The 55371-nt window shown below is 36.8% G+C and overlaps 2 protein-coding genes across 3 annotated transcripts; both read left to right on the plus strand.

Moving 5' to 3' along the window:
* Positions 1-8707: 8707 nt before the first annotated feature.
* LOC117329160 (histamine H3 receptor-like) lies at positions 8708-13039 on the plus strand. The gene has a single exon (XM_033886914.1). The coding sequence runs from the start codon at positions 9050-9052 to the stop codon at positions 10196-10198; it is 1149 nt and encodes a 382-aa protein (XP_033742805.1). The 5' UTR covers positions 8708-9049; the 3' UTR covers positions 10199-13039.
* Positions 13040-34180: 21141 nt separating this feature from the next.
* Positions 34181-47224, plus strand: LOC117329161. Of its 2 annotated transcripts, none has more exons than XM_033886916.1 (3): positions 34181-34292; positions 45364-45552; positions 46127-47224. In XM_033886916.1, the coding sequence occupies exons 2-3, from the start codon at positions 45390-45392 to the stop codon at positions 46300-46302; spliced, it is 339 nt and encodes a 112-aa protein (XP_033742807.1). In that variant the 5' UTR covers positions 34181-34292; positions 45364-45389; the 3' UTR covers positions 46303-47224. The 2 variants fall into 2 exon arrangements, with proteins under 2 accessions (XP_033742807.1, XP_033742806.1); XM_033886915.1 differs by lacking the exon at positions 34181-34292 and adding an exon at positions 44314-44543.
* The last annotated feature ends 8147 nt before the right edge of the window (positions 47225-55371 follow it).

Raw genomic sequence — 55371 nt, forward strand, 5'->3', positions numbered from 1 at the left:
TATTAAGTAACATCATTACTTTTCTTGTCTGCCTATCTATCTGAAGAAAGTATTTAAAATTTTAATGAGTGTAATGCAAAGCGTATATGATGTTATCTGAGGCAAGGTCACAAACGTTGATATAACGTACATTTTTTATTCGATTATAGCGAAACATGTCGCCATATAATTGTTTGGATCATGTTATAATTAATTGTTTGTTATCCTGCATGTAATCCTCTTCTTTGTTGATGTAGGAGGCTGGAACCCAATAATTCACACTGTAAATATTTTATTGCAAAATGTATTGCTATCGAACATAACTCGATATATAGAGGATATTCGATGGCTTGCGTTTGATATCAAATATATTTCACGAGTATTGCAGATTTATCAAACCCTTTAATTTAAATTTTTTATTACATTTTGATTGAGGCCTTAAAATGTTTTAATCAAATTTGTCCTTTACCTGTCTACCGGAAAGTAGCTATGCCAATCCGTCGAAATCTCATCCGATCGAGTCAGCTGATCGAGATGAGAGCGCTTTTCAAACTATTAATACGTTAAAAAATATTGTTCACATGTGAAAATATTTAGAAATAATAAACGACATTTATATACTCCAGTTCGTGTTTCCTAATTCCTAAAACACAATATTTTAGCCAATATTCATGTAAACAGTTTAGTTGGATATTGGTATTTAATGATGATAAAACGTAGTCCGTCTAGTATTACTGCGCCCATGCCGACATCAGTTTGATAATTTTCTATATTTCGCAGGCAGAAATGACATAAATATATTCCATAAATATATCACAGATTAGTTAATCGTTAATACATCAAACGGGATGCATCACTTATAATAATATCTACTTTTAATTGTTTCATTGAGAATGTTTGATATCTATTAGGTCTATGATATCATTTCCATAGTAAGAATCGCTGAAATTTGTATTAAAATAAGGTCTTCGACATTATCATTACCCAATTCAAAGAATCACCTGTTGAAGCCTGTCCGGCCGATGTAGCTTACCAGTTCACTATTTGTGTGTGTGTGTGAGAGAGAGAGAGAGAGAGAGAGAGAGAGAGAGAGAGAGAGAGAGAGAGAGGTGATAACTGTAAACATGGGATATTAACACCAGTATTACAACACGTGTTAGGAAAGTAAATAAGTGTGCTCTCCCATCCTGCCCGTGCTTTATTTCAAGGCACACAATGGTTACGTTCAATTGCAGTACGCGGTTGTTATGTTGAATAACCAGTTGGCGTGTTTGGCCATATTCGTGGTACAAAGCAGGGAAAAATGGAAGGAAGCTTCACTCAATTTGAAACAGAAGTAAACTATATGTTATAACAATCGACTTAGTTGGCAGGGAACCCAGAATAGCGTGATAAAACAGTATGTATTTTAATAACTGCCGGAGTTACACAGATCAATGGTAATTTATCAGTGTTACTTATCTGTTTACACAAAGTCGGAGTTGCCATTCCTTTGTAGGTCTGATCTAACGGAATCTCTACAGGAAATCACTAAACACTCCAATATTGTACATATCAGTAAAACCAACTGTTCATGTTTACACTCGAATACATATTAGTTACCACATAGACATTTTACGGATATTGGATCACAAACGACACAAACGTTGTATGATGTGGATTTGAGTCATACTCAAAAACTATTTATATGTTCAGGAGATAACCCCACTAAAGTTAAAGGCTAATACAGTAATGTTTTTGTGGTCATAAATTTTACGCTGTTAGATAATAGACGCAATACACCACTCGGCTAGGGAAAATTTATCGTTAGCTTGATCCGTTGAGAGTAAAACTAGCAAGCAAGAGGTCCCGGGTTTGTTCCCTAGCGGAGGCAGTGATTTTAATTCAATTGATCATGCTCTCTGTTACATATTCACTGTACCATGTACCTGGAAAGAACATATTTTGCTGTTATATGTACAGAGAGCTATTATAGGTATTATATGCCGATATATAGCAAAGTCTAGACATCCTCACGTGCCGTTACGCGGAATGTAAATCAGCAAATAAGTTCGCATAGGTAAACTGCGAAATACGAAACTCGCGAAATGAAACAAATATTAGAAACAGCCGCGCCTTAAAAAATCAATGATTGATAATTAACTAACGACTAAATCGTTTACAAGTGTGTAAACAACAAATTCCTTCGATATCACGCCAAGCCGGACCGCTGCACACATCTGCAATTGGTGGGAATGCACAATGACTACTTTCTTTCTGCTTTTGACTTTTAATTTCGAATAAATCATTAATGAAATATGGTTGAATTACCCAAAACCATAACGATGAAAAAATTAAGATTTTTAAAATATCTTAATAGAATCGAATAAAACCGATGTTGCTGTGGAACTATATTTCATCTATTCGTAGTTGACAACCTCTGGAATCAGTTGTTTAGCTCTAGATTATCCATCATACAGAGTGAGCAGCTAAAGAGGAGACCAGTGCATGGCCAGCTTGCCTCTAGAGTATCTATCGACTTGAGTACATGTTGACAGGAGGATACGTTAATGGAATATTAGAGAGCGTTAATGGGATATTAGAGAATAGGTGGCAATGTATATTCTTATTAATTGCAGTATGTAACTATCGATGTGGAGTAATTGTTATGTCTATTTGATGTAATTCACTGTACTATTACCATCTGATAATGACTCATAAATGACGAACTCTTATCATTAGCCTACTACCATGGGCAAATAACGACTACCTGTCCTTATATTCTCTCATATGATAGCTATTGTAATCAACAAGAATCGCTTGATAAACTGAACATAAATAAAATACGCTGAAGGTAATCCATTACCTCTTCAAACAACAATCGTATCTGAAGTAATGATGACATAGGTGAGCAGAGGACAAATAGGTCATCGCAGTTGTTGTTAAATCAGAACCTCCTCTAAATGGACTTACTTTAGCGGTTATCCTATTTCAGCGGGTTTTCAGCTGGAAGAATTGAGCAAAATCAATATTTGATATTGTCTTTCTCACACTTCCTATATAATTCACGCATATCAATTACAAATAATGTAGGTACGGCCAATTCATTCAATAATCCATTCATTAAAATAATTTGCTGATGCGTTAAAATTCGAATATGCCAAAAACTAGTACGTTGCAGTAGTTTGAATACAGTTTTATTGGTGAACTGACTGTCGTTTCATTGTCTTTCATATCCTCGTTACTGACTTATGTGAACAAGTTTGAATCGAACTATAGTTTCGCAATACATGGAGAGCTATGCATTATGAATGTAGAATAAAATATATGCAATAGTTTACTTATCCCTTTTAAAACATTTGAATATATAACAGCAAAAATAGAAATATGATCCAGCAGCAGCGAACTAAACCTTGCAGTAGCGTCCACATAGTGTTTTTTAGTGTTTTGTATATGTTGGATGAGTGCTGATTCCAAAACTGCTTCCAAAATGGCCATGGTCCAGGATGACTTGTGGGAATAATTGTTAACCAATCTGCTCTTAAACGATGTGCATTGAGCCTTCGTGTCTGCAGTCGCCTCATCAAAGACATAGCAGACATGCGCGAGGAAGACACAAAACCATAAGTTATTTCACACAGTGAGGATACGCCAGCTCGTATACGTACCTTGGGTTTGACGGACCTTACGATTATCGCATCAAGAGTGGCACTTTGAATTTGTGTGCAGGGGAAAGGGCAACAAGATGTCACATGATTGCGCTCACTACTCCCTTACCTTTTCAACAGTCACAGAAAACAAAGCGCAGGTCACAGACCTTATTTGTAACCGGGTGCGTAATCTTCAGCCTACAGACACTGCGTTCAGTCACAGACTAGTGGTAACTGGACGTGACCCTGCGCAACATGAGGTCCATATGATTGTCTTGCTAGAAAGAACTGACATGAGACCAACTCACGAGGAGGCAGTCGTGACTATTCCACAGCAAATGACGTGTCTTGCAACACGATGGCGCAAATGCATCAAAGTGCAGTGTGACGATACTTGTGTATTCATCTTACTGGTTTACCTGTACCATGTTCTGAATCTGACATGATCTGTCATAATGGAAGCAACCAGTCCACAAAGGTCATCAGTAGGTGAACGAACAACGGCAAAGAAACATGCTAACATGCTTTGTTAGGACCTGACACTATTGCTTACATATTTTGGAAAAGGGAGAGTACTGAAGGTTCTTAAAAAAGAAAACACACTCAGATAGCTTGGTGAGCAGGCAGCAGATAAAAATGAAGTAATTTCAGAGCTCACATAAGAGATAACATCTTCAAACCTCACTATCAAAATTAATACTGGTATCTTAACTGGCGAAGAAACAACTTACTGCAACGCCGAAATTAGAGTCACTGCCACCAACATTAAGTCATTTGCTAAAAACGTCAAACGTGCTTATTTACAGGTGTGCATTTAGACGGCAGTTCTAGAGAAAGGCCCATCTGATCTTGATGCGAGAGGCTTTGGCTGGATCCGGGATGAAGCGTCAAAAGCTCTTTCAACCGTTACACTGCCTTCCAATGTACCCCAATTCACCCTGGAATTCTGTAGATGATCAGATGTGGTTGCACTAGTGATCATCCGTGTGCAACAGCTAGGTGTGGCTGTCAGAAGGCTCAGTTGACATGCACAATTTTCTGTGACTACGCCATGGAACACATCTGTGAGAATCAGTGGACAACATATACAGATCAGCCGAGTGTTACTGGAAATGGAGCTGAGGATGGATGAGAAAAGAGCTGAGAGAATATTATATAATGCACCTAAGGTGAATGTTGTTATTCGCACAGTGTGTGCATTCGAACAAAAGTCGTGTAAAAGGAGGAAGTAACACAAATATTTTCTTACGCCTAAACCACCATACAAGTTTATGTATATTGGTTGTTGCTGGTGTCAAGGTACGCCTATACCCCATACAAGTTTATGTTGCCATTTTTAGATTTTTCAGCCATCTTGGCGGCCAACTTGAATATTTCAAAATGCTCAAGGGTGCCAAAGTGCCAAGTCTGGGATCTTATCTTTTCTCTTTCTGAACAACTTTCGTCTCCCTTGACACTGCTTCACTTTTGGCCTTTAGCTGATCTTTTGCATCGTATATACATATTGTGGAACCACATCCGGTCAAGCAAATGCTTATATGGTACTCTACAGACATTGTTTGGCACAACATCATGTATAATTGTGAACATGATCTAACTGGGTTTCCCTGAAGCATGTATTTAGCGCACGTTTTTGTAAAAAAAAAATTAATATGTTGCATGTGAATAGCAAGGCAAATAGTTAGCTTTGATGTATAGTATTAATAATAATAATGATATATTAAACCTATTGAATTGCGCCACAGTAGTGATTTATAATTTATAATATTGTAAACTGCCACTAGATACAAATGCGGGTATCATTCACGATTAATTCTGTTTATTCTATAAACAGTATCTGTAATATGAACTTTGACTTTAAGACGACTCTCAGTGCTTCACATATGCCCTGAAATATCTTGTGACTTAATTTCAAGGAACAGAATATTTCTATCCTTGCGATCACGTATTGGAATAGGGCTGTATTCTGATCCCAATAGTCGACCACTAGGTTACGGGGTTTCATACAAGACAATGTCGCCTACCATAGTTTCCCACGGTAAAGGACAGGTAACTTTCAGTTATATAAGAATCCTGTGTATGACTTCCATTTAAAAGACGTATTTGTATTTCTGTGTCGATATAAACCGATGCAATAAATCTCTGATAACACTGTCGATGTCCCGATTTCGCCCTTATTGTGAGCATTGTGTTACAGGTCATCGACAGGAAGCTTTGGATGGACCACATCTCTGTACAATTAAACTCGATAATTGTTTGCGCTAATGTAAGCATTTTGCCTTTCGATTAAACATAATTGAATTGTCCTTATTTTATCCAACTGTTTACCATCCAAGTAGGAGATACATTTCACATATCCGCTTTTTTGTGTGTGTTCCGGTTGCGTTGGACTATCGATTCTGAACAACAATGCGAGGCTATCACCTTGAACGATATGTATTATTTAGTCTGTATGACTAAGGATACTGAGTAGGTTGTATAGTTTCATCGAAAGTCAGTACTAACAGTAAATACATCTACACTTTCACAAAAGAAATGTCCGTATTTTACATAAAACTAGTATTAAGTTGTTTTGATATCTATTCTAATTTGTGATAATAAACGGATCATTATGTTATAAAATGCATCTAGTATTGATTCCTATAGGGGTATAAAACATTAGGCAATTTCCACGAAATACTTAAAAAATTATCTGAGCTAAAAATCATTTCAAGCTTACTTTAGAATCTTATTGATATTTGCATATTTTCAATCCCTGTATGTAATTTTGAAAAATAGTCACGAATTTTTATCATTTAATCGTAAACGTCAATGATGGTTCAAAAACGAATGATTTTCTAAAGCATATGGTAAACCTACAACTCTGCTTGGATTTCTTATCGCATTACTCAATTTTGAACTAGATTCTTTTCCTTCTTTTAAAGTTATTTCTTTTTAAGTAAACATATGTCTGAATATTTTCACATACATTTTTCGTGTAATGACATCTGCGTTTAAATCAAATTGTGATGCCATCAATATCGTCAATTATATGGGGTGAAAGTTTGTGAGATCTTAGATTTTCCACATTTTCAAACATATCTAACGTTGATAAAGTCGAAATAAGCAATCTCTATTTATACACATATGACTATCAAGCTTGTTGGTTCCAATATACATGAAGATAACAATTGTGTCTGAATCTTGAAATGAAATATTCGTATATGAAATCCAACTCAAAATACATTTCATGGTATTAGTACCGAAAGGGTTACAGCATCGTAATATAAAGAATATCATACATATCCCCACCAATGTTTTCTCAGACTTTACTTGATAATGACCTTTTCATTATTTCTAGCATGTAAAGCGTATGTAAATAGCATACACATATGTTAAGGAGACATATATACAAGTAATGTCCATCTTGTGCTACCTTGACAAATGGAATATGTCTTTTTACTTTGACGCAATTGTTAACTGGTTTCTATTTACTCAATGATGATGGTAAATCTACACTTTATGCCCCTCCACATATATCAAGAATAACTCCGACAAGTATATGAAATTGAAATGGCCACCCACCAGGGTGACATTTAAATTTATTACTGAGAAAGCCACCTAATGGCTTCTAACATGAAATAATTGTTTATGATTGCAAAGTAGTTGCACCCATACAATAATAGCAAATACAATCAATTTCAAAATGTAGATAAAAACATACAAGAACCTATGCTAGCCTTAGTGGGGTTGACATAAAAACCGCCACAAAGACCTTCATGGTATACCATATCATGAAATAACCTTGACTAAATGTATGACTACTTTCATTGCAGATATGCAATATTCTACGTCTACAGAAAACATACCACTGTACAGCACCATGCAAATCTAACGAACTAACATACACTTATGTTATAAGTTATAATGGTTACTCCTTAATTTTATCACGGTCAATAATAAACTTACTATGCAGGTTCCTCTGAATAAAAATAGATATACAGATAAAAGAGGTGGTCTCATTGGGTATTGATAATGATACAATCAAAGTAAAGATCACCATAGTTACTCAAGAAACAAAATAGAAAACTTTGAGGCTTGAAGGATGTAATTTCAGAATAACCAAACGATAATAATAATAATAACGATTAAGATATTACATTGTCACCTACGTATAGCTTTTATAACAAAGCGAACAGCCTTTGTTTGGTTAACAGTTGTTAACATGAGCTCAAGGCCCAGTTGTTAAAAAGGTGATTAGACTAGTGACAGTTTAACAACAACGACAACAACAACAACAACAATTGAAATCCAGATATGATCATTTCTGGTAAAAGTAAATTGGCCAAACTTTCTGAAACTATAACATTTTTCAGTCTCTTCCTACCTCCATATTTTAAAGAGTACACACTTCGGATTTGAAGTAAAGGAGATGTGCAATTCTCACTGATCAAGTCATTTAACGTATCACCTTCTGAACATCTGAACCTTGGTTTTAAAGATGAAATCCCCTTCTAGCTTTGTGATTGGTTAACACATGACCAATTGTTATTGTGTATGGATCAGCACAGTGGACCAAACATATATAGAACGACACAACGCTGCTGGAATCATTGATAATGTATCTGTTGTGTGGCTACTGCGTGTAGCTGTCCACTAGACTCGTGTAATCATCTGTGATCTGATGACTGTAGCTCGAACTTCTCTTCTCCTTGGGGACCGATATCAGCCTTTAAGGTAAGATGTTTCTCCATGTTAAAAGTTTATGATGGTTTTCATTAATTATAAATACAAAAGGAAAATATATTAGTTCTAGTATAAAAGACAGGCTCATTTAAGGGTAATATCAAAACTGTCTGATCTAGGCATGGTACTTATTAAATGTTTCCTTTTAAGCTTCAGCTAGTTAACATAACATTTCCACTTCAAAACTGTTTTAAATGAGTTCTTAACATATATGATTACTTCAGTTTTTGAAGTGCTACATTGACATGAAAATCTAAATTACCAAGGGGTTCTTTAAAAGAAATGAACACACATTAATTTCCTTCTTACAAAACATCATACTTTTAAACCACTCTGGTAAGAATGCTACAGCACATAGCTGCATGTGACAGCAGTCTAGATTTATTGCGATGCGTTTTTGCTTTTTAAATATTATTTACATTGACCGGTATTTACCTTATCTTGTTGACTGTTTTCAGCAAAGCCTGTGGATGCTAATGGACAGTGGGTAGACCTTCTATTCTGATGGTGAAGTGAATACAGTGACTGCTCAGCGTATGTTGACGAAACATATTATAGCTACATCGTTAAAGACACACTACAGTGTAATGGTACTGGCATGATTGCTCTCGAAAAACTGTGAAGTCCTTAATAATGCTTTGATGGTTATATATGAAAAACAGTAATCAATTTTGTAGAACAGAACATTGAAAGTAGTTTGATAAATGCTGTGAAATATGGCGAAGAACGTAACAAGTAATATAGTCAGTGAGGAAGAGGATGGGCAATTTGGACTGAGAACTGTAGTCCCATTAGGAATCACCATTGCTATTGTCATTATTGTAGCAATTGTGGGCAATGTGTTTACCATTGCAGCTTTCATCAAAGACAGCAAGCTTCGCACAGCTTACAACATTTATATCGTGAACTTAGCCGTGACAGATCTACTACTGGGCTGCGTTAGTATGCCTTTCTATGCCGTATATACTCTAAAGACCCACACTTGGCCCTTCGGCTACCACTTCTGTAAAGCGTACATGGTGATCGACTTCACGCTATGCCTTGAAGCTGTCATCATCATGATCATCCTCAGCTTCGACCGACTCCTACTGCTTAATCTAGGTCCACAATATATCTACAAGGAAAACAATACTGTCGCGTATATCAAAATCACAATATCGTGGGTCATATCGTTCCTGTTGTACAGTCCCGCGATCATTGGTTGGGACATTTGGACAGGAGAAAACACAAATGAACCTGGAGATTGTGATGTGCAATTTGCACATAATTTCGATTTCACAATGGCGACTGCTGTCATTGAGTTTGGTATTCCTTTCATATGTATAAGTGCATTGAACTTGATTATATATTTGAAGATACGTAAACGTATACGAATAAAGGCGGATTCAACCGCTTTACCTAAATACCAGCCTTCCAGTATTCCGGTAACCAGTACTAGTGTTAATTATCCAGTGAATGAAGCCACACCAACGACAAAAAGCAATCAGCAATGTAAACTTGTTGACGGACCAGGAAAGCAGAAGGCTGAAGATTCAGGTGGCCCAAAAAACAAGGATGTCCAAAAGATACGTTCTGTCCGGAACCATACCAAGGCAGCAAAAAGTCTGGGACTATTGGTGATCGTATTTGCCGTCACATGGGCTCCTTACACTATAACTACTATCATTATATCAGCATGTGAGGCATGCGTTAATGAAAACTTGTACGAGTTCCTCAACTGGTTGCTTTGGACCAAAGCAGCATTTAACCCATTCCTGTACGCATACAACAATCAAAGGTTCAAGGAACATTTTATGTCCTTTCTCCTGTGTTCAAAGAAACGAAATCGTATTCACATTGAACAGACTATATCTACTAGAACCTGAACGACAATGCTGATACTAGTGTTGAAGCCAACTACTAGAATGGATATTATAGAACTGGTGTTCATTTCACAAAACATCATCAGTAAACAATAAAACAATGTATCAGCAAACGAATGGTGAGGAAACTGTAACTTTTCACAAAGATGTATTTTCTTTTAAGGCATTGTTCGTGCTTGTGTGTTGTTTTTGGAATACTAATTACCATGTACCTTGTATATATACACAATAATATGTTTTATCATCGCGTTTTATCACTCTTGGCGGCCTGTTAAAAGCTGTTTTCCCTGTGTAATATTTGCGTGCTCTTTACCTTGTATCAATATGGAAAGTTAGTTACAGACGCTTTCAACCGAATATGAACATGGCAGGTATCATCCATGAAATTAAAGATATTGCTTGACTTTCTTTCGTTTCATTAATTTATACAATGTACTGTGTTTTCATGTTATCGATTTTAAGCTAGAAATATTGCTTCGTTTACATTTAGGTAGGCCTAACGTGTTGTTTTCTGTGATCTTTCATGGTGCTGATGTGTTATTTTTGATGTATTGTTTCAAGTTTACATTTGTAGGTTTCTCCAATGCTCCAAGGGACAACAGGATTATAAAACATACATAGCATAGAGTTTTTCAGAAAACAACGAAATTGAAATGTAAAAGATAGGACATTTTTTTCAGCAATACAGTTGTCGATTATACGTTTGTCAGAAATATACTTGTCGGTTATACGTTTGTCGGTATATGCTTGTCGGTTATACGTTTGTCGGTTTATGCTTGTCGGTTATACGTTTGTCGGTACATGTAATACGTTTGTCGCTTACATGTCTATCGGTTATTTGTATATTGGTTGTATTTCATCGGTTGTTTTTATATCGGTTTTAATGTATATCGGTTATACGAATATCGGTGACATTTAATCGGTTATTTGTTCATTTGTTTTGTGTGCCAGTAATATGCTTATTGCATACATGATTGTCGGTGATATTTGTGCCGGTTGACATTATGCATACCGGTAATATGCTTGTCGGTTATACTGCATATTTGTCGGTAATTTGATTGTTGATTACATGATTAACGGTTAAAGCTTGGCGGTTATATGTTAATTGATAAATGATACATGTCGGTTATATGCTTGTCTGTTTTAAATCCATTGCCAATTACATATTTGTCGGTTACATGTTTGTCGTTAATATGTCTGTCGTTAATAGGTTTGTTGTTAATATGCTTGCCAGTTATATGTATATCGGTTATATGTTTGCAAAAAATATGTTTGTCGTTGATATGCCTATCGCTAATATGTACAATGTTTTGTATTTCGGTTATATGTATTTCGGTTATATGTATTTCGGTTATATGTATTTAGGTTATATATTTAACGCTGATATGCTTGTCGATTAAATGCATGTTATAGTCTTGCAGGTTATTTTTTTTTCCGGTTGTATTTATATCTGTATGCAGGTTAAAAGTTTGTCGATAATATGCTTGTACATGTAGGCTTAAAGCTTCTTGGTAATATGCTTGTTAGTTATATTTTTGCTGGTAAAATGCAATATGTCATATGTTTTTCAAGTATACGTTTGTCGGTTATATATGTTTGTCGGTTATACGTTTGTCGGTTATATGTTTGTCGGTTATACGTTTGTCGGTTATACGTTTTTCGGTTATATGTTTCTCGAGTATATGTTTATCGGTTATATGTTTGTCGGTTATACGTTTGTTGCTTATACGTGTGTCGGTTATACGTATGTCAGTAATACATTTGTCGGTTATATGTGTGACGTTTATATGTTTGTCGCTTATATGTTTATCGGTTATACGTTTGTCAATTATACGATTGTCGGTTATATTTTTAACGGTTATACGTTTGTCGGTTATACGCTTGTCTGTAATATTGTTTGTTGGTTATGCCTGTGTCGGTTATACGTTTGGCGGTTGTATTATCATGAGTTGTACAGTTCATACTGATGTGTTAAGCGTCGTCAATAATGCTCTGTCGGTTACAAGTTTGTAACACATTTGTTAGTAACATGTTCGTACTTGGAAGATTAACGTTTGATGATGACATGGTTGTATGTTACATAATTTGTAAGTAACGTGTTTGTCTGGTCGGTACAGAAGTTTCGGTTACACATTTGTTTGTTACATGCTTGCAAATGTGAGTTTAATGTTTGTAGGTAACATATTTGTAAGTGACTTGTTTGCACATGTACATGTTTAATAATAAACATTGAAGTTTGTTGTATCGATTTTGAGTCTGTAGTAAACATTATAAGTATCAATGATAAAACTCGGGAACATTTTGTAGTGTTAATCAAAACTGCACCGATGGAATACACCGACTTCGTGTTATTTTCTTTTACTTTTGTTTGGTTTTGTTTTTGTTTTTGTTTGGGCTTTTTTCAATCAGTTTTATTTCTCCATCATTAAAACCAAATGTACCATTGTATATAAATTGACCTCAGGCAGGAGGTTTCCCATTCAACATGTATATAAATACATCGCTCCATACGTATATAGTTATTAATTACATACATTATTTTATGTTGTGCTGCCCTAAATTCATTATAAAAGGTGTAATAATCCAGCAAAGGATGACATACAAAGGCTATCTTACTACTGAAACAAAACATATAGGGATTGAATGGAATTGTTTTTATTTCATTGTGGCTGTGAATAACAGTAACTAATTACATATCTTCAAAGAGGTGCTCAAAATCAATTAAATTTATGTTTACATTAGAATGATTTGGAATATATAGATAAAGAACAGAGTCATCTTTAATTTCTTAACTTTTGATAGCTATACACCAAAGGATGCCTAATAAAGTTGTTGTTTTTTCTATTTTTTTTTTTTTTTTTTTTACATTCAAAACAAAAAGACATCAAATCACATCACATCAAATACAATACATTCCCTGATATCTGACATCCTAGGCCTGCTGATTTGGTCCCCGATGACAGAAAAAACGTTCCTGCCATGTTATGTTTCATAAATACATCATATTCGGGACACGTAACTCTTAAGATGTGCTGATATAATGTTCAGTAACAATCAACAATTAAAAAGGAGTAAGTACACAAAAGTTAGCTCTATAACTGTCAAAAATCGTGCATTTTTTTTTCATTTTTTTTAATATCAATAGCTGGTCAGATTTCGGGGAGGATGTAAAGGCCTTATTTTGCTCGAGTGCTGTGCCATCCCTCGACAGCACATCGGACAATAGCCATTAAGAGAAGACAAAATTGCTTTTAGTTCATCACATTTAATTTACTTTTTCTTCATATTTCAATATTCAGCTGGAATTCACCAACATTCCTGTTACTGTCGGGCCATTTTTGTCATCTACCTGCGCCCAACCAAACTGTAATGTCAGAATATATTCACATTCAATCTCGGAAGAATGTGCATTATCGCTTCCTAGTACGCATGTGTGTAGCAAATTGGCTGTCAGTATTTGGCCCTGTATTGTATTTATAGATTTCAACATAGTGGTTATCCTCCCTATGTTTGCGTTTGTAGATTGAAAAGATTATATGGTATTTGTGAGATTTAATGATGACAAAATGACAGTTTGGAAAATCCGTTTATTAATGTACCATTTCCAAAGCCTTTGTACACAGAAATTATGTAAATATTTATCTTTTATTTTGTCATTCTTGTGCAGAAGTATTAAATGTAAACAATTGAGATTGCTAACGATAATTTCCTTGCAGCTCTTTTAAAAAAAAAAAATCGAAGATTTGTTTTTCAAATCCTATTGTTTGATAGAGAACAAATACAGGGCCAGCCTATGGAACGATCGTTAAGTATATGTCGTTTTAATATCCACTTTAGCATTCATGTAAAGGTCACCTTATGATATGAGAACACACAGACAATACGTGTCATATAAGGGTATCTTTCTTAAGTGTTGTTCTTTCTATTATTTCTGTTGACACGTCACAGCTTATATACACATTGCAATCGAATTCTAGCAAAGAGCATTTAATCTTGGATATGGGCTAGAACAATAGGGCGTTGAATGAATGATACTATTTTTATGATTTTGTAGTTACTAATATGTATTAGCGGCCATTAGAACTGATATTGTAATCCTTAAAAGAAGAACAACTCGACACGTTAAATTTCAACATTTTTATCAAAATATTCATAAAAGTTTATTGACTGAAACAAATGATATGAGTAATATATGAGATACATATGCTCCCATTTTTTACGGGTGGCTGATTTGTGCCATTTCGTCCTTTCGTTTTTTCGTCCCGAAAAGACGAAATTAACAAAATTTACATTTCGTCTTTTCGACTTTTTGCCCCGAAAAGACGAAAATTAACGTTTGTCAATTTTCGTCTTTTCGGGGGAAAAGTCGAAAAGTCGAAATTATGAACCCGAAAAGACAAGAATTAAAGTTGCTTATTTGCGTGCATTTATTGCGTCTTTGCGTGTATGATGTTTCGTCTTTTCGGGGCGAAAAGACGAAAGGACGAGAATAAAGATATTTGATTTTCCTCTTTTCGGGGCGAAAAGACGAAACGACGAAATGGCACAAATCAGTCATCGTAATATATCCCTGCAATTAATTACTGATGTTCACATTCGAAACCGTAATCAAGAAATGAGTTTGATACCAATATTAAACGACTCGTTGTTATCAGGTTGCCGAATGTACAATGTTATTAAAAAGTGTTGTTCTGTTGCTTTTGGCATTTCATGCATTTTACATTAATTCACTCGAAAGAAATCAATCAAATATGAGCTTAAATTTATTCAACTGAGTGTACATCCCGATTACATCATATAGATTTTTCTATTAATTATAATTTTTATATTGTTCAAACGTATAATGTTGACTTTTTATAGCAGTTCGCTGACAATGGATACAAAATTGTTCTGTAAAATTGTGTTATAAATTATAATTCATTAAGAATAAACTGCAATGTTCGTTATCTGAATGTGTGTTTCCAGTGATCACATCCTTTAGAGCGTCAGCGAGTCATCAGTCGGAAGCAGTTTCAGTGAGAGATATTTTGAAAATCGTGTTTTACGGATGAAAAAATACTCCGGACAACTAAAAATTAGGTGGAGTCATGCATTTTTATGTTCATACAAAATGAAATATATATCAGTCTCGCGATGCCTATACAAAGATACCAACATGTTTCAGCTAAATAAACTAAAGTATAACAGCTAAACAGACCAACGTGTCACAGCTAAACATACCAACGTGTAACAGCTAAACAAACCAACGTGTACCAACTAAACATACCAACGTGTACCAACTAAACATACCAACGTGTAACAACTAAACATACCAACACGTACCCACTAAACATACCAACGTGTCACAGCTAAACATACCAACATGTAACAACTAAACATACCAACGTGTAACAACTAAACATACCGACATGTAACAACTAAACATACCAACGTGTACCAACTAAACATACCAACGTGTCACAGCTAAACATACTAACGTGTAACAACTAAACATACCAATATGCAACAACTAAACATACCAACGTTTACCAACTAAACATACCAACGTGTACCAACTAAACATACCAACGTTTACCAACTAAACATACCAACGTGTAACAACTAAACATACCAACGTGTACCAACTAAACATACCAACGTTTACCAACTAAACATACCAACGTGTCACAGCTAAACATACCAACATGTAACAACTAAACATGCCAACATGTAACAACTAAACATACCAATATGTAACAACTAAACATACCAACGTGTACCAACTAAACATACCAACGTGTACCAACTAAACATACCAACGTGTAACAACTAAACATACCAACATGTACCAACTAAACATACCAACATGTAACAACTAAACATACCAACGTGTACCAACTAAACATACCAACGTTTACCAACTAAACATACCAACGTGTACCAACTAAACATACCAACGTGTACCAACTAAACATACCAACGTGTAACAGCTTTACATACCAACGTGTACCAACTAAACATACCAACATGTAACAACTAAACATACCAACGTGTACCAACTAAACATACCAACGTGTACCAACTAAACATACCAACGTGTAACAGCTTTACATACCAACGTGTAACAACTAAACATACCAACATGTAACAACTAAACATACCAACGGGTACCAACTAAACATACCAACGTGTAACAACTAAACATACCAACATGTACCAATTAACATACCAACATGTAACAACTAAACATACCAACGTGTACCAACTAAACATACCAACGTTTACCAACTAAACAAACCAACGTGTACCAACTAAACATACCAACGTGTACCAACTAAACATACCAACGTGTAACAGCTTTACATACCAACGTGTACCAACTAAACATACCAACATGTAACGACTAAACATACCAACGTGTACCAACTAAACATACCAACGTGTACCAACTAAACATACCAACGTTTACCAACTAAACAAACCAACGTGTACCAACTAAACATACCAACGTGTACCAACTAAACATACCAACGTGTAACAGCTTTACATACCAACGTGTACCAACTAAACATACCAACATGTAACGACTAAACATACCAACGTGTACCAACTAAACATACCAACGTGTAACAACTAAACATACCAACATGTACCAACTAAACATACCAACATGTAACAACTAAACATACCAACGTGTACCAACTAAACATACCAACGTTTACCAACTAAACATACCAACGTGTACCAACTAAACATACCAACGTGTACCAACTAAACATACCAACGTGTAACAACTAAACATACCAACATGTACCAACTAAACATACCAACGTGTACCAACTAAATATACCAACATGTACCAACTAAACATACCAACGTGTACCAACTAAACATACCAACGTGTACCAACTAAACATACCAACATGAACAACTAAACATACCAACATGTACCAACTAAACATACCAACTTGTACCAACTAAACATACCAACATGAACAACTAAACATACCAACGTGTAACAACTAAACATACCAACGTGTACCAACTAAACATACCAACGTGTAACAACTAAACATACCAACGTGTACCAACTAAACATACCAACGTGTAACAACTAAACATACCAACGTGTACCAACTTAACATACCAACATGTAACAACTAAACATACCAACATGTACCAACTAAACATACCAACGTGTAACAACTAAACATACCAACGTGTACCAACTAAACATACCAACGTGTACCAACTAAACATACCAACGTGTACCAACTAAACATACCAACGTGTACCAACTAAACATACCAACGTGTAACAACTAAACATACCAACGTGTACCAACTAAACATACCAACGTGTAACAACTAAACATACCAACATGTACCAACTAAACATACCAACGTGTAACAACTAAACATACCAACGTGTACCAGCTAAACATACCAACATGTACCAACTAAACATACCAACGTGTAACAGCTAAACATACCAACGTGTATCAACTAAACATACCAACGTGTATCAACTAAACATACCAACGTGTCACAGCTAAACATACCAACGTGTCACAGCTAAACATACCAACGTGTCACAGCTAAACATACCAACGTGTAACAGCTAAACATACCAACGTGTGTCAACTAGACACACCAACGTGTCACAGCTAAACATACCAACGTGTACCAACTAAACATACCAACGTGTACCAACTAAACATACCAACGAGTAACAGCTAAACATACTAACGTGTAATAACTAAACATACCAATATGCAACAACTAAACATATCAACATGTACAAACTAAACATACCAACGTGTAACAGCTAAACATACCAACGTGTAACAGCTAAACAAACCAACGTGTAACAACTAAACATACCAACGTGTAACAACTAAACATACCGACATGTACCAACTAAACATACCAACGTGTACCAACCAACTAAACATACCAACCAACTAAACATACCAACGTGTAACAACTAAACATACCAACGTGTACCAACCAACTAAACATACCAACGTGTACCAACCAACTAAACATACCAACGTGTAACAACTAAACATACCAACATGTACCAACTAAACATACCAACGTACACCAACTAAACATACCAGCGTGTACCAACTAAACATACCAATGTGTAACAGCTAAACATACCAATGTGTAACAGCTTAACATACCAACGTGTAACAACTAAACATACCAATATGCAACAACTAAACATACCAACGTGTACCAACTAAACATACCAATGTGTAACAGCTAAACATACCAACGTGTACCAACCAACTAAACATACCAACGTGTACCAACCAACTTAACATACCAACGTGTACCAACTAAACATACCAACGTGTACCAACTAAACATACCAACGTGTACCAACTAAACATACCAACGTGTACCAACTAAACATACCAACGTGTACCAACTAAACATACCAACGTGTACCAACTAAACATACCAACGTGTAACAACTAAGCATACCAACGTGTAACAACTAAACATACCAACGTGTACCAACTAAACATACCAACATGTACCAACTAAACACACCAACGTGTACCAACTAAACATACCAACGTGTAACAACTAAACATACCAACGTGTACCAACTAAACATACCAACGTGTAACAACTAAACATACCAACGTGTACCAACTAAACATACCAACATGTACCAACTAAACATACCAAAGTGTCATAGCTAAACATACCAACGTGTAACAACTAAACATAGCAATATGTGCCAACTAAACATACCAACGTGTACCAACTAAACATACCAACGTGTAGCAGCTAAACATACCAACATGTACCAACTAAACATACCAACGTGTAACAACTAAACATACCAACATGTACCAACTAAACATACCAACGTGTAACAACTAAACATACCAACGTGTAACAACTAAACATACCAACATGTACCAACTAAACATACCAACGTGTACCAACTAAACATACCAACGTGTAACAACTAAACATACCAACGTGTATCAGCTAAACATACCAACGTGTATCAGCTAAACATACCAACGTGTATCAGCTAAACATACCAACGTGTATCAGCTAAACATACCAACGTGTATCAGCTAAACATAACAACATGTACCAACTAAACATACCAACGTGTAACAACTAAACATACCAACGTGTACCAACTAAACATACCAACGTGTAACAACTAAACATACCAACGTGTATCAGCTAAACATACCAAAGTGTAACAACTAAACATACCAACATGTACCAACTAAACATACCAACGTGTACCAACTAAACATACCAACATGTAACAACTAAACATACCAACGTGTAACAGCTAAACATGCCAACGTGTAACAACTAAACATACCAACGTGTACCAACTAAACATACCAACGTGTAACAACTAAACATACCAACGTGTATCAGCTAAACATACCAACGTGTAACAAATAAATATACCAAGGTGTAACAACTAAACATACCAACGTGTACCAACTAAACATACCAATATGCAACAACTAAACATACCAACGTGTAACAGCTAAACATGCCAACGTGTAACAACTAAACATACCAACGTGTAACAACTAAACATACCAACGTGTAACAGCTAAACATACCAACGTGTAACAGCTAAACATACCAACGTGTAACAGCTAAATATACCAACATGTGCCAACTAAACATACCAACGTGTAACAACTAAACATACCAACGTGTACCAACTAAACATACCAACGTGTACCAGCTAAACATACCAACGTGTACCAACTAAACATACCAACATGTATCTGCTAAACATACCAACGTGTAACAACTAAACATACCAACGTGTAACAGCTAAACATACCAACGTGTACCAACTAAACATACCAACATGTATCGGCTAAACATACCAACGTGTAACATCTAAACATGCCGACATGTAACAACTAAACATACCAATGTGTACCAACTAAACATGCCAACGTGTACCAACTAAACATACCAACGTGTAACAGCTAAACATACCAACGTGTAACAGCTAAACATACCAACGTGTAACAACTAAACATACCAACGTGTAACAACTAAACATACCAACGTGTACCAACTAAACATACCAACGTGTAACAGCTAAACATACCAACGTGTAACAGCTAAACATACCAACGTGTACCAACTAAACATACCAACGTGTACCAACTAAACATACCAACGTGTACCAACTAAACATACCAACGTGTACCAACTAAACATACCAACGTGTAACAACTAAACATACCAACGTGTACCAACTAAACATACCAACATGTATCAGCTAAACATACCAACGTGTAACAGCTAAACATACCAACGTGTAACAACTAAACATACCAACGTGTAACAACTAAACATACCAACGTGTAACAGCTAAACATACCAACGTGTAACAGCTAAACATACCAACGTGTAACAGCTAAACATACCAACGTGTAACAGCTAAACATACCAACGTGTAACAGCTAAACATACCAACGTGTAACAACTAAACATACCAACGTGTAACAGCTAAACATACCAAAGTGTATCAACTTAACATACCAACGTGTACCAACTAAACATACCAACATGTACCAACTAAAAGTATGCATAAAAAGGGAAAAAAATACTATTTGTGACTAGATTATAGATAGAAGACAAATTTCGTTGCGTATTGACATGTTTAAATGTTCTTACTGACAATGATTATGTTTTGTTTGACCACATGCAATAAAACGTGCATGACACTTCTACATAGAATTTTGAGTATCTATACAGACGCTATGATAAAATGAAGGATATAATTTTTCCTCTCTTGTTTTTATTGATAAGTTAAGTTTTCGTAACAGACTAGGTAATATGAACATTTTGATAACACACCCTTCATCTGCCCTTTTCCGGATAAAAAACCTTTCGGATTGCGGTCCTCAGTTTGATATCATGGCCATAAAGGGTTTGGTATTAAAATTGTCGTATAATAACTTTTTCAAATAATGTAAATTTTAACTGTATTGGAATACAACACCTAATGCATCTCTTCACTGTCTTAATATTCCTCAAATACTTAAAGTTCTGAGGCATGTTATCACGATCCAACAACAGGCATTACTAATCTGATGAGACAGATAAAGCTTGGTAATTCAGCAATAGCAATGCTCGTTATTAAGCCATAACGACTTTTGCTAAAACATTCTTTAGTTTTATTTTAACATATGGTTTGCGTAATCTTGCGATGGATGCTTTTGCAGTTTTTGTTACAGCAAAGTCGTGGTTCACCAATGAGATCGATGACGTCAGAATAACGATCACGTGATCAAATGTCGTTCGAGTATCACAACACGTTGTTACAGTATTTGACTGTGACTATTATCGTTGTCTAATTGGTCCAAACCTCTTCGACGGTTCTTGACAAAACGCAATATCAACTTGAGATCGATACATATCCCTTCCTATGTGAACATTGAAATCCTTGGCTAAAATGGTAGTAGGGAAAGGTGATATTTCCCTCGGTCTCCGGGTTCGGGGAAGATCACAGGTTAGCAATTCCCTGTATTTATCTGGAAGAGTCACTAATTGTATAACGTTTCCCTCTCTCAATTACAATGGTTAATAGGCGAATGCAAAACAAACACATGTATTAAACTGTGCACGTACAGATGTTATGGGGTGAAAAAACTGCGTCATGCTGTATTTTAGACTGTGTACCTTGGTAGAAGAAACATCAAATGTGACATGTCGACTGTTACAACTGTACAGCGATATCAAATATATCTGTAACTTACAAGGTATCAAACTCACATTGCAAGGCAGCCATTGTTGGAGCGCCTATAGCTAACCATTAGACCAACCGGCAAATGTTGTTATGAATTATTTGGCATAGGCCACGTGGTAAGTCGGATATCGAACATTAATGTTAATATGCATCGCTATGAATAACTCGCCGTTTCGAGGCTCGGCATTCACAACACTGCACGAGTCCAGGTTAGTATATCGATGAATGATTCTACTTCGGTTGATTTCCATTTAGTATCACACAATTTTGTCACCGAATATGGCCACTGACTACAGGTACACGTTAGATCACGACAGTGAAAGGACAAAACAAATATAAATAGTATTTTTGTGTTGTTACCGTGAAATTTAGTGTCGACGACCGGGTGTTTAGAGAAATATAGCACGCAGCATTCTGTGGTTTTCGTTGTTGTTCACTTCTTTACTCACTTTATATCAAGCAATAAAAACAAACATATGGCTTGACGAGTTTAAAGAGAGACATCTCATCCCGACGTGCTTACTGTTCATCTAGGATACAAAACGACGATCCACCACCAGCAACTATACCAGCAGGGACATCTTAAACGCATTTCTATGAAAACGTAGGTGATCTCATTGATCATTATTATACAGGGGATCCAAAAAATGATTGGAAATTAATTAAGCGACTAATAGGAAACTCAGGAACAGCTGAGTCTATTCCTACTTTATTAGATCCAAGCTCTGGTCATTTATATGTTGATGACAAAGACAAAGCTACATGTACATGTAATCTGTTGAATGAATACTTTTATAGTATCACTAATATTGATAATAGCAATACTGAAGTGCCTATTCTGGAGTCGAAAACTAATAGCCTTTTAAATTCTGTTATAGTCAACTCTAGTGAAATTTGTGATGTACTTAAAAATTTGAAACTTGGGAAAGCTTCAGGTGAGGATGGAGTAAGTCACCTCATGCTAATGTACACTGCTGATACAGTCTGTAAACCTCTTGAACTTCTTTTCAACTTTTCCCTATCTTCTTGTATATTAGAAATATTTGGAAAGTAGCTAAGGTTATGCCCCTTTTTAAAAAGGGCAATAGGCATTCTTTATCCAATTATCGTCCAATCTCTCTTCTGTCTTCTGTAGGCAAAGTATTAGAAAGGGTCCTTTTTAAGCACTTGTATAATAATTTTTTTGAAAATGATTTATTTTATCAGTACCAAGCAGGTTTTATGCCTGGTCACTCAACAATGTATCAACTAATAGAAATATATCACAATATCTGTTTAGATTTTAAAAAAAAACCACACTTGTATGATATTTTGTGACATATCTAAAGCCTTTGACAGAGTCTGGCATAAAGGTCTTCTGGTCAAGCTAAGTTCATATGGTATTTCCGGTGACATATTGTCTTGGATTAAAAACTATTTAAGTAATAGACAACAGAAAGTATTTATCAACAGCACTTCTTCTGATATTGGTATGATAGGGGCCGGAGTTCCCCAGGGCTCGATTCTCGGGCCTCTTCTTTTTCTCATTTATATGAATGATATAGCAGATGAACTCGAATCAACAGCTCGTCTATTCCCTGATGATACTTCTATCCAAAAATCATCTTCTTCTTGTCGAGAAATAGAATTAGCTTTAAATAGAGATTTAGAACAAATAAATAGGTTGGCAAAAACATAGCTAGTTACTTTTAATCCAGACAAAACTGAGGTTATTTTTATATCAAATTCTGATGATAATGATGATGATCTTAATTTAATTTCTGACGAAAAGTTCTTGAATTTCAAAAGGTCCCATAGACATCTTGGAGTGACTTTCAATTCAAATGCAAATTGGTCTGATCATATTGATGAAGTTTATATATCAGTAATGGAAAAAAATATCTCTTGATTAAAATTAGGTATCTGCTAAAGCGTGATGCTCTATTAAGAATTTATCAATCATTTATATTACCTGTCCTGGAATATGCGTGTGAGGTTTGGGATGGTTGCTCTCTGGTATAGATTCAGAAACGTTAGAGCGGGCTCAGCGCGAAGCAGCGAGAATTATAACTGGTTTACCTTCTTATGCGACAAATGAATCTTTATATATTGAATCAGGACTTGAACTCCTTTCTGATAGAAGGGCCAGAAGAAAACTGCAGTTGTTATACAAGATGAACAGTAATTTGACTCCAAGCTATCTATCAAATTTATTACCCCCCTCAGTAGGTGATAACAATCCATATGATTTAAGAAATAAGGAAAACTTCAGGATTCCAAATTATCGACTTTCTGCAACACACAAATCTTTCTTACCTTCTACATTAAGTAACTGGAACTCTTTAGATGATGTTATCAAATCTCTACCTCTATCATCTTTTAAATTAGCTCTCTCCCAAAATGTTCCCAAAACTCAGCAACTATGCATATTGTGGGCATTTTTGTGAAAATGCATACCATTTCCTTTTCGAGCGTCAATACATTTCCACTGCACGTTCAGATATGTTAAATGCTTTTGTTACTTTCTGGTAACGAAGACTTGGCTTGGATGTAAATAATTATGTGTTTGAACATGTGCAGGCTTCTATCAAACCCAGCAAGAGATTTTAAACATGCAAGTCTATCTTTATATCACTATTTGCATATTTATGTAAAAATGACTTATTTAAACTTTGACTTTGTAAATGTCTATGTCATCAATTGTGTAAAATGTTTTGTTGATAGGAGATGGCTTCATAAGTTGTTATAACTTGTGCCAAATCCTTTGTGCCTTTTTTGGACAATAAATATGTTTAAAGTCAATCTTAAACGCAGACGAAACTGGTTTGTTTTACCGTGCTTGACGCCTGACAAAACGCTTTATTTCAAGGGATCCGACTGTAGTGGTGGAAAGAAAAGCAGAACGCCTGGCTGTGATGGTACGGTTGGTACGTAAAAGTTGCCCCTTATTGTAATCGATAATTCGGCAAAGCCCAAGTGCTTCAAGAATGTCAACACCCTCTGAACTGAATACAATACCAACAGAAAGGCATGGATCTTCCTGGATCTTCCTGAATTGAATAGAGAACGTGGACAAGAAATTCAACTACCAGAACCGACACATCGCCACGGTGACCGACAACTGCCCGGCTCATCCACACATCAAAATCTTTAAAGGCCATTGATATGTTCTTCCTTTCGCCGAACACAACATCCAAAACTCAGCCGATGGGCTAGGGAATCATGCAGAATCAGAAGGTACATTACCGAAAGCGGGTCGTCATGAGATATATGCATGCCGTGGACACCAGCCAGCCCGTCACCATCACCGATCTTGATACCCATTGTCTCATATCAGCAGCCTAGAACCGCGTCACAGAGGCAACAATTGCCAATTGTTACAGACATTGCGCCTCACCAATGTTGGTTCCTCCGCTGTGGCAGGTGATGGCGATGACAACGATGATGGTAAATTGCCCCTCGCTACGCTCGCCCGTATGCAGACTCCGATCTCCGAACACGTACATGCCGCTGATAACGTACCAATGAGCGAGTCTGTGACCGATTATTCCATATTAGATGACAACATTGCTGCTAAAGAGGAGTTGTGGCCTTTTGCCGAAACTGCAGCTGACGACGGCAGCGACGATGAGACAGAGCCAACCCCACATCCGCTTATGGCACAGGCCCTTTATGCATTCCATACCTTTTGCAAGTACCTCGGAGGTAATGACTTATATAACAGTGCTGGTAGTGAACAGTGGATAATGACTTATCTAACAGTACTGGTAGTGAACAGCAGATAATGACTTATCTAACAGTACTGGTAGTGAACAGCAGATAATGACTTATCTAATAGTACTGGTAGTGAACAGTGAATAATGATTTATCTAATAGTATTGTTAGTGAACAGTGGATAATGACTTATCTAACAGTACTGGTAGTGAACAGTTGATAATGACTTATCTAACAGTACTGGTAGTGAACAGGCGATAATGACTTATCTAACAGTACTGGTAGTGAACAGCGGATAATGACTTATCTAACAGTACTGGTAGTGAACAGTGGATAATGACTTATCTAACAGTACTGGTAGTGAACAATGGATAATGACTTATCTGACAGTACTGGTAGTGAACAGTGGATAATGACTTATCTAATAGTACTGGTAGTGAACAGTGGATAATGACTTATCTGACAGTACTGGAAGTGACTTATCTAATAGTGCTGGCATTGAAGAATATATGGCGAACATGAATGTACATGTAGTAACACAATAAGTAGACGTCAGATTGAGATCCGTGTCCAATCTGTCCATTACAGCTAAATTAAAGTATGTGTAAATCTGTGTTAATCTTCCTTTTTATTACTGTCATTAATGACGGTAGTGTTTCACAATGCGTACGTATGGTTAAATATTATCACTCAGGATGTGATAGACTTGACGATCCATAACCAATCTCAGATTACTCAACTACCGTGTATTCCTCCAGCTAGTGATCAGGTCCCTAAGGGTTCCAGTAAGTGGGGGTTTGTTATACGTATGTTACAAGTAATATTTACATGATAAAGTGAGCATTGACACCAATGTTTATTTGTTTATTTTTATTATTTATCGATGACTTATATTATCGGTAAAGAATCCATGTTTTATGTATTGGGAAGGAACGAAAGAAAACTCAGTCAGCTCATACTACATTTCGTTCCAAATTAGAAAGAAATCCAAAATATGACGACAGCAACTATCATCATTACAACAAAACGCATACCTGAAATAGATAGTTGTGTTCATCATTTGTTTTGTTTATATCACAAAAGAGGAAGTCAGTACTGGAACATCATCAAAACTGGTTATTAAAAATGTATTAAATCATATTTTTTCTAGTTTGGAATTACTCATAATTGGAACTATTTTTTTTTTATTTTAATACTCTAATAAAACTACAAGCTGTCTGTACATCCGGAATCGTGACACGGTACCGGATCTAATGTGCAGCAAGTGGTTTTTCCTTTCATTTTAATAATGAACAAATCCTAATTGAATGTAATTTATGGTGTTCTGTATCACTAATGATATTCATTATTACACCAAAGCGTTTGAATTATGATAACTGATATTGTGAAACGCGAAATGATGTTATTAAAACAAATTGCAAACTAATGAATTAGGAATCCGTACATGTAACATCATTAACCTAAATCATTTTAAAAGAAGTTATATTCAAAACTAACTGCGCAGTTTCAAGAAATGGAAATCTAATCATTTGGAATCCAAAATAACTACATGTACGTGTCCAAGTGTAACCATAGTAGTAATATTTTCCTATCACAGCTTAACTCGTAGCCTGAAAAAGGACAGAAATCTTGGAAGTCTACATCGATAGCATCTATGTCCAAACCTGGTGATGTAGTCAATCTGTATTTTTTATTCACAGAACTGGGATATTCAGGAATCATAAAGCATTATAAGATCACATTCTGGCTTCAATTTATTGATTAAAATTATTACAAATATATATATATATGAATAAATAAATAAATAAATAAAAATAAGCAAAGTCATCGTAGAATTGGATTGGACCGGACACTTATGGAACTTGAAGATCAACATGTACCGGTAAAAGTTCCAAACATAAAAGGATGTCATAAGAAAAAAAAGGAGAGAATGCAATAACACAGTCGCTAATTTGTGCCATTTCGAAAAATGGGGCGAAAAGACGCGATTAAACTTACTAACTTTCGTCTTTTCGGGATGTAAAGACGTAATTTAAGGTTTGTAAATTTTCGTTTTTTTCGGGGCAAAAAGATGAAACTTAAGGTTTATTAATTTTCGTTATTTCAGGGCGGAAAGACGAAAATTAAGGTTTTTAATTTTCGTCTTTATGGGGCGAAATGCCACCGGACAGATCAGCCATCGTACAAATCAGCCACCGTACAAATTACAAATCAGCCACCGTACAATAAATGCTAACGATCAAGTAAAAAAAAAAAAAGAATGCTGCCGAATCAGAAATAAAGTAAGGAAACTAAGAAAATCAAGAAAAGATTAAAAGACAAATTATCAACAGAAACAAAATGCAATCCGAAAGCATCTTAGAAATTTGTCAGATTGAAGTCTAAAACTCAAGCTGAAATCGGAGATCTGTATGCAGAACAAGGTATTAAAAACTCCTGCAGATAACAGAATAACAGTAAAAAAAGCTCATCTCTAAGGATCATACTTTAAATGTGTTTGTAACAGAACAATACGATGAAATGAAACATTAGAACATTAGAAAGCAGTCTACATACGTCGACAAGACCAGATAAACCACATACATGTTCTTCATCTTACAAATCTCCACATTCTGTTTTCGTTGCTGTTCCTAACTGTAATGCCCCTTTCTGTCTTTATTTCCGTCTTCGTTAAAATACAATATAAGTTAAAATAATCTGTTGCGTGACGAATTTTGTATATATTCCCTTGTTACGGAAAGGACGTAAGTAAGTTGTACAACTTTTGTCCAACCCATTTGCTTTTATCTGCAATACAATTTATTTAAACTAAGCGAAAATCTCCACTATTCCAAATAAAGAAATTATTTCTCCAATAAAACAAATAAGAATAAATCGCATTTTTGTTACTAAAAAAAATCTAAAATTAAAAGTTGATAAACCGCCGGGAATGGATAAATTGCCTCCTTTATTTCTCAGTAAAACAGCAGAATCTAGAGCAGAATCACGACTAAGTTAATTATTTAACATCTTACTGAAAACAAAAATTGTACAAGATGAGGGGGAACAAACTCAATTACGCTATATTTGAGAAGGGGTAGAAATGCGAGCCAGGTTGTTACAGAAAGATTAGTTTGACATCAATGGTTTGTAAAATATTGACCAGTATACTGCTAAGTTACGTCACTTGCTGTGATAAAAAACACATTCGTTTCAAATCAACAGCTTGGATTGTCTGGTAGGTCAACGTATTTACAACTTTTAAAAGTTTTGGATGAATCCACAGAACAATTAGTGAACGGCCATTCGATCGATTGCATATATTTATATCTTCTATACGGATGTTCGGAAGGTGTTCGATACAGTCCCACACAAAACACTTTAATGTCATATCATATGGAATTAGCAAGTAGTTTTTTGATAGACGGTTAGCGTCATCTTAAACAGGGGAGTCACGCTAAAAATCACCAGTCTGACTACATCGAGGTGTCCTCAGGACCAACTTTGTGCACCATACATATAAATGACCTATCGGACACAATACAAACAAAAACTTATCATTTTGCTGATGATACCAAATTATCTAGATGCATACAGGGGTGTACCGATTTAGATAAACCCAAGGGCTGATTTGAACCACCTTTCTATCAGCTTTACAAATGGTTTTTGAAATTTCATCCCCAAAAATATGAAAGAAAATATTTTCTTAAAGGCAAAGAATTACAGAAAGTGGAAAGGGAAGAAAGACAGGCGCTGTTATTGGTCAGTCTCTAACTCTTGATGAATACAAAAGTACTCAAGTTAAAAAGGCAAAATCGATGTTTCCACTAAAACAGCGAACTTTTCATTTTCTCAATGAACTCAATCCGTAACTGTACAAGACACTAGTCAGAGTACATCTCGAGTACGCGAATACCCATATGGCATCCGTAGTACAAATACAACTTATTGATATGGTCGGGACTGTGCGACGAAGGCAACCAAGCAATTACCCGGATTTAAGGAAATACCCTAGGCATACAGCCTAAAAATCCTTGAATTACCAACACTGGCCTTCAATCCAAGAACAAGCCACAAGGTGTCACACAAAAATGTTATTTCCACATGTACAGCAGAGTAAGCTTGACATCCGGAAACCGTTTTTTTTTTTTTTTTTTTTCGCCGTGTAGTCAAATTATGGAACAATAGAAGTACTATCTACGGTGACAGATTTGTGTCATTTCGCCCCGATTAAGATTCCTAATCCACAAAACGATCTTCTTAGATAGTTTTATTTTTTATGTTTTTATGTTTTTGCAGAGTAAAGGCCATGCTTAATATTATGAGCGAAGAAAGACAACCCCGACAGTTCACCGTATTCCAACGAAAATCGTTTCGACTCATAAATGAGTCATTTCGATTTTACGATAATAATATGTCGTAATTATATCAGTTATTTTGTTAATATAAAGGAGGTCAATACTGACGTTAGAATTTTCTATTAACGGTAGGCTTGATGTATTTTTTTTACACTTAATGTTGAGCGGGTAAAAAACAACAACGATTGGTGACGTGACAGCCAATTGTTTTGATTGAATTAATTCGGTTTCCTATCACTAATGACATTCGCAATTTAGCACATTTGGTTCTTATTATAACATCATTATATAAACGACTGGTTTAGAGAGAAAAAGAGAATTATCCCATTTTGTTTAAACTGAAACCAAAATCGCTACAACTTGTTAAATCTAAGTGGCCTTTATTTAAATGCGAGTTCTATACCTTTATTTATCTTTTGTGTACAATTAGCGATATTTGTTCCGTGTACATGATAACAGTGGCCGCAGTAGCATATACAGTATATACTGTTCCTACAATGTCTCGGCGATTCTATATGTACTTCCACAGAACAGGTGCTGGGTCAATATGTATTATTGTAACGTAATACTACCTGCCAATAACTTACCTGTACAAATGATCAAATAACAAAACCTCAATTATTGAGACAATCGATCAGCGTGGTTCTATTGTTAAAATAGCAGTGCAATATGTCTATATATTGATGAAATAATCCAACCGACCGTTAAATCATTACACCTGGTCAGGAAAAACGGGGCTTGTCTGTATGTGGTATACTGTATATACATGTATTCATACGTCTAAACCATTATTAATTAATGTTGAATCGAAGACACGTGCACTCTGGTGGTACATGTACAATCGATTCCCTACCCCTATCATATAATCATTATATGCATATGTAGTTACCAAGAAAGACCACCATGTCCAGTAAAACCTCACCATTAGTCCGACACAGGAGGGTCGGTCAATTATCCAGGTGAAAAAATAAACCTATCGCGGAATCGAAATGTCACTCAAGAAGACCACAAAGACAGGAAGTTCAGTGTGGTAAAACGACACCTGTAAGCTATCAGTTCAGACAATAGACTAGAGAGATCGGTCCAGATACCAGACCAGAAACGTCAGTCTGCTGAAGTCCTGGCAACGGGATAAAGGTTCGAGAGTTCAGTTCAGTAAGGAGTCCAGACACCAAACCAGAGCTTCGAGAGGTCAGTCCTGTTGAGTCCAGACACCAAACCAGAGCTTCGAGAGGTCAGTCCTGTTGAGTCCAGACACCAAACCAGAGCTTCGAGAGGTCAGTCCTGTTGAGTCCAGACACCAAACCAGAGCTTCGAGAGGTCAGTCCTATTGAGCTAGGACACCAGACTAGACCTCCGATATAAGTCCGTCCTGTTGAGTCCAGACACTAGACCGTGAGAAACGTCCGTCTAGCGAAGTTACGACAGCATGCTTACCTTCGAAAAGTCAAGCATGTAGTGTCCAGACACAAACCGGAAAGGTCAGTCATCGTACCGAGACGGTGAAGGATTACTCCGACAGAAGACCACCACGGAATGGTCAGACTGACTAACAGTGTCCTGTATTTAAACTGACAATTGCGACAGACGGTCCCCAAATATTGCTTCCAGAAAAGGTAAGATATACTGATCTTAATACCCATTAACAGTGACAGTAAAATGGAGTCCCTGATATATAACGATTCAAGACTACATTAGTTTTGTTTATATCTAAATCATTCTAACTATTATTAGTGATGACAGTCTGGCTGTAACCATACAGCACATAACTGTTTTAGTTTTCATTTAACAATTCTATCAACTTAAACAGCATACAACAATTTACAAGATCAACATCAAAGGTATTGATAATTCGGTACCAGTTTGTGCTCCTTCTCTATGAATCTCTGTAACTTTATACCATGCTCCACATCCATTAAATGTGTCTGACCTCTTCTTACACATGTAAGTGTGTCAGTGATGAAAAAAACCCCTCAAAATCTGGAAAATTGTACGAATTTAACATAAACCTTAAATTGATGTGGTCGGGTTCACAAGATCCACATATTACAATTTAATATGCCAACCTAAAAATTGGAGCTCAGTTACTTATGAAACAATCATCACATAAAACTGAAACAACCATAATATAATACTGAAACAATCATACTATAATACTGAAACAACCATAACATATTACTGAAACAACTATAATATAATACTGAAACAACTCATAATATAATACTGAAACAACTATAATATAATACTGAAACAACCATAATATAATACTGAAACAACCATAATATAATACTGAAACAACTATAATATAAATACTGAAACAACTATAATGTAATACTGAAACAACTATAATATAATACTGAAACAACTATAATATAATACTGAAACAACTATAATATAAAACTGAAACAACTATAATGTAATACTGAAACAGCCATAATCATAATACTGAAACAATCATAATATCTTTTTATGATATTGAAATTACATAGAAATGTTGATAATATTTTGTCACAGTAACTGTAATCAGATCATACACCATATTACAGTGTACTTCACAAGCTGTCTTACTGTAAGTAACGTGTCATTTCACTAAATAGGGTTGGTAGAGGCTATAGTCCTCGTACATGTATATGAAAGGTGAAACTTTTAACTTTCCATTAATGTACAAATATATATTCAATACAAAATGAACTTAAGTGAAATTCAATTACAGAGAGTTTAAATTGTATCGCTGGCTATGTACTTAACATTGAGCGAGATAGGAAGTGTTTCCGGCAAATGTTTTCTACATTATAATGTAATGTCACGACGATAACTAACTTATTTCCATTGTGTTATTTAAATAAATTGTTTAAATATTTAGCTAGCTAAACTTGAAGTGCATGTGTATAAAATGTTTAGAATGTATGTGTGTTTATATGATCGTAATACGTTCACTATTTGTTTTTCAAGAAAAAAAAAAATACGAAATATCATCTTTATAATATACCAATGCTACGAGGGCTGATTGATAAGTTGTGAACCTCGTATTGAAGGATTTTAATTTTGCCGGACATATTGTATCCATTTTCAACAGATACTCCTTCAATATCTATACACTTTTGCCAGCGGTGTTTAAGGGCCTCAATACCACTTTTATATAACTTCTTTTCTTTGCTATTCAGAAAGTCATCCACTGCTAGGGTTAGGGTTAGGGTGCCTGAAATAACTATTTTCAGTTTTGGAAATAGACGAAAGTCTAATGGAGCGAGATCAGGCGAATGAGGCGGATGCTCAATCAGTTTAAAGCCACAATCGTGAATGGCAGCCATGGCAATAACATGCTCTTTCACCTGAACCCTAACCGATTTTGTCCAAATTTTGCAAAAGCCGCTTGTATTGCTTACTTTAGAGTGCCACCTCGTCGATATAAACATTGTTATTATGTCATGCTCTTCATTTTGGAGGAAATAAAGGCAATAATAATAATAATAATCAACCAGCCCTGGTACAGTACATAGTGAAAGATATATATGGGGTTTTGGTTAAACCTGTGTTAGAGGTTTACTTTTATAAGTCATCACATTAATGCCGTTATATCAGATACCACGTTATATAAAGACATAGTCTTGTCTGTCGCAGATAGACGAAAACTACAAAACAATTTGACAGATATGTAGATAGAATTGATGTCATATATGTACCATGCTTTGTTCCGCTGGTAAAGAGACGGGTGATACTCGAGCTAGTGTAGGCTACATGAGGTCTTGCACCTGAAGGTAGATGAATTGAATTGTCCAGTCAATTTGTTTCCAGTTTAATTTTATTAGAAAAAAATATGTGCCTCTTAATATCAAAGTGTCCGATTACCTATTTATATATACATACAGTGTAAATATACTATCGAGTATACGCAGGTACTGCCACATCTGGCGTGTTAAACAATACGGACAATGCCGTTATCTGAAGATCTAACCACACCTGTCCATGTAGACTGTCCTAGCTGTGTCTCACTGGGGCTATATAGCACGACTAAATGATACTTGATGTGATTTGAAGTCTGACCTATGTGTACATATACGGTTTAAACAATGGCTGCTCGCTTTTATTGTCTCTAATAATATACAACTATTGTCTGTATGCGTTCCGCTTCTAGAGACTTTGATAGATAAACCTTTGTAATGAGGCGTGATAACAATTGTTACCACAATGAGGACGTTCACACCACAGTGCGTATGTTTACGTTAATATTCCAATTATACGCGCACTCTACAGTATGTTTCTACTCAGTTGTTTCGGTGAAAGTTTTATGGATTCTCGGCATGGATAGACAGGTATGGTAGTCGTTATAGGTAACCTACCCAGTGTTACGTACGATTTATATACTGTCCCTCGCATCCAGGTACTAAACAGTTGTTTCCCCTGATATTAATGGAGTAAAGTATGAAGTTTACTTATGTATGCACGCACTTTTATCAAGAATAACCTTAACATACAAACATGCAAAATATGATATTTCCAATAATAATTGAATGTCGATTCAGTACATGGAAATATAATGGAGAAATTGTGTGGATTGTATATATTATAAAATAGGACACATCCATGTATAATGTGGTATCAGGTGTTTGTACGAGGGCTGACTGATAATTTGTGTGTGAGCCTCGTATTGAAGGAGGTACTCTAGCGGATGTTCGTTTTAAGTCCTACTATTCTAAAAAGAATACTTCCTTCTAACTCTAACATACAGTGGATGGCTTTCTGAAAAGCGAAGAAAAAGAGTTCTATAAAAGTGGCATTGAGTCCCTTAAACACCGCTGGCAAAAGTGTATACATTTAGATGCTGAAGGGGATTACGTTGAAAAATAGTACAATATGTCCGGCAAAATTCAAATCCTTCAATACGCGGTTCACACCTTATCAATCAGCCCTCGTATGATGGACCGGTTAATTTGGCCTCTATTCATTCGAACAAGTTGTTTTCACCATTTTTAGTTTTTGTCCCGACACTTTAACACTAGCCCTCCACCCCTGGGTTGCGAGTTCGAAACCTACGTGGGGCAGTTGCCAGGTACTGACCGTAGGCCGGTGGTTTTTCTCCGGGTACTCCGGCATTCCTCCACCTCCAAAACCTGGCACGTCCTTAAATGACCCTGGCTGTTAATAGGACGTTAAACAAAACAAACCAAATGTTTAGGACATTAACATTATAAAGTAAGGCATGTGCCCTCAGTGTAATTCACACTCGTACCCTCAGTGTAATTCACACTCGTACCCTCAGTGTAATTCACACTCGTACCCTCAGTGTAATTCACACTCGTACCCTCAGTGTAATTCACACTCGTACCCTCAGTGTAATTCAAACGTGTACCCTCAGTGTAATTCACACGCGTACCCTCAGTGTAATTCACACGCGTACCCTCAGTGTAATTCACACTCGTACCCTCAGTGTAATTCAAACGTGTACCCTCAGTGTAATTCACACTCGTACCCTCAGTGTAATTCAAACGTGTACCCTCAGTGTAATTCACACTCGTACCCTCAGTGTAATTCACACTCGTACCCTCAGTGTAATTCAAACGTGTACCCTCAGTGTAATTCAAACGTGTACCCTCAGTGTAATTCACACGTGAACTCTCAGTGTAATTCACACGTGTACCCTCAGTGAAATCCACACGTGTACCCTCAGTGAAATTCACATATGTACAATCGATGTAATTCGGACATGTACCCTCAGTGTAATTCACATATGTACCGTAAGTGCAATTCACACGTGTTACCTCGGTGTAATTCGGTCATGTACCCTCAGTGTAATTCGGACGTGTACCCTCAGTGTAATTCACACTCGTACCCTCAGTGTAATTCACACTCGTACCCTCAGTGTAATTCAAACGTGTACCCTCAGTGTAATTCAAACGTGTACCCTCAGTATAATTCACACGTGAACTCTCAGTGTAATTCACACGTGTACCATCAGTGAAATTCACACGTGTACCCTCAGTAAAATTCACATATGTACAATAGATGTAATTCGGACATGTACCCTCAGTGTAATTCACATATGTACCGTAAGTGCAATTCACACGTGTTACCTCAGTGTAATTCGGACATGTACCCTCAGTGTAATTCGGACGTGTACTCGTGCGAAGGACACGGACCTTCAGAATAGGAAAAGCATGGTCTGTTCAAGATAAAATACACATAGTAAAAGTACCCTAGTAAAACACGTGACCTAAGTGTAAGGCACGAACACTAAGATATGTACCCTTCGTTTAAGACATGTACTGTCACTTTTAGACATGTAAAATCATCACTCAATGTATTACATGTATCCTTAGTGTACGACACATATCATTGTAAGGTACGTACCAATAGCGTAGGACATGTGCATTCCTTGTAAGACATATAGCCTAAGTGTAAGACACGTACATATAATGTAAGACACGAGCCTTAGTTTAAAATGCTTGTCCTTAATGTAAGATACGAGCCTTAGTTTAAGACACGTACCCATACTGTAAAACACGCGCCCTTAGTTTAAGACACGTACCCATACTGTAAAACACGCGCCCTTAGTGTAAGACACGTACCCTTAGTGTAAGACATGTACCCTTAGTGTAAGACATGTACCCTTAGTTTAAGACACGTACCCATACTGTAAAACACGCGCCCTTAGTTTAAGACACGTACCCATACTGTAAAACACGCGCCCTTAGTGTAAGACACGTACCCTTAGTGTAAGACACGTACCCTTAGTGTAAGACATGTACCCTTAGTGTAAGACATGTACCCTTAGTTTAAGACACGTACCCATACTGTAAAACACGCGCCCTTAGTTTAAGACACGTACCCATACTGTAAAACACGCGCCCTTAGTGTAAGACATGTACCCTTAGTGTAAGACATGTAACCTTAGTGTAAGACATGTACCCTTACTTTAAGAGACGTAAACTTAGTGTAAGACACGAACCTTAGTTTAAGACAGGTGCCCTAAATGTGAGACAAAAACCCATTTTGAAACACGTGCCCTTAGTTTTAAGATAGTTAGCGTTAGTGTAAGACACGTACCCTTAGTGTAAGACATGTACCCTTAGTGTAAGACATGTACCCTTAGTGTAAGACATGTACCCTTAGTGTAAGACATGTACCCTTAGTGTAAGACATGTACCTTAGTGTAAGACACGTACCCTTAGTGTAAGACACGTACCCTTAGTGTAAGACATGTACCCTTAGTGTAAGACATGTAACCTTAGTGTAAGACACTTACCCTTAGTATAAGACATGTCCCCTTAGTATAAGACATGTACCCTTTGTGTAAGACACGTACACATAGTGTACTAAACAAGACACGTGTTCTTACCAATTCTTTGTTTAAAACATTTGCCAAAAATGTTTGACACCTACCCATAACGTAAGCCATCGACATTAACGTAATAGGAATACCTCTATAGTGTCCGATATTCAGAGTATCTCGTGCCTCTGGAGTCGATACTGTTAGACACGTGCGTTCAGTTTTAGAGACCTTCTGACATTGTGTATATTACATTGTGATAGTGTAGAAATGTAAGATACCTGTATTCAGTATACTATATAGCAAGTCATATGTATATATTAGTCCTATAAGATGATACTTCGAAGGTTCATATCGTGATTTTCTACGTTTATTATCGGATATTTTCATTTTTGTTATTTGTCCAACCGAAGTCTTAGATTATAGGACTGATGTATATATATTCAGTGTTACACAGACACGTGCCAGTAGTGATATTGTGTATTGTCCATAGATATTAACGATTTAGCACTTAAGAAATTAATGGATTGCTCTGGGCGATTAATGACTTTTAACCGTTTGTATACCTATATATCAATAATATTCACAATACTTCACACTTTGTATTTTACCACGAGAGTATATGTTAAGGTTGTATGCAAATACGTATATACATTGACACAATATGTGAGTACAATGGAATATGGTAAACAAAAGATCTATTGTCAAAATGGAACGGAAACTCCCTTAGGTAGAAAATCGTAATTGTTGTTTTATTGTAATCAGACAAGTACACCAATATTTACATACCGTTCAATAGATTACCATACACGTCAGTCATGAATACACCTTGAAGTATTCCCGATATTACTGTGTAAAATCTGCTTAGACCTCCTCTGACAGTTCAATAATTTCTCGATACACAAAACCTGCCATTACGTAGTTGTGACTATCCTTGTTCAATAAAAAGTTCATACACAGTCTATAGATATATGAATTATTTAAATATTGACCGGGTTACTTAGAATTTAAAACCTGTGAAATTGACGCTGTTTCCTCTGATGTATGTCCGTAGTGTATGTACTATCAGACATCAGTCTGCCCAGGCCATACCTGGATATACAGGTGAAATGATACAGGTACAAGTTACATCAATCAGAGGTAAGAGTAGATCCTCGAATATCGAAACAGTTAAAACGTTTTAGATAATTGATTTTTAACCTGGCATTAAAATTGAAAATTAAACCTTGTAATCTGAGAATGCCAATCGTTTCCCTATTTCATTATTATTATTATTTTTTTTTTTTGTGATTTGGTTTCACAAAGTAAATCTATTTCGCATTTCTTTTCTCTTTTGTTTTCGTTATTGTTAATCATTGTTATCGTTTGGCCAATTAAACATATTTTTCATCGTTTTTCCTCTCGTCCACATATGCTATTTTTCAGCGTTGATTGTTCTAAATATTTATGTATCATCGGACGTTTTTAGAAATGTATTTTAAACGCTCTATTGCATATTCAAATTATTTTAATGTAGATTTTAAGAATATTTTGTTATAAGACATTACATGTCTACTACTGGCGATGCTATTAGGGCTGACCAGGAGAGATTATTTTGTAACATGTCTGTTAGGGTTTTATAATACCATTTGTATTCACTGTATCATTTTCAGTTTAAATTTTGCTCGTCGACTCCTATTGTTTCGCCTCTTACTGCCATCGTCTTTAAATTGACATTATTTCATTGATATGTCCATATTTCTATTTTTAGCATACACGTACATGTCTTTATGCTATTTCATATATGTATTTTAACTGTTTGTGACAAAGGATTCGTTACTGGAAAAACAGAATTTCGAAACTCATCAAAAGGTCCCCGGGGCCTACATAGGTGGACGAACGTTTTTTTCCCTAGCTAGCATCGACATAATATTGTTTACTGTCAAATGATATCATATTCTTAAAAATAGATCATTTCACAGTATACAATACTCTTAAGAGTACGATCTGTAAATTATTATTTCAAGCAAGTAGGTCAGTTTTAATCACAACGTAAAATTATGTATCTTCAACATGAAATTTTTGGCATAGACAATTTTGTTTTAGCTACGTCACTGAAGCCCCCACTTCCGGTTCTGGTACACGTACATGGCCATGTTAAGCTATTATTTCGTACATTATAGTAAGCAACGATGATGAGTCGAAATCTGCCGAATTTGTTTTTTCTTTGTTGTTGAATTGAAAAATTGGCAATTGAATAAATGCATTCAGTATTAATGTTGCTTAAGAAAAGAATGTTTTTACAAAGGATGTTATGTAATATAACTAATTTTTGTTTCAATAGCAATACCCCGTAATTTCAAAATGGCAAGAAATTTTCACCACGTACATGTACATTTCACATGAAGCATATCCTGGACATTTTATTCTTTTAAAGTTAATTAACGAGACATATCATTTACAGTTTTGATCACAGTTAATGAAAGTAAAAGTGAATATGAAAGTACAAGTTACTTCAACTATTTTAGGCGGTATCATTGATCTAATAACAGAGGTTCAATCTACGTGAGGTGTCAAAATATTTCGGGTGTTTCGTAAAAAAAACAACAAAACAAAACAAAAAAAAACTGCAGATCTTCATGTTTGCCGAAAGTCAAACATTTTCTGTTTTAATTAGCACTGTTTATTAAATGCATATCTATCAGTTGTAAATTATGAAAAAAAGTTACTTCACATCATACAGCCAAAATGACAAAAGGTCATTGCTAGGTCACAAACTGTTAGAAATTCTCGGAGTTGAAATCCTATTAAGTGACTCAGAACGGGCACTACGTATAGATTGGGTATTTGTTAACTGTAGGTTACATTACCACCAGATATCAACTTATCTTCATGTTTTACCATCTTCTTTATTTCGTACATATATTAAAGAATTTCAATGGCCGAAGTTTTCCTATTGGTTGATTCCATTGTTGACCTCGGATAAGTAGGTATGTGTTGATGTATATGCACTGAGTGAACTCGAGTACAACTCAATTACAATTTATCCGGCCATGTCAACCGAAAATATACCATGTCACTAGTCAATGTAATAAAATAGTCGATGTAAACACCACCTCACCACACCCGTACATACAGACACCACCTCCCCACATCCGTACACATAGACACCACCTCACCACACCCGTACATATAGACACCACCTCACCACATCCGTACATACAGACACCACCTCACCACATCCGTACATACAGACACCACCTCACCACATCCGTACATACAGACACCACCCCACCACATCCGTACATACAGACACCACCTCACCACATCCGTACATACAGACACCACCTCACCACATCCGTACATACAGACACCACCTTACGACATCCCGTACATACAGACACCACCTCACCACATCCGTACATACAGACACACCTCACCACATCCGTACATACAGACACCACCTCACCACATCCGTACATACAGACACCACCCTCACCACATCCGTACATACAGACACCACCTCACCACATCCGTACATACAGACACCACCTCACCACATCCGTACATACAGACACCACCTCACCACATCCGTACATACAGACACCACCTCACCACATCCGTACATACAGACACCACCTCACCACATCCGTACAGCATACAGACACCACCTTACGACATCCGTATATACAAACACCACCTCACGACATCCGTACATACAAACACCACCTCACCACATCCGTACATACAGACACCACCTCACCACATCCGTACATACAGACACCACCTCACCACATCCGTACATACAGACACCACCTCACCACATCCGTACATACAGACACCACCTTACGACACCCGTACATACAGACACCACCTCACCACATCCGTACATACAGACACCACCTCACGACATCCGTACATACAGACACCACCTCACCACATCCGTACATACAGACACCACCTCACGACATCCGTACATACAGACACCACCTCACCACATCCGTACATACAGACACCACCTCACCACATCCGTACATACAGACACCACCTCACCACATCCGTACATACAGACACTACCTTACGACACCCGTACATACAGACACCACCTCACCACATCCGTACATACAGACACCACCTCACCACACCCGTACATACAGACACAACCTCACCACATCCGTACATACAGACACCACCTCACCACATCCGTACATATAGACACCACCTCACCACATCCGTACATACAGACACCACCTCACCACATCCGTACAGCATACAGACACCACCTCACCACATCCGTACATACAGACACCACCTCACCACATCCGTACATACAGACACCACCTCACCACATCTGTACATACAGACACCACCTCACCACATCCGTACCTATAGACCCCACCTCACCACATCCGTACATATAGACACCACCTCACCACATCCGTACATATAGACACCACCTCACCACATCCGTACATATAGACACCACCCCACCACATCCGTACATATAGACACCACCTCACCACATCCGTACATACAGACACCACCTCACCACATCTGTACATACAGACACCACCTCACCACATCCGTACATACAGACACCACCTCACCACATCCGTACATACAGACACCACTTCACGACATCCGTACATACAGACACCACCTCACCCCATCCGTACATACAGACACCACCTTACGACACCCGTACATACAGACACCACCTCACCACATCCGTGCATACAGACACCACCTCACCACATCCGTACATACAGACACCACCTCACCACATCCGTACATACAGACACCACCTCACCACATCCGTACATACAGACACCACCTCACCACATCCGTACATACAGACACCACCTCACCACATCCGTACATACAGACACCACCTCACCACATCCGTACATATAGACACCACCTCACCACATCCGTACATACTAGACACCACCTCACCACATCCGTACATACAGACACCACCCTCACCACATCCGTACATACAGACACCACCTCACCACATCCGTACATACAGACACCACCTCACCACATCCGTACATACAGACACCACCTCACCACATCTGTACATACAGACACCACCTCACCACATCCGTACATACAGACACCACCTCACCACATCCGTACATACAGACACCACCTCCCCACATCCGTACATACAGACACCACCTCACCCCATCCGTACATACAGACACCACCTCCCCACATCCGTACATACAGACACCACCTCACGACATCCGTATATACAGACACCACTTCACGACATCCGTACATACAGACACCACCTCACCCCATCCGTACATACAGACACCACCTCCCCACATCCGTACACACAGACACCACCTTACGACACCCGTACATACAGACACCACCTCACCACATCCGTGCATACAGACACCACCTCACCACATCCGTTCCTATAGACCCCACCTCACGACACTCGTACATACAGACACCACCTCACCACATCCGTATATACAGACACCACCTCACCACATCCGTATATACAGACACCACCTCACCACATCCGTACATACAGACACCACCTCACCACATCCGTACATACAGACACCACCTCACCACATCCGTACATACAGACACCACCTCACCACATCCGTTCCTATAGACCCCACCTCACCACATCCGTACATACAGACACCACCTCACCACATCCGTACCTATAGACCCCACCTCACGACACTCGTAACTACAGAAATCTTTAAAGACCTTTATAGTCTATGTTTCATCAGCTTTACTTTAAGGTGTTACATCTGCGAGAAAGAGTAACTATTATTGATTGAAAACATGTAGACTGTTGTGTATTTTGATAAACCTAGATACTTGTGATTAATTGCGTTCCTATTAAGGTGTGTGTCTGAATCCCAGACAAGATCAGTCTGTTGCCCATTACTGACTACATCGTTCGGAACACCTCGGCCGATTCTCTACGGTCATCTTGTAATTTGGTAAGATGGAAGGTACGGAACCGGCCGAGTAGTTACGAATTATTATACAAATACATCATTGGTTTCTGTGCAATTGTCCAGAATATTTGACACGAGGTACTGGTAATCGACCGATGTTCATTGTTTTTTATTGCAATCTGCTGTAATACTAATGAGCCGTAATATTTAAAGACAGCAAATATTGTATCCCATAGTACATACAAACCTTTATATTATAGATAAATTGATGCCATTCCCCTTTGTTCCGCTACTTATGTTATATCCGAATTTCTCTTTATTACGATTAGATCAGAAGTTCTGAATATATCACAGCATTAGACATGTTTATATAATTACATTATAGTAACAATGTGTAGTCGTAGTTTAAGATTAAATACTTATATTTCAAAATACATAATTAATATACGCCGACCTAGCCCCATTGATACGTCAATTCGTGACGTACATACACAGTAACATTATCAGTCGTTATGTTTTAAGTACGTACTTAAAATTGTCCATTGTTATGAAGATTAATTTGAATATGATTCTCATATCATCTGCATTTACATATTTACATGTGCATGAATAAACACTTTAGAGGTGCTTTAAGACGAACACTGATGAATGTCATTTATTTGTTTACTCACATGTGCAAGTCGGATGTAGGATTAAAGACGGTATAGGTCGCTATACAAGGGAAACATGCAAACACAGATTACTTAAAGCAGGTGTGAAATCGGATTAAAGGTATTGGTTATAGGAACCATTGTCGTGTTTATTGCTAGAGACTATGGATTAAGGAGAATTTAAACGGGTATAAACTATCGAGAATTGAAAAGCAAATACAACTATATCATACCTCAGAGGGTCCCGGCATACTATTAAATGTCTGGTGTACTTAACGGTGTAAATCTGTATATGATAGCATATCACGTTTATCTGTTAACAGTCTGGACTTTATAATTGCTTGGATCATTTAGTTGAATCTATTGCCAATTCAACCTTGTCAATTATCATTTATAAGTAAAATCAATTATAAATCACAAATATTTATACTCAAAGCTGTTAAGATTAAGCTGTTCACGGGTTGATATGTAACACTACCCGGCTTAAATTGTTTATTCGCAGACGGATCGCTGTGTATGGAACAGATGTGTATTGGCCATGTAGATATTGTAACATACGACGTAACATTGTAATTCTATGATGGCCCATTGATCGATACCATGCCTTCGTACATCAAGGGATAGTATACATAATTTGCTCGTAAACTCAGTACTTTATTGACATTTTGGAAGAGGAATTTTGGATCATGCATGTGACTGCTTTAAAGGTTGTACACAGAAAATCCTCGGGTATGTGTTTGACCATTGCTTGTAAATTGACAAATTTTTTTCGTATATCATCCGAATGAAATGAAGCTTTAAAAAAAGAAAACACCGATAGTGTTTGGCTTATTTGTTACAGTATGAATATAGTATTGCTTTACTTACACACATTTATTAGCTAATATCTTGAATGTGTTATCATTTTGAGATGTCTCCGATATAACAAGCTCGTGATTGGTATTTTCGGAGGTATAAGAACTGTATGTAGTCGGATGGCGCAGTGATTAACGCAGTCGCCTTTCACCTAGGCGACCAGGTCTCGAGTCTCCGATCGAAGAAAGGAGGGGTTGTTGTTGTTGTTGTTGTTGTTGTTAAATGAGGCTCACCGATGCACCAGTTTTCCTTCCCAACTGCGACCCCTCGCACAATTCTAACCAAACAGAAATAGTCAGTTAGATAAGTTGACATTAACTTGTAAAATAAATAAAGTTTGTAGGTTTTTAATTAGCCATAGTATCGGTCAACACCGAAGTTGATCGGACAGAAAAACAGGTCCGTATGACGTTTTGAATATTACATCATCAATGGACGTTTGTATGGTGGAAGGGAGACAACTATAAAACAATAACCGCTTTCAATGCACAATGAGCATGCCCGCTTTTGTTTAAATGTTTATTTTAGTTTTCAATGTTAACTGCATACATGTATGTAAAAGTTCTGGTTTCATTTCCCGTAGTTACAGAGAGATGAGTTTGTAAAAGTTCTGGTTTCATTTCCCGTTTTTACAAAGAATGGAGTTTGTACTTGTCATTCATAACTATGTAAGAATCGTTATCTTTCGTTAAAGATTTTGTGCGGAGACAAGACAGGGAAATGAAGAAGAAGAAAAGAGCGACGAAACTGGATCAGCCGAAGGTTCAGAATTTGGATATTTACCAGCCCCATAGTGTTCAGGAGGAGGTCAGAGACTTCGGGCTTTATGGAAATCTTAGGAAAGCCAATACGGAAGTTCGAAACCCGCTACCTTCACCAGAATGTAAGTTTTATGTGTGCGTGTTGTAGCTCGTCAGTATGGCTTTGAGCAATGACCATTATACATACAACACCGTTAAGTTTTGTGTCCACGTCATCATTCTTAAGGAGACACTACATTCTGGTAATGTCAAACCGGGACACGATATCCTCGTATTCTGAAACCGGGACACGATATCCTCGTATTCTGAAACTGGGACATGATATCCTTGAATTCTAAAACTGAGAAAACGACATAATTGTATTCTTAAATTGAGAAAACGACATTTTTGAATTCTTAAATTGAGAAAACGACATTTTTGTATTCTTAAACTGTGAAAACGATTGAAGATGTGTTGTCTGTAAATAGCAAAACATCAATTTTAAGCCAGTAGGGCAAGCGTCATGATTTGATTTTTTCAATTGTGAATAGTATTCCATTTCTTTAAAGTAATTCCCTCACTGCAACTACCGTCATAACCAATAACAGACGTTGAGACAACTGTTGATGGGGAAAGGCTTCATGGATGTCGAGGGATGCAGGGTTTTATGTGACAACTCTGTAAATTAATAATAATTATAACATTCGTTATTTGCAGTGATCGATCGAGAAAAGCATGTTCTAGAGTTCGACAAACAAAGACGGAAGAAGCCCCATGACGTTCATTACAAAGCGTTTTATCGGTATCTATCACCTGCCTTGTCCGACCATTATGCAGTCATACCTAAAAGTTTACCAAACAGTGCTAGTACAACGGGAAAGGGGACGAGTTGATAATGAACAAACTTACTCGCTATCATACAAGACAAAAACTTCCTTCGTAGTCACGTGGGCCGGAATTCAAACTACTGGTCATGCAGAGGATATTCGGTCGCCTTGCACAACGAAGAAATGAAGGCTGATCACGTGACAAACACAATATTCCCCCTGATCAGATGATGATCCTGATTTGATTATAGACTAATCATAGGTTCGATTCTGTCGGAGGAAAAAACAAACATAGCGAATTTCTTGGGATGATGAGTTTATGTTCGCTAGATTTGTAATACGTTCCATTTAAAAAAAAAAATTAGGTCATTATTTAGCATGTATGATATAACCACCTTGAAGTGATCACCTCATCAATCAAAAGGGTCTTAACAATAAAGTTATGTTGATAGTTTATAACTTAGTAGATCAATGTTAAGATACCTACTCGGTAAACTGGGTTGAATTTGGCGGTCAGGCTACATAGGGGATGGTGTTATTTCGGAGGGAATGTCATTGTTGTAGCATGCTCAGATTCACAAGTCTTTAACGCTAATGAAAGATATTTTTGACGTGTATTGTTTGTGTTTCTGGTGTAACTCTGGTCGTTGTGATCACCATGTGTACGTATCTAGTTTTAAGATATATTGTCCCTATACAGCATTATAGATTTACGATTTGTGTTTAAGCTGTCGATATGTTTAGGACAAACTTGCGGTTCCATTTTGTTTAACTTCATCTAGAGATAATATTCATAGTTATTTGTAAATGCATATTGAGATTATGCTTTGGAAGTTACATTTTCTGCAATATTGTCAATTAGTTACTGTAAAGTATAAACAAATGAGTTTAATAAAGTGTTTGTTTAAAGTTTAATTGTCATTTATGTAAAGGGATGACGCGCACCTTAATGTATTCATACACAATAAAGGTCTAACTATCAAACAAAGTGTGGCTGTACTTATTTTCTTTGTCCTGAGAGACACTCTCTCGGCTTCAAATAAATATATCTACATTTAACAAATCCAGAATGTTCGAATGTCACTGACAGTCTGACACAAAATAAGTCAATAAAGAGATGTATCAGATTTAATCCTTTGTTTGTGAGAGTAGCGTCGTGAATTTGTGAGAGTAGCGTCGTGAATTTGTGAGAGTAGCGTCGTGAATTTGTGAGAGTATCGTCGTGAATTTGTGAGAGTAGCGTCGTGAATTTGTGAAAATACGACGTAATTTTCCCACGCTAATCACGTAACAATCAATGCCTGTTTACAAGAGCAGAGCAGATAACTCTGCATTAAGAAAAGATGGAATATTAAGTTCATTCGATAAAACACATTTAATTTTAGGATAAAGACCAATTTGAAACGACAGAGTGAAAAGATGGAACCGTACATAGGCAAAATGTCTTCATGTCAATTTGACCTGAAAAAATATTGACCTGATTTTTACCTGAAATTGACCTGATTTTTTTCTGAACTTCGCATGAAAGAAATTTCAGGTCAATTTCATGATAAGAAATTGACCTGAATTTGACCTGAAATTGACCTGAAATGGACATGCATAACAGCTAGAGATACTTGTAGTGGTATAGTGTTTAAAGGCACTACTATCATAAGTCAGACACAATTAGACTATTTGTCTGTATAAATTATTTGCGGTTACTCTCACATTACCAATATTCATCACAAATTTATTGTACATTTGTTTAGAACCATCTTGATTTTTCCATCCTTCCTTCTTAAGTTCCACGTTTTTCACATCTGACCCCAAGCATCACGGAGGAGTCCTAAATGGACGAATTTATCTACATGAGTGATGTAACCTTTTGACATTTCGTATAAACTGCATCCAGTACTAAATACATATTCAGTTGTGTCATTCACTCTTTTTACAAGTTATAGAAGAGGGATAAACACGAATTGAACAAAAACGATAAATGAAATAACTTCAAAAGAGATCATTATCGGAACCACGTTTGAATATCCATGGTACAAGTGTGACGTGCAATTGGCCGGCACTATCAGGTCCGTCCAAAGTGTATCTTAAAACACTATACTGTTCAGCCCGCTTGCCTAGTTCGCTCATGTTTCCTGACATTTGACCTAATTAAGTATGCCTATTCTCAATCAAAATGCAACCATTGTTATTTAATATCTATAGGTGATTAATCAATACATCTGTATACAATAACAGATCCAAACAGGGCCGTGCTGCTTGCCACGGGACGTCCAAACCCCAATATAATGCTTCTTGTACTGGTACGGCACAGTGACAACCTTGGGACCCGGATTTGTCCAACAAAGTGCACCAGCTTCAATGGCCAACGGACCCCTATAGCTATATTTACTACCTCATTTCTAACGGCCACTTATTCAGCGACCACCACTCTACAAAGCGAAAGACTTCCACAATCTAATTCAGTCTTTGTAGTCTGTAACTTCCGGGGTTTGAACAATGTCAGCTTCAGTCAGAAACACGCCGACTTTTCATCACCAGATTCCCGCTCCAAAAGCAGTGGAGAGTATCATGTTCTATATACTGACATACCTACATGGTAAATTATTTTTCTTATTAATAAAAGTGTAATTGGGAATCTTTTTTAATTGATATAATTTACAAATCAACCTATAATTAGTAATCAATTGTAATCACAGAGGTGAAATACTAAAGTAACACTGAATAAGTGTTTGTATAAGGGAGCTAACTCCTACAGAAATCCATGATAAAGCATTTTCCTTTAAATGACAACACAGATATACAGGTAACATATTATTAGGGTTTCTCTTTACGGAGAAATATATCATTTCTATACATAAAACACATACAAGAAATGTTCGCGGATGAAATCGGAAGAAATTTGTAGTGAAATGGAGGAACTTGAACAAATACAATGTGATAACTCACGAGACATTTTTGTTGCGTATCGCAATGACTCCTTGACCAAGTGACGCATCGAACACACCCGCTACAAATCAATCACCAATAGTAAGTCTGTAGGCAGATAAAGATACGTGAATGTAAACGGTAAATTAATTAATTTCCCACTAAGGTTGTTCTGTACACAAACAGTATCTCGGAAACTCAATGTTTTCGATAGAGCCTGTTTCAGAGACCAAGCAGAATCCAATTAATTGCTATTTAACCCATACAAAACTGAAAACAACCCATTAAGCAAAGGGCGAAGTATTGATCTAATTTGTTTGATTTGCTTAATCTTTTTTATTTAGATGGGTTGATCTATGGCAATGTTTTCATCGTTTTTATTTGGGCATTGATAGAAATACTTTTTAGTTTCATGCTGGTACGAAAGAAACAAAATTGTAAACTGAATTATAGATATGCGTTGTTTACTTACGACATATAGGGAAATATAAATGTAAGTTGGTAGTTCATTACTAAATCACATGTACTGCGAGTATTATTTTGTGGAAACGTTGAACGAAACTTGTCAAATATGATATTATCATGTATCCAATGTTACATAACAAGGCATTATTAGAAATGGTCCAAGACTCTCTCTATTCTCACTGATTTTTTTTTTTTAATTCTATTTTCAAATTATTACTTGATACGCTCATACTTGCAGGCAGTAGAATATGTAATTGCTTAGTAGTGAACATATTGTATGGTGATTCAAATAAATGGAGCAGAAACTGAAATATATGTCGGTTGAATATGAAACCCATAATACAGCTGTTTCGTCCTTCTTAGACTTGTCGGTAATGCTAGTGACATCATGCAGCTGTTTCGTCCTTTTAGGCCTTGTCGGTAGTGCTAGGGACATCATAGAGCTGTTTCGTCCTTTTATGTCTTGTCTGTAGTGCTAGGGACATCATACAGCTGGTCGTCCTTCTAGAACCCGTCAGTCAATCTAGGGACATCATACAGCTGTTTTTATCTGATAGGACCTCTCGGTAGTGCTAGGGACATCATTCAGCTGTTTTGTCCTTCTAGGACCTGTCGGTAATTCTAGTGACATCATGCAGCTGTTTTGTCCTTCTAGGACCTGTCGGTCAATCAATGTATTGTTTGGGAAAACAAAACTAAAACTCATATTCAAGATCTAATTTGCTATGACAATGTCAAAGTGTACGTAGGTCACTGAAATACGTAATCATCCGAGACGTTTACTGCCTACAACATGAATATGAATTCGTACTGCCCTGAACAGTTATATTTTGGCATAAATTACAAAATGCAAACTAATATTTAAAGCGTTATTTTGTAAACGCCTTTCCAGATATCCAAAGGGGATAAGTATATTTAAGAAGAGTCCATCAACCAAACAAGTACTCTTGTTTTTGAATGTTAAATGATAATTACAAACATTATCACACTTTCTTGTCTTCTCTAACGACGGTTTCAGGCGGTCCCATTAGGAACGAAAGTGTCCCATAGGGGTTCCATTAAACATTACTAAGTATCCATTTTTAAAATAATCATTCCAACAAATAAGCTATCACAGGTTCAGGCGGTCTTAGTCGTGCTAGGCATAAACTTTGTCCTTTAGTTCTTCAAAACTGCTTAGACGCATAAGTAAAGCGTTTGATGACTTAAACATCGGCCAAATCGGACATCATACTTTAGTCAACGCATCAGGGAAACAATACAAAATATCAACTGACATCTAATGACTGGTCGAATCATAATCATCGACAATTTACTGGACACATGACATAGAATGTTACAGACCACGAACATACTATTTGCATAATTACAAGCATACTTAGTTGTAAACGTATTTGAAACACTTCGATCCATAGCATGAATTAGAAGGACCCCATACATACTGTTTGCATTAAACCGGATCAATACAACGGACATATCAACTCGTACTACAAAGACTTTACACGGTCCATAGGCATAGAATGTACACTGGGTCCATTAAACATACTAGATCCATTTTTAATAATCGATCAAAATCACAGCTATCAACGCGATTACAGGACACATTACAAGTGTCCAGGACGTGGCACATACAATAATTGGAAACAACAAACCGGACACAATACAATGAATGTACAACCGACACATACAATACCGAAGTTATGCAACCGGGCAATACAATCGGCACATACAATAGGTAAACAACATACAAAGAAGTATAACGGACCACATACAACCGGGAACATACAAACGAATCATACAACCGGACACATACATCTGAATGTACAATGGACATACAATTACAACTGTACAACCGCCCACATACCATAGGAATGTACAACCGGACACATACAAGGACCATGTACAAACCGGCACATACTATACCGGAAAACATAGAATGTACAACCGGACAATCAAATGAAAACTCGGACACATACAAGATGACGACATACAACCGGACACATACAATAGAAGTACAACCGGACACATACAATACGAATGTACAACCGGGACACATACAATACAACGGACCACATACGAATAAAGGACAACCAGGACACATACAATAGAATGTACAACCGGACACATACAAGACATGTACACGGACCTACAAAACCGGCACTACAACCGAACATACAGAATGTACAACCGGACACATACAACCGGACACATACAATAGAATGTACAACCGGACACATACAACCGGACACATACAATAGAATGTACAACCGGACACATACAACCGGACACATACAAGAATGTACAACCGGACACATACAACCGGACACATACAATAGAATGTACAACCGGACACATACAACGGAATAAACCGGACACATAAAGTACAACCGGACACATACAATAGAATGTACAACCGGACATACAAGAATACAACCGGACACATACAATAGAATGTACAACCGGACACATACAATAGAATGTACAACCGGACACATACAACCGGACACATACAATAGAATGTACAACCGGACACATACAATAGAATGTACAACCGGACACATACAATAGAATGTACAACCGGACACATACTATAGAATGTACAACCGGACACATACTATAGAATGTACAACCGGACACATACTATAGAATGTACAACCGGACACATACTATAGAATGTACAACCGGACACATACAACCGGACACATACAACCGGACACATACAATAGAATGTACAACCGGACACATATAACCGGGCACATACAATAGAATGTACAACCGGACACATACAATAGAATGTACAACCGGACACATACTATAGAATGTACAACCGGACACATATAACCGGGCACATACAATAGAATGTACAACCGGACACATACTATAGAATGTACAACCGGACACATACTATAGAATGTACAACCGGACACATACAACCGGACACATACAATAGAATGTATAACCGGGCACATACAATAGAATGTACAACCGGACACATACAATAGAATGTACAACCGGACACATACTATAGAATGTACAACCGGACACATATAACCGGACACATACAATAGAATGTACAACCGGACACATACTATAGAATGTACAACCGGACACATACTATAGAATGTACAACCGGACACATACAACCGGACACATACAATAGAATGTATAACCGGACACATACAATAGAATGTACAACCGGACACATATAACCGGGCACATACAATAGAATGTACAACCGGACACATACAATAGAATGTACAACCGGACACATACAATAGAATGTACAACCGGACACATATAACCGGGCACATACAACCGGACACATACAATATAATGTACAACCGGGCACATACAACCGGACACATACAATAGAATGTACAACCGGACACATACAACCGGACACATACAACCGGACACATACAACCGGACACATACAACCGGACACATACAACCGGACACATACAATATAATGTACAACCGGACACATACAATAGAATGTACAACCGGACACATACAACCGGGCACATACAACCGGACACATACAACCGGACACATACAACCGGGCAAATACAATATAATGTACAACCGGACACATACAATAGAATGTACAACCGGACACATACAATATAATGTACAACCAGACACATACAATCGGACACATACAACCGGACACATACAACCGGACACATACAACCGGGCACAGACAACCGGACACATACAACCGGACACATACAACCGGAAACAATTGCATATGACGAAGAAACCTTAAGAAACTGATGGGTGGAGAAATCATGTTAACCTAAAGGGCACGAAAGCTAGCAATGTAAAGTCAAAAGAAAACTACATTTGATCAAGTTTAAAACACGGGATTTCCATCGAGGACATTATCTTCGATATGATATCGATCTGACGGTCGCTTTGATACGTTTTACCTACGTTTTCCCTTCGTTTTTACTTTGTTTTCCCTTTCTGCCATATCTACACCATTTTTTTTTTCATCGAATGATCAAAATTATTGCACAGGCCTTCTCAGCGAAGCCTGTTCCTTCATATGCGAAGAAAAAATATTTTGTTTGGATTTTGTTTTATTATTCCTGCCTGCTTTGATCCCATAGTGAGGTCTCGACCTTGACACATTCTTCGATAACAACGTTTATGTCATAAAGAAAAAATTAGCCGCAACCATAAAAACATGATTCCCTAGGCGTGCATGGAATATCATTAACGCGTATGAAGTTATGGTCATTTAAATAAACGCTTTATCTGTTTTCGTTTTTGAGTATGGTGTTGAAAAGAAGTGTTCAGAATAATAATGATAATAAGAAAACACATAGCTATAATAATAGGGATGGAAATCCATAATGAAGTTGGAAAAATCAACATACAAAAATGTAGCAGATGGATAATCCAAAGTTAAATGAATTTGTAATCAAAAGAGAAACAATATAGTCAATTTAGTTAAATTCTGTTTGAAATTGGCCAGATACTAAACATATCTTGCTCATTATAAAATGTACTAATCAATATCTAGTTGGTGTCGTAATGGCTACACATGTAAGCAATGTCTGATGTTGGTCAGTTTTATTTCTTCGAACAGCTTGTTAAAGTGAACTCTGGTCCGAAACAGGAACATCCGGGCTCTCAGCCATGATTATATGGAGGTTTTATTGCAAGCATGAAGTATGTTTCAGAAGCAAAATCTCAACTAAAGAATTGCTCTGCATACCGCGAGAGGTCAATGACTTTGACCTCAAACTATAAATAACCATTGAACTACTATTAGTTACTCACAAGGCAGAATAAGTACGTTTAAAAAAAAGAGCTTTGACATCAATATGTTGTGTCGAAAATTGAGACGTTATGAATCTACTGTACATTAAAAACAAATATCTTATATTCAAGACATTGTTAACATTATCAGGATTTCCAGACCAGATGTCGACTACTGAAATAGTAACAACACCGGTGTGGGTCGATGACAACCATAATGGTCTCATTTGGAAATCTTATCTTTCTTTGTGTGATGTTGATATGCGAAATGGTTCAGTTGTCACTAGCGTAATTCACATTTCGAGAAAGTGACTTGACCCGGAAGTGACGTCGATCGATGAATCAGAAGATGCATACCTTTTCTGGACAGTGAACAGGTTCTCTTGTACATTTTCAAGATGTTCATGCAAATATATCTTATATCTTTATGATAGTTTCCCCTCGTTTTACTGACAGTTTGTTATCACAGTTTGTTGGTATTTTGCCCTCGTGTTTTGACCTCGTTTTGTCAATATTTTGTCCTCGTTTGGTTGGTATATTGGCCTCAACTTGTTGGTATTTTGCTCTCATTATGTGGGTATTTACCCTCGTTTTGTTGGTATTTTGCCCTCATTATGTGGGTATTTACCCTCGTTTTCGTTGGTATTTTACCCTCATTATGTGGGTATTTATCCTCGTTTCGTTGGTATTTTGCCCTCATTATGTGGGTATTACCCTCGTTTTGTTGGTATTTTACCCTCATTATATGGGTATTTACCCTCGTTTTGTTGGTATATTGCCCTCATTATGTGGGTATTTACCCTCGTTTTGTTGGTATTTTACCCTCATTATGTGGGTATTTACCCTCGTTTTGTTGGTATTTTGCCCTCATTATGTGGGTATTTACCCTCGTTTTGTTGGTATTTTGCCCTCATTATGTGGGTATTACCCTCGTTTTGTTGGTATTTTGCCCTCATTATGTGGGTATTTTACCCTCGT

The sequence above is a fragment of the Pecten maximus genome, chromosome 6, assembly GCF_902652985.1.
Source record: "Pecten maximus chromosome 6, xPecMax1.1, whole genome shotgun sequence".
NCBI lineage: Eukaryota > Metazoa > Mollusca > Bivalvia > Pectinida > Pectinidae > Pecten > Pecten maximus.

Coding starts and splice junctions, on each gene's coding strand:
- LOC117329160 (XM_033886914.1), top strand. CDS start 9,050: ATGGCGAAGAACGTAACAAGTAATATAGTCAGTGAGGAAGAGGATGGG.
- LOC117329161 (XM_033886915.1), top strand. CDS start 44,501: ATGCATGTGACTGCTTTAAAGGTTGTACACAGAAAATCCTCGG. Junction 44,544..45,363: donor TGTACACAGAAAATCCTCGG/GTATGTGTTTGA, acceptor CTTTCGTTAAAG/ATTTTGTGCGGAGACAAGAC. Junction 45,553..46,126: donor CCCGCTACCTTCACCAGAAT/GTAAGTTTTATG, acceptor CGTTATTTGCAG/TGATCGATCGAGAAAAGCAT.